General features: G+C 43.5%; 1 protein-coding gene, 1 long non-coding RNA gene and 2 pseudogenes across 2 annotated transcripts; 2 read left to right on the forward strand and 2 right to left on the reverse strand.

Annotated features, from left to right (window-relative positions):
* The first annotated feature begins 13,765 nt into the window (after window positions 1–13,765).
* On the forward strand, window positions 13,766–32,165 carry 4933433N18Rik. Its single transcript, XR_873384.2, has 4 exons — window positions 13,766–13,987; window positions 14,793–14,910; window positions 22,370–22,531; window positions 31,781–32,165. It is a non-coding gene; the product is annotated as an RIKEN cDNA 4933433N18 gene (long non-coding RNA).
* Window positions 32,166–38,594: 6,429 nt separating this feature from the next.
* On the reverse strand, window positions 38,595–40,171 carry Gm19470 (predicted gene, 19470). Its single transcript, XM_017315654.2, has one exon. It carries the CDS (start codon window positions 40,169–40,171, stop codon window positions 39,095–39,097), a length of 1,077 nt encoding a protein of 358 aa, XP_017171143.1. The 3' UTR covers window positions 38,595–39,094.
* A 1,183-nt stretch (window positions 40,172–41,354) lies between these two features.
* Window positions 41,355–42,383, reverse strand: Gm47412 (annotated as a pseudogene).
* Window positions 42,384–71,955: 29,572 nt separating this feature from the next.
* Gm19484 overlaps window positions 71,956–72,089 on the forward strand; it is a 2,949-nt pseudogene continuing 2,815 nt past the window's right edge.

Genomic DNA, 72,089 nt, shown 5'->3' on the forward strand with positions numbered 1-72,089 from the left:
GTACCAAAGTTGAATCAGGATCAAGTTGACCTTCTAAACAGTCCCATATCCCCTAAAGAAATAGAAGCAGTTATTAATAGTCTCCCAGCCAAAAAAAGCCCAGGACCAGACGGGTTTAGTGCAGAGTTCTATCAGACCTTCAAAGAAGATCTAACTCCAGTTCTGCACAAACTTTTTCACAAGATAGAAGTAGAAGGTATTCTACCCAACTCATTTTATGAAGCCACTATTACTCTGATACCTAAACCACAGAAAGATCCAACAAAGATAGAGAACTTCAGACCAATTTCTCTTATGAACATCGATGCAAAAATTCTTAATAAAATTCTCGCTAACCGAATCCAAGAACACATTAAAGCAATCATCCATCCTGACCAAGTAGGTTTTATTCCAGGGATGCAGGGATGGTTTAATATACGAAAATCCATCAATGTAATCCATTATATAAACAAACTCAAAGACAAAAACCACATGATCATCTCGTTAGATGCAGAAAAAGCATTTGACAAGATCCAACACCCATTCATGATAAAAGTTCTGGAAAGATCAGGAATTCAAGGCCAATACCTAAACATGATAAAAGCAATCTACAGCAAACCAGTAGCCAACATCAAAGTAAATGGAGAGAAGCTGGAAGCAATCCCACTAAAATCAGGGACTAGACAAGGCTGCCCACTTTCTCCCTACCTTTTCAACATAGTACTTGAAGTATTAGCCAGAGCAATTCGACAACAAAAGGAGATCAAGGGGATACAAATTGGAAAAGAGGAAGTCAAAATATCACTTTTTGCAGATGATATGATAGTATATATAAGTGACCCTAAAAATTCCAACAGAGAACTCCTAAACCTGATAAACAGCTTCGGTGAAGTAGCTGGATATAAAATTAACTCAAACAAGTCAATGGCCTTTCTCTACACAAAGAATAAACAGGCTGAGAAAGAAATTAGGGAAACAACACCCTTCTCAATAGCCACAAATAATATAAAATATCTCGGCGTGACTCTAACGAAGGAAGTGAAAGATCTGTATGATAAAAACTTCAAGTCCCTGAAGAAAGAAATTAAAGAAGATCTCAGAAGATGGAAAGATCTCCCATGCTCATGGATTGGCAGGACCAACATTGTAAAAATGGCTATCTTGCCAAAAGCAATCTACAGATTCAATGCAATCCCCATTAAAATTCCAACTCAATTCTTCAACGAATTAGAAGGAGCAATTTGCAAATTCATCTGGAATAACAAAAAACCGAGGATAGCAAAAACTCTTCTCAAGGATAAAAGAACCTCTGGTGGAATCACCATGCCTGACCTAAAGCTTTACTACAGAGCAATTGTGATAAAAACTGCATGGTACTGGTATAGAGACAGACAAGTGGACCAATGGAATAGAATTGAAGACCCAGAAATGAACCCACACACCTATGGTCACTTGATCTTCGACAAGGGAGCCAAAACCATCCAGTGGAAGAAAGACAGCATTTTCAACAATTGGTGCTGGCACAACTGGTTGTTATCATGTAGAAGAATGCGAATCGATCCATACTTATCTCCTTGTACTAAGGTCAAATCTAAGTGGATCAAGGAACTTCACATAAAACCAGAGACACTGAAACTTATAGAGGAGAAAGTGGGGAAAAGCCTTGAAGATATGGGCACAGGGGAAAAATTCCTGAACAGAACAGCAATGGCTTGTGCTGTAAGATCGAGAATTGACAAATGGGACCTAATGAAACTCCAAAGTTTCTGCAAGGCAAAAGACACTGTCTATAAGACAAAAAGACCACCAACAGACTGGGAAAGGATCTTTACCTATCCTAAATCAGATAGGGGACTAATATCCAACATATATAAAGAACTCAAGAAGGTGGACCTCAGAAAATCAAATAACCCCCTTAAAAAATGGGGCTCAGAACTGAACAAAGAATTCTCACCTGAGGAATACCGAATGGCAGAGAAGCACCTGAAAAAATGTTCAACATCCTTAATCATCAGGGAAATGCAAATCAAAACAACCCTGAGATTCCACCTCACACCAGTGAGAATGGCTAAGATCAAAAATTCAGGTGACAGCAGATGCTGGCGAGGATGTGGAGAAAGAGGAACACTCCTCCATTGTTGGTGGGATTGCAGGCTTGTACAACCACTCTGGAAATCAGTCTGGCGGTTCCTCATAAAATTGGACATAGTACTACCGGAGGATCCAGCAATACCTCTCCTGGGCATATATCCAGAAGAAGCCCCAACTGGTAAGAAGGACACATGCTCCACTATGTTCATAGCAGCCTTATTTATAATAGCCAGAAACTGGAAAGAACCCAGATGCCCCTCAACAGAGGAATGGATACAGAAAATGTGGTACATCTACACAATGGAGTACTACTCAGCTATTAAAAAGAATGAATTTATGAAATTCCTAGCCAAATGGATGGACCTGGAGAGCATCATCCTGAGTGAGGTAACACAATCACAAAGGAACTCACACAATATGTACTCACTGATAAGTGGATACTAGCCCAAAACCTAGGATACCCACGATATAAGATACAATTTCCTAAACACATGAAACTCAAGAAAAATGAAGACTGAAGTGTGGACACTATGCCCCTCCTTAGAAGTGGGAACAAAACACCCATGGAAGGAGTTACAGAAACAAAGTATGGAGCTGAGATGAAAGGATGGACCATGTAGAGACTGCCATATCCAGGGATCCACCCCATAATCAGCTTCCAAATGCTGACACCATTGCATACACTAGCAAGATTTTACTGAAAGGACCCAGATGTAGCTGTCTCTTGTGAGACTATGCCGGGGCCTAGCAAACACAGAAGTGGATGCTCACAGTCAGCTAATGGATGGATCACAGGGCTCCCAATGGAGGAGCTAGAGAAAGTACCCAAGGAGCTAACGGGAACTTCAACCCTATAGGTGGAACAACATTATGAACTAACCAGTACCCCTGAGCTCTTGACTCTAGCTGCATATGTATCAAAAGATGGCCTAGTCGGCCATCACTGGAAAGAGAGGCCCATTGGACACGCAGACTTTGTGTGCCCCGGTACAGGGGAACGCCAGGGCTAAAGGGGGGGAGTGGGTGGGTAGGGGAGTGGGGGTGGGTGGGTATGGGGGACTTTTGGTATAGCATTGGAAATGTAAATGAGCTAAATACCTAATAAAAAAAATGAAAAAAAAAAAAAAAAAAAAGAAAGCAGAGTTGGACTTCATGTGTGACCCCAGGCATATAAACAGTTATCAGAAAATACTTGGGACAAAGTGACAGCTCCTGCTGCTTTTGATAGTGTATGCACATTAACTCCACTCTTTGTCCAGACCTAAGTATCATGCAGAAAGATATGCCAACCTGAAGGGTGCTCCAGTTCCATCCAAGAACAGGAATGAAATGTATATTGCTCCTTCCTGGTTACTATCATTGCATCTTTTGGATCTTTAAATTTATGGTGTGTTTGTTTGTTTTGTGTGGGAGTGGGGGCTGTGTGTGTGCAGTGACCCTGGTGATAATGATTTCTGGACAGACTTGTCCCTTGAAGTGTGGTTTTGTACTTTGTCCTCCTGTTCTTCATCTCCTTCTCATTATCCTCCTCTTCATACTCCTTTTTCTTCTCCTCCTTTTTTGAGATTTTACTACATCCTTCTGGGCAGGAAGGGGCTCAAACATTTAGAGTGACATTAGCCAAAGATGGCAGTGAGATTTAGACCTGGTGACACAAGAAGAATGCAAGTAAGGCAAAACAGGATAAAAAATTAAAAGAAAATTCAGGGAAAACTTTAGGGATACTGGTGAAAGAGTAGGGTATGTTTGAAGCAACCTATCAGAAATGATTATTTCTGTGACATCATTTCTCCGGGGAGCACCTGGGTGCCCTCACCTTGAGCATCATGCATGACATACAGTCCACTCAAGTGGCAGGAGAGGTGTCGCAGGGAAACCTAGGTCAGCTGGTCACTGAGATAAGTTGAGGACTTTCCAGGTGCACAGGCAAGGAGCACTGGTTGGCATCATGATATTCTGAATCCTGGTCTGGCTCCATTGCCACACCCATTCCAGTGGAGTGTGCATGACAAGTCCAATAGCTTGGCTGTAGTCCTGAGATACAAATTTTCACAGAAACTGGTCTCCTGGAGAGTCTTTGTCATTCCATAACAGGGATGTGGTCCAGATAGGTCCTGGCCATGGTCAGTGATGGGCTTAGAGTGCTTTCTTTCAGGATTGTTTTATTATAGGTGCCCCCAAGGAATGATTTGACTTATTCAGACAAAAATGCCTTCAGTGTTGAAAGAGATAGTGAAACAAATCAGGCATTGCAGTTTACTGGGTAAGAGTAGAAATCTCAGGGCAAGTTCTACAAAGTAAACTTAGAATAACAGCCGAGTCACTCTCATATGCTGGAATTTACAATGGTCTAGGAAGTAGGAGGGTTGTGGTTTAGGAGCAACTAGAGTATTGCATTATTCAGGAAAAGTTTAGCAAGAGAAGAAGCCCCCTGTTGGTGGCTTATACAATAGACTAGAATTGTGACTAGGGTATGAAATCCTCAGCAGCCTCCTAGAATAGCTGACTTTAGATAGGGCCACTTTTATCTCAATTGTAGCCACTGACTGGTTCCTTTCAGTCTTTATGTATGCATTACTCTGTTTTGTGTAAAGAATCATTATGCATCAGATCACCTCAATGTATCTATCACCTAACTTCCTTGTTTTCTTCTGTAATGTAAATCTGATGCTCGCTTTGGAAAATTACATTCAGTTCCAACACTCTCTGGTGTTCATGTCTGTTTGTCACTCACCAACTCCTTTCCCACCTGAGTACTAGGACACTGATTTCTCCAGAGGGCTGAGGAGCCAACTGAGCCAGCCTGTGGCACTCCATGACAGGCTAGGGCCCTTCTTTTCTCCAGGCCTTCTGTACAGTACCAAATGATGTTTCCTCATCGTTATTAAGCAATTTCATTTCAGGGATGTCTTGAGATGAATCTGCAGTTTGATGCTAGGGAGCTTGTAGGGAGCCAATCTACAATGGCTACCCCATGGAAAGAGCAAGGTAGAAAAGATAATAAGCAGAATCCCCAGAGTGAGTGGAAAGAGGAAAGATGGCTAATTTCCCTCCTACTAAGAGGTTGGAGAAAGGAAAGTCTGCACTGACAGCTCAGCCTAAGGTTTACTCTAATCCCAAGTGTAAGTTTCTTCTGGATGAGTTTAAGTGCAAACACTCCCCTGAGGTCATCCTGTGTGGCATTGCCATATTTTGGCATCACCTTGGTAAGGATGACTGGTCCATGTGGAAGCTGAAGACTGCTACCCTAAAGAACTTCCCAGATCTCCATGAGTTGCAACCTCATCACTGCCTGTTTGAGCTCCTGGAGAAACTGAGGAGGTACATATAGCACCAGGTGTAGTACACTGATAGACAGCACTTGCATTGCTACTTGACAGGCCTTGCTTTAAAACTTATGCACTGTGTCAAATACATTCCTAAGTACTGGGCCATGAAACACTCCCCACCAATACTTTGCCAGTATTCTCTGCAATCAACAACAGCAGCTTCATTTCTAGGTTCGGGCCTTCCAAGGGTGAGAGATTGTCTTTCTGCTGAGTCTAGATTGACATGTGGAACATGGATCATTTATATAACAGACAATGGAGTCTGGCATCACAGAACAACAAGACTGCTTTAAGAGTCATTTTTTGTGGGAAAGGGTCTTTCAAAGTGTGTGCAAAGCCTTCAATCAAGGCAACATTATCATGTGAAAATCTCTTGCAATTGCAGTGCCATTTATACTCAGTGTGGTCTTCTAAATAGATTTGTCCCCTTATACTCTTTTTTTTTCATTTTTATTAGGTATATAGCTCATTTACATTTCCAATGCTATACCAAAAGTCCCCCATATCCACCCACCCCCACTCCCCTGCCCACGCACTCCCCCTTTTTGGCCCTGGTGTTCCCCTGTACTGGGGCATATAAAGTTTGCAAGTCCAATGGGCCTCTCTTTCCAGTGATGGCCGACTAGGCCATCTTTTGATATATATGCAGCTAGAGTCAAGAGCTCCGTGGTACTGGTTAGTTCATAATGTTGTTCCACCTATAGGGTTGCAGATCCCTTTAGCTCCTTGGCTACTTTCTCTAGCTCCTCCATTGGGAGCCCTATGATCCATCCATTAGCTGACTGTGAGCATCCACTTCTGTGTTTGCTAGGCCCCGGCATAGTCTCACAAGAGACAGCTACATCTGGGTCCTTTCGATAAAATCTTGCTAGTGTATGCAATGGGGTCAGCGTTTGGATGCTGATTATGGGGTGGATCCCTGGATATGGCAGTCTCTACATGGTCCATCCTTTCATCTCAGCTCCAAACTATGTCTCTGTAACTCCTTCCATGGGTGTTTTGTCCCCAAATCTAAGGAGGGGCATAGTGTCCACACTTCAGTCTTCATTCTTCTTGAGTTTCATGTGTTTAGCAAATTATATCTTATATCTTGGGTATCCTAGGTTTGGGGCTAATATCCACTTATCAGTGAGTACATATTGTGTGAGTTTCTTTGTGAATGTGTTACCTCACTCAGGATGATGCCCTCCAGGTCCATCCATTTGGCTAGGAATTTCATAAATTCATTCTTTTTAATAGCTGAGTAGTACTCCATTGTGTAGATGTACCACATTTTCTGTATCCATTCCTCTGTTGAGGGGCATCTGGGTTCTTTCCAGCTTCTGGCTATTATAAATAAGGCTGCTATGAACATAGTGGAGCATGTGTCCTTCTTACCAGTTGGGGCATCTTCTGGATATATGCCCAGGAGAGGTATTGCTGGATCCTCCGGTAGTACTATGTCCAATTTTCTGAGGAACCGCCAGACTGTTTTCCAGAGTGGTTGTACAAGCCTGCACTCCCACCAACAATGGAGGAGTGTTCCTCTTTCTCCATATCCACGCCAGCATCTGCTGTCACCTGAATTTTTGATCTTAGCCATTCTGACTGGTGTGAGGTGGAATCTCAGGGTTGTTTTGATTTGCATTTCCCTGATGATTAAGGATGTTGAACATTTTTTCAAGTGTTTCTCTGCCATTCGGAATTCCTCAGGTGAGAATTCTTTGTTCAGTTCTGAGCCCGATTTTTTAATGGGGTTATGTGATTTTCTGAAGTCCACCTTCTTGAGTTCTTTATATATGTTAGATATTAGTCCCCTATCTGATTTAGGATAGGTAAAGATCCTTTCCCAATCTGTTGGTGGTCTTTTTGTCTTATTGACGGTGTCTTTTGCCTTGCAGAAACTTTGGAGTTTCATTAGGTCCCATTTGTCAATTCTCGATCTTACAGCACAAGCCATTGCTGTTCTGTTCAGGAATTTTTCCCCTGTGCCCATATCTTCAAGGCTTTTCCCCACTTTCTCCTCTATAAGTTTCAGTGTCTCTGGTTTTATGTGAAGTTCCTTGATCCACTTAGATTTGACCTTAGTACAAGGAGATAAGTATGGGTCCATTAAATTCTTCTACACGATAACAACCAGTTGTGCCAGCACCAATTGTTGAAAATGCTGTCTTTCTTCCACTGGATGGTTTTAGCTCCCTTGTCGAAGATCAAGTGACCATAGGTGTGTGGGTTCATTTCTGGGTCTTCAATTCTATTCCATTGGTCTACTTGTCTGTCTCTATACCAGTACCATGCAGTTTTTATCACAATTGCTCTGTAGTAAAGCTTTAGGTCAGGCATGGTGATTCCACCAGAAGTTCTTTTATCCTTGAGAAGACTTTTTGCTATCCTAGGTTTTTTGTTATTCCAGACAAATTGCTCCTTCCAATTCGTTGAAGAATTGAGTTGGAATTTTGATGGGGATTGCATTGAATCTGTAGATTGCTTTTGGCAAGATAGCCATTTTTACAATGTTGATCCTGCCAATCCATGAGCATGGGAGATCTTTCCATCTTCTGAGATCTTCCTTAATTTCTTTCTTCAGAGATTTGAAGTTTTTATCATACAGATCTTTCACTTCCTTAGTTAGAGTCACGCCAAGATATTTTATATTATTTGTGACTATTGAGAAGGGTGTTGTTTCCCTAATTTCTTTCTCAGCCTGTTTATTCTTTTATAGAGAAAGGCCATTGACTTGTTTGAGTTTATTTTATATCCAGCTACTTCACCGAAGCTGTTTATCAGGTTTAGGAGTTCTCTGGTAGAATTTTTAGGGTCACTTATATATACTATCATATCATCTGCAAAAAGTGATATTTTGACTTCCTCTTTTCCAATTTGTATCCCCTTGATCTCCTTTTGTTGTCGAATTGCTCTGGCTAATACTTCAAGTACTATGTTGAAAAGGTAGGGAGAAAGTGGGCAGCCTTATCTAGTCCCTGATTTTAGTGGGATTGCTTCCAGCTTCTCTCCATTTACCTTGATGTTGGCTACTGGTTTGCTGTAGATTGCTTTTATCATGTTTAGGTATGGGCCTTGAATTCCTGATCTTTCCAAAACTTTTATCATGAATGGGTGTTGGATCTTGTCAAATGCTTTTTCTGCATCTAACGAGATGATCATGTGGTTTTTGTCTTTGAGTTTGTTTATATAATGGATTACATTGATGGATTTTCGTATATTAAACCATCCCTGCATCCCTGGAATAAAACCTACTTGGTCAGGATGGATGATTGCTTTAATGTGTTCTTGGATTCGGTTAGCGAGAATTTTATTGAGGATTTTTGCATCGATATTCATAAGAGAAATTGGTCTGAAGTTCTCTATCTTTGTTGGGTCTTTTTGTGGTTTAGGTATCAGAGTAATAGTGGCTTCATAAAATGAGTTGGGTAGAGTACCTTCTACTTCTATTTTGTGAATTAGTTTGTGCAGAACTGGAATTAGATCTTCTTTGAAGGTCTGATAGAACTCTGCACTAAACCCATCTGGTCCTGGGCTTTTTTTGGTTGGGAGACTATTAATAACTGCTTCTATTTCTTTAGGTGATATGGGACTGTTTAGATGGTCAACTTGATCCTGATTCAACTTTGGTACCTGGTATCTGTCCAGAAATTTGTCCATTTCGTCCAGGTTTTCCAGTTTTGTTGAGTATAGCCTTTTGTAGAAGGATCTGATGGTGTTTTGGATTTCTTCAGGATCTGTTGTTATGTCTCCCTTTTCAGTTCTGATTTTGTTAATTAGGATTTTGTCCCTGTGCCCTTTAGTGAGTCTAGCTAAGGGTTTATCTATCTTGTTGATTTTCTCAAAGAACCAACTCCTCGTTTGGTTAATTCTTTGAATAGTTCTTCTTGTTTCCACTTGGTTGATTTCACCCCTGAGTTTGATTATTTCCTGCCGTCTACTCCTCTTGGGTGAATTTGCTTCCTTTTTTTCTAGAGCTTTTAGATGTGTTGTCAAGCTGCTAGTATGTGCTGTCTCCCATTTCTTCTTGGAGGCACTCAGAGCTATGAGTTTCCCTCTTAGAAATGCTTTCATTGTGTCCCATAGGTTTGGGTACGTTGTGGTTTCATTTTCATTAAACTCTAAAAAGTCTTTAATTTCTTTCTTTATTCCTTCCTTGACCAAGGTATCATTGAGAAGAGTGTTATTCAGTTTCCACCTGAATGTTGACTTTCCATTATTTATGTTGTTATTGAAGATCAGTCTTAGGCCATGGTGGTCTGATAGGATACATGGGACAATTTCAATATTTTTGTATCTATTGAGGCCTGTTTTGTGACCAATTATATGGTCAATTTTGGAGAAGGTCCCATGAGGTGCTGAGAAGAAGGTATATCCTCTTGTTTTAGGATAAAATGTTCTGTAGATATCTGTCAGGTCCATTTGTTTCATAACTTCTGTTAGTTTCACTGTGTCCCTGTTTAGTTTCTGTTTCCACGATCTGTCCTTTGAAGAAAGTGGTGTGTTGAAGTCTCCCACTATTATTGTGTGAGGTGCAATGTATGCTTTGAGCTTTACTAAAGTGTCTCTAATGAATGCGGCTGCCCTTGCATTTGGTGCGTAGATATTCAGAATTGAGAGTTCCTCTTGGAGGATTTTACCTTTGATGAGTATGAAGTGTCCCTCCTTGTCTTTTTTGATAACTTTGGGTTGGAAGTCGATTTTATCCGATATTAAAATGGCTACTCCAGCTTGTTTCTTCAGTCCATTTGCTTGGAAAATTGTTTTCCAGCCTTTCACTCTGAGGTAGTGTCTGTCTTTTTCCCTGAGATGGGTTTCCTGTAAGCAGCAGAATGTTGGGTCCTGTTTGTGTAGCCAGTCTGTTAGTCTATGTCTTTTTATTGGGGAATTGAGTCCATTGATATTAAGAGATATTAAGGAAAAGTAATTGTTGCTCCCTTTTATTTTTGTTGTTAGAGTTGGCATTCTGTTCTTGTGGCTGTCTTCTTTTTGGTTTGTTGAATGATTACTTTCTTGGTTGTTCTAGGGCGTGATTTCCGTCCTTGTATTGCTTCTTTTCTGTTATTATCCTTTGAAGGGCTGGATTCGTGGAAAGATATTGTGTGAATTTGTTTTTGTCGTGGAATACTTTGGTTTCTCCATCTATGGTAATTGAGAGTTTGGCCGGGTATAGTAGCCTGGGCTGGCATTTGTGTTCTCTTAGTGTCTGTATAACATCTGTCCAGGCTCTTCTGGCTTTCATAGTCTCTGGTGAAAAGTCTGGTGTGATTCTGATAGGCCTTCCTTTATATGTTACTTGACCTTTTTCCCTTACTGCTTTTAATATTCTATCTTTATTTAGTGCATTTGTTGTTCTGATTATTATGTGTCGGGAGGAATTTCTTTTCTGGTCCAGTCTATTTGGAGTTCTGTAGGCTTCTTGTATGATCATGGGCATCTCTTTTTTTATGTTTGGGAAGTTTTCTTCTATTATTTTGTTGAAGATATTAGCTGGCCCTTTAAGTTGAAAATCTTCATTCTCATCAATTCCTATTATCTGTAGGTTTGGTCTTCTCATTGTGTCCTGGATTACCTGGATGTTTTGAGTTAGGATCCTTTTGCATTTTGTATTTTCTTTGACTGTTGTGTCGATGTTCTCTATGGAATCTTCTGCACCTGAGATTCTCTCTTCCATTTCTTGTATTCTGTTGCTGATGCTCGCATCTATGGTTCCAGATCTCTTTCCTAGGGTTTCTATCTCCAGCGTTGCCTCGCTTTGGGTTTTCTTTATTGTGTCTACTTCCCCTTTTAGTTCTAGTATGGTTTTGTTCATTTCCATCACCTGTTTGGATGTGTTTTCCTGTTTTTCTTTAATGATTTCTACCTGTTTGGCTGTGTTTTCCTGCTTTTCTTTAAGGGCCTGTAACTCTTTAGCAGTGCTCTCCTGTAATTCTTTAAGTGACTTATGAAAGTCCTTCTTGATGTCCTCTATCATCATCATGAGAAATGTTTTTAAATCTGGGTCTAGGTTTTCGGTTGTGTTGGGGTGCCCAGGACTAGGTGGGGTGGGAGTGCTGCGTTCTGATGATGGTGAGTAGTCTTGATTTCTGTTAGTAGGATTCTTACGTTTGCCTTTGCCATCTGGTAATCTCTGAAGCTAGCTGTTTTAGTTGTCACTGTTAAGAGCTTGTTCTTCAGGTGACTGTGTTAGCCTCTATAAGCAGACCTGGAGGGTAGCACTCTCCTTAGTTTCAGTGGGCAGAGTATTCTCTGCAGGCAAGCTCTCTTCTTGCAGGGCAGGTACCCAGATATCTGGTGTTCAAACTAGACTCCTGGCAGAAGGTGTGTTCCACTCACTAGAGGTCTTAGGATCCCGTGTGGAATCCTGTGTGGGCCCTTGCGGGTGTCAGGCGTCTCTGCTGGCAAGGTAGCCCGGGGCTCAAGTCGAGCAGAAGGGACTTGTGCCCCAGATCAGGCCCGGGTAGCCTGCTTCCCTATGTACCGCAGTCTCAGGTTGCGCGCGATTGGATTGGGGCAGGCGCTGTGTTCCACTCACCAGAGGTCTTAGGATCCCGTGGGGAGTCCTGTGTGGGCCCTTGCGGGTGTTGGGCAAGACTCTGCTGGCAAGGTAGCCCGGGGCTTGAGTCGAGCGGAAGGGACTTGTGCCCCAGGTCAGGCCCGGGTAGCCTGCTTCCCTATGTACCGCAGTCTCAGGTTGCGCGCGATTGGATTGGGGCAGGCGCTGTGTTCCACTCACCAGAGGTCTTAGAATCCCGTGGGGGGTCCCGTGTGGGCCCTTGCGGGTGTTGGGCACGACTCTGCTGGCAAGGTAGCCCGGGGCTCGAGTGTCCCCTTATACTCTTGTGGTTGAATACTTGGCCCACAGGGAGTGACATTATTAAGAAGTTTGTCTTGTTGGAATAAGTGGTCTTGTCAGAGGAATTGTATCACTTTATGGGTGGGCCTTGAGATCCTCCTACCTGCATGAACTAATCTTTTCCTGGCTGGCTTCTGATCAAGGCATAAAACTCTTAGCATTTTTTTCTAGTACCATGCCTGTCTGAAAGATGTCATGTTTCTGGCTGTGGTGATAATGGGCTGAACTTCTGAACCTGTAAGCCAGTCCCCATTTATATTTTATACCTTGCCTTGTTCATGTTGTCTCTTTACAGCAATGGAAGCTCTAAGACACTCCCCTTTCAGAGCGATGGGGGCTATTAAAAGGAATCATTGACAACACACATAGACATTTTTGTGTCCAAGTGTGAACTTAATTTAAATGAACTTGTAACACTTGGATTAATAATGATTCTTCCAAGGGCTACAGTTAAAACAGTCCTGATGCCTGGGAAATCTCCCTTTCCCAGATCTCAAGAGTCTCCACCAACAAGATGAGCTGTCACTATTGCTCTTTGCTCTCTTCCAGAACTTGCATCTCAGACCCTGAACTTATTATACACACATAAATGTGCAACAATGAAGAAACCATGAGTTGGTGGGGGGGATGGGAAGAGCTGAGAGGCTGGGCATGACTGAAGTGGACACAGTTCTCCTGTACAGAGTTCTCAAAAATATATGAAATCATTAAATTAATTCAAAAATGGAAGGTTTGGAGGAAACATAGAAAGTCCTCATGGACCATGAGGGCTAGTTAGCAAGAGATTGAAACTATTTTCCAAAAGTACTGGATAACTCATGAAAAAATTGGGGAAGTTTCTACAGCTGAGAAAAAAAATTCTGGATTAAAATTATCCATCACTATAGCAGTACAATGAATGATCAGAAAAGGCAGTGGAAAATAACATTTAATTTTGAGACACTTTGAGAGCAAAACCAAGTATGACAAGCCATGACTATTTTATGATAAACCTTTGGAGTTCACTATTTAATGTTATTAGCACACATGATAGGGCAGGCATTAAGATCCCCTTCTCTGAGACAAAGGACAGTACACACTGTAGACATAGACTATGTTTAAATGTGTCGCACTATTTCTTTTATATTGTGAGTTTTTCTGAAGACAGGAATTCCTTCAGTCTTGTTGCCCTCTGGACCCAGGAGGTGATCCCTAGTGAAAGGTGAAGGATCACTGACTGAATACCTAACTGAAGGCTTTTGTACTCAGGGACGACCCGCAGCTGAGAGCAAACCGAAAATCTGCTCTTCAGAAATAGGTCTGTATTTCCGGACCTGAGAAAGGAAGTGTAATAGCTAGCGAGCTCTCCTGTGGACAGAGGCAATGGGATGGGAAGGTGCACCCTAGCTGGCACAGTCCTGGAAAGGAAGCACAGAGCATGCAAAGCCTCTCTCCTTAACCCTGCTGTAATAAGACAGTCTGATTTTGGTAGGGACATTTACCTTCTCCTGTGCATACAGGAGTCACATGACCTCAGGGTGACCAAACAGGAGAGTCCTGGATCACTAGCCAGTCTGATTGGCCAAGTTCTGGACATGTGACCAATTAGGTCTTGACCAGGAGTTACAGTTGGTGCGAGGTTGCTGAGACAGTTGGTAACTGACCTGTTATAACTGAGGTTAAGTTTTCACTCCGGGGCTACAGAGGTAGAGACAGTGTGCTCAGGCATGATTTCAGGAGAGCTGCTCCTGTCTACTCCCCCAGCACCCAGGTACAGCCTAGTTTTCCTAGTCTTGCTGATGATGTGACTCCCTAACCCGCCTTCTCATCTTGTCTGAACCACTTTAGTTGTGTTGTAGGCACTGACCCTTTCTTCCCGCTGCCTGGCTAATGGAGGCTTTGGGGCTGCAGAATATAGATGCTGAACGTCCCAGGACTCTGTGCAGCACTCCCTGGACAGTTCGTGGTGGCTGAGACAAGCAGGCTCCTGCCCAGCACAAGCCCTGTGGACCATCACAGGGAAGCAGAGCCTTGCCCTCTTTCATGTCCCCCTTTTATGTCCAGGTTCCTCCAAAACGGCACATTATGCATAGAAATGAGAACATACCACAGTTGCTTTAGAGACTTGGCTTGTCACATGAAGCATTATCCTTAGTTCCACCTATTTTCTGGAAATGAAACTTTTGATTCTTTGTTTTTGTTTGTTTGTTCATTTTCGAGACAGGGTTTACTCTGGGTAGTCCTGGTTGTCCTGGAACTCACTTTGTAGGCTGGCCTCGAACTCAGAAATATGCCTGCCTCTGCCTCCCAGGTGCTAAGATTAAAGACATAAGCCGCCACACCTGGCTGACACTTTTTATTCTTAAAACTAGGTCCATTTTCATCTCATACACTCTTCACATGATTTTATTTGTGGATTTGTGTATGTTAGACTCACCTTATATTCCTGAGTGAACTGATGTTCATGAACATGAGCTTAAAAATGTGTTGTTTATCGTGAAGTATCACGGACTATCCTTCAGGTTTATTACATCTTTTACATGAAAATATTAGTAATAGTGTGTGGTTTACTCTAGTTTTAATTGTTTGTGTGTGTCTGCACACATGGGAAGCACAGAGGACCAGTTGTGAGGCCAGTTTTCTCATTCCACCATGTGGGCTCCAGGAAGAAAGCTTGGATCATCTGGTCTGGTGGTAAGCAACTCTATCCACAGAGGCACTGTGCTTTCTGTTTGTCTGGTTGTGGTTACAGGGTAATGTTGGCTTTCTGGAACACAGTGAAAAATGTCCCTTCCCTTTTATTTCATGAAATTATCTTAGGAACATTGGTGTTCTTTGAAAGTCTGGTAGAATTCATTTATGAATATGTCAAGCCTTGGATTTTTGTTGATTTTTTTCCTGTTAATAGTTTAACTTCATTGCTTGTTATTGATCTATTCAAGCCTTTTATATATATTTTGAAATTTGTCCATTACTCCCTGTTTCACAATTGGTTGCAGTATAGGTTTCCTATATCAGTTTCAAAGATTTTTAGATATGTTCTAATGTTTCTTTTTTCTTTTTTTCTTTTTAAGATCTATACATTTTTTTTGTGGTGAGTTAGTACACTGTTGGTGTCCTCAGACACACCAGAAGAGGTCATCAGATCCCATTACAGGTGGTTGTGAGCCACCATGTGGTGGCTGGGAATTAAACTCAGGACCTCTGTAAGATCAGTCAGTGCTCTTAAAGCCCAAGGGATCTCTCCAGCCCTGTTCTAAAGCTTTTTAGAGCCTTGCTGTATCTGCTACTGTATCTCATTCATTTGTCTCTAGTTTTACTCTGTATCTACTCATATCCTTAGATGTGGGAATGCTTCCTCAGTTTCTCTCCTTTCCAAGGACCAGGATTTTTTTCAATGTTCATTATTTTCTGTTTGGTTAGTCTCAGCTCTCACTTTCAGCCTGTTTTATCAGCTACTGGTTTGGGGTTGTGTTTTTTTTTTTTTTTTAATCTTAATTTTTTTTTACTTAAATGTGTTATATATATCAAACATATTAATATTGAGTATTTTGAGAATCAAATACAAAAATTTTGTTCAACTTTTATATTCATAGCCTTCCATACCCTAAAAATATCATTAATGAACATATAATACTGCCCGTATCTGAGATCCACTATCTAATATTAAATATTAAATTGTTTCAAAACATACAAAATATTCTTTAGGAATTAAGCATATTATAAGAGCATAAAATATGAAAAATGAATCATTAAGAAATATATTCAAAAGCCTTCATGTGATACCACCTGACATAGGTATTGAAAACACACTATATGTCTGTGTGCAGTATCTAACTATAAGTTTGCTTAAATAAGATTATCAGTGTTTCTAGGAGAGAAATTATTTCATCGGTAAATATAGTTAAAAAATTTTAAAGTGGAAAAAACTCTTTGAAGTTAAACATTAAGAAAATGCTAATTTCAAGCACAGTGATCAAAAATTATCAATAATAATTCCATGATGTTTGTAAAACATGATTTTAATATTTCCAACTGTTAATATTCCACAAATAGAACAATTATTTTAAGAAATATTTCATTATGTCTCCCTTTTCATTTCTGATTCTATTAATTTGGATTCTGTCTTTGTGCCCTCGGTTAGTCTGGCTAAGAGTGTATCTATCTTGGTGATTTTTTTCAAAGAACCAGATCCTGGTTTTGTTGATTCTTGTATAGTTCTTTTTGTTTCTTTTTGGTTGATTTCAGCCCTGAGTTTGACTATTTCCTGCCATCTACTCCTCTTGGGTGTATTTGCTTCTGTTTGTTCTAGAGCTTTCTGGTGTGCTGTCAAGCTGCTAGTGTAAGCTCTTTCCAGTTTTTTTGGGAGGCACTCAGTGCTATGAGTTTTCCTCTTAGCAATGCTTTCATTGTGTCCCATAAGTTTGAGTATGGTGTGTCTTCATTTTCTCTACATTCTAAAAAGCCTTTAATTTTTCTTTATTTCTTCCTTGATCAATTTGTCATTGAGTTCAGTGTTGTTCAGTTTCCATGTGTATGTGTGTTTTCCATTGTTTTGTTGGTATTTAAGACCAGCCTTAGTCTGTGGTGATCTGATAGGGTGCATGGGATTATTTCAATCTTCTTGTATATATTGTGGTCTGTTTTGTGATTGATTATATGGTCAATTTAGGCGAAGGTACCATGAGGGCTGAGAAGAAAGTATATTCTTTTGCTTTAGGATGAAATGTTCTATAAATATCTGTTAGATCCATTTGGTTCATAACTTGTTAGCTTCACTGTGTCTCTGTTTAGTTTGTTTCCATGATCTGTCCATTGCTGAGAGTGGGGTGTTGAAGTCTCCCACTATTACTGTAAGGGTTAAAATGTGTGTTTTAAGCTTTAGTAAAGTTTCTTTTATGAATGTGAGTGCCCTGCATTTGGAGCATAGATGTTAAGAATTGAGAGTTCATCTTGGTAGATTTTTCCTTTGACCACTATGAAGTGTTCTTCCTTATCTTTTTTGATAACGTTTGGTTGAAAGTTGATTTTATTCGATATTAGAATGGCTACTCCAGCTTGTTTCTTGGAACCATTTGCTTGGAAAATTGTTTTCCAACGTTTTACTCTGAGGTAGTGTCTGTCTTTGCCACTGAGATGGATTTCCTGTATGCAGCAAAATGCTGGGCTCTGTTTACATATCCAGTCTGTTATGCTATGTATTTTATTGGGGAATTGAGTCCATTGGTGTTAAGAGATAGTAAGGAAACGTGATTGTTACTTCTTGTTATTTTTGTATTTAGAGGTAGAATTATGCTTCCGTGGCTATCTTCTTTTAAGTTTGTTGAAAGATTGCTTTCTTACTTTTTCCTAGGGTGTAGTATCCCTCCCTGTGTTGGTGTTTTTCATCTGTTATCCTTTGTAAGGCCATATCTATGGGAAGATATTGTGTAAAATTTGGTTTTGTCATGGAACATCTTGTTTTTTCCAGCTATGATAATTGACAGTTTTGCTGGATATAGTAGCCTAGGCTGGAATTTGTGATTACTTAGGGTTTGTATGACATCTGCCCAGGATCTTCTAGCTTTCATAGTCTCTGGTGAGAAGTCTGGTGTAATTCTGATAGGTCTGCCTTTCTATGTTACTTGACCTTTTTCCCTTACTGCTTTTAACATTCTTTATTTAGTGCATTTGGTGTTTTGATTATTATGTTACTGGAGAAATTTCTTTCCTGGTCCAGTCTATTTTGAGTTCTGTAGGCTTCTTGTATGTCTATGGGCATCTCTTTCTTCAGGTTAGGGAAGTTTTCTTCTACAATTTTGTTGAAGATTTTTACTGGCCCTTTAAGTTGGGAATCTTCGCTCTGTTCTATACCTATTATCCTTAGGTTTGGTCTTCTTATTGTGTCCTGGATTTCCTGGATGTTTTGGGTTAGGATCTTTGTGAATTTTGCATTTTCTTTGACTGTTGTGTCAATGATTTCTATGGTATCTTCTGCACCTGAGGTTCTCTCTTCTTGTATTCTGACGGTGATGCTTGCATCTATGACTCCTGATATCTCTCCTAGGTTTTCTAACCCCCAGGTTTGTCACCCTTTGTGATTTCTTTATTGTTTCTAATTCCATTTTTAGATCTTCCATGGTTTTGTTAATTTCCTTCACCTGTTTGATTGTGTTTTCTGTACTTTAAGGGATTTTTGTGTTTCCTCTTTAAAGGTTTTTAGCTGTTTACCTGTGTTCTGCTATAATTCAAGGAAGTTATTTATGTCCTTCTTAAAGTTTTCTATCATTATCATGAAAAGTGATTTTAGATTCAAATCTTGCTTTTCTGATGTGATGATGTATCCAGGACTTGCTCTGGTGGGAGAATTGGGTTCTCATGCTACCAAGTAACCTAGGTTTCTGTTGCTTATGTTCTTATGCTTGCCTTCCTTCCATTGGTTATCTCTAGTGCTACCTACCCTGGCTATGTCTGACTGGAGCCTGTCCTTCCTGTGATCCTGGTTGTCAGACAACTCCGAGTTCTGCTGTCTCTGGGATCGTGTGATTGTGAAATTCTGTGATTTTGGGATCCTGTGATTGTGAGATCCTGGGTGTGTCAGAGCTTATGGGAGTCAAGCTGCCTCTGGGATCCTGGCATCCTGTGATTCTGAGATCCTGCAAACCTGCTATCCTGTGATTCTGTGAACCTGCAATCCTGGGGTTGTTAGAAAGCCTTGGAGTGGTGCTTACTCTGGGTGTTGTGGGACTGACTGTGGAGTTAATGCTCAAGGTCTGCTCAGGGCACGGATGCAGACCAGAAGGTACCTATGCCACTGGTCAGGTGGAGTTCCTGGGTGCCTAGATTCTGTTGGTCCCAGTAACTTCCAGTGTTGTGTTGTTAGTTTTCTCTGACCCAGAAGTGCACTATGGGGCCATCTCAACTCTCTCTTACTTTTCTATGTTGGAATTTAGAACAGTAAGGCTTCTTCCAATCCTGTTTCTCTTGTTTGTAATACCATGGTTTTCATCTCATTGTTTGTCAGCTGACATTAGGGTGGAAATTGTCAAGCAGCTTGCAGGGAAGTGAAGAGAGCGGCAGTGATGCAGATGGACCTGGAGGTCAGGCCTTCTGAAAGTGAGACACTGTTGGGTCACCTCAGGAGCCTCATTAAAGGCAGCTTTACATGGCTCTGCCACCTCCTCAAAGAGGTGTGGTCTGCTGTCAGGATCTTCTGAATGGGGTGAGAAAAATGACACAGACAACAGGACTGAAATTGACAAATTAAGCTTCTGGACAATCCAAACATCATGAAGCTGCTCCACATCACAAAATGCATCTTTATGGTGATAGAATGTACAGCAGAGGGAGATGTTTTGAGCCACAGAAGGTTGACAGTTTTCAGGAGGAACAGGCTTAGCACATCCCCACGCAGATAATGTGTTCATTTCACTATGCCATGAGAACACTATTGAACACAGAGACATGAAATTGTATGTATTTGGCCTGGCCATCAAAGGTCCCTCTGGGCAGTAGTTCAAGGGTGGTAGTGGTATAGTGTGTGGTGAGGTTATACCAGATTCCCAACATATTATGTGTGGCAGAGAGGGACTCTCTACTGGATCTGATCATAGCACAGTTTTGTCAGGTAGTGTGGGATGGGGTGAGCAACAAGACTTGATCTCCTACAGCCTTACATTAACACCCTATATACATTGTTACTTCAAGTACCTGAAGGTCAATTAACATATAGATTTCTGGACATCAGTCCTGGCTAAACAGCAGCTGTTTTGTTGTCTCATATACAATGCGAGGTGACAGAACCTGTTAGGCATTCCCCTAACCACATTGCCACCAGAGATACAGGGACAGGTATCAGGACTTGCTTGTCATTCCACCCCCTGCCATTAACCAACATATACTCTTAGATTCACATCTTTCAGGACACCTCCTGTCCTGGCATATACCCCAGGTGTAATACACTGTTAAATAGCACTTGTACTTGGAGGCACCAGGAATTACTCTAAAACCTCCCCATTGCCTTGAATACATTCCCAAGTATTGGGCCATGCACTACTTCCCACCAAACACCACACTGACTGCTGGGTGTTGAAGCATGCTGAACAGGTCACCAACATATGCAGCACATTAGTTCTGTGTATCTGGTCCTGATGCCTGACAAAACCTCATATTGACTGATAGTCATCAGACCTTGATGGACACTCCCTGCCACTGTACCATCAACTCACTGCTATGTCCCGGGCCCTGCTTGACAGTCTCACATTAATGAAGTTCACATGTCCTTCTCGGTGTCAGGACCCTCTTAGACATGAGCACCAATCTGTACCTACTACATTAGTTATCAGGCCTAGATGGAGACTCCTGTACTCCTGTCACAGTCTATAATCTACTATGTCATAGGCTCTGCTGGATAAACTTAGGACATCAGTTGTGATGGACATGCCCTCAAGAGTCTGTGTGTGTACAATGCCAGCACGCTGTCCCCTAGGCCAAGCTATGTGGCAGTGTCAATGGAATTTCTAGTAATGTCAGATAGCTAGCACTGTGGTTGGGGTGGTATCCTCAGGGAAGGGGTATTTAGGAAGGCCTAGACACCTGAATACTATGTGGGAAGGTGGCTTTGGGTGTCCATCCTTGCCTGAATGGACATCCTTGCCTGAAAATAGCACTGTGTGTGTGGGCACCCAGCATGGAGTGATAAAAGCAGTGTATTTAGGGCTGTGGGAAAGGGGAAAGGCGAGTGCAGCAGGATCTAGGGCCTAGAAGTTGTCCCTGCTAGTGGAGTGGAATTCCTAGAGGGCTTTAACCTCAGTGTGTGTCGTGGATTGTGGAGGGTGTCCAGAAGGATCTCAAAATGGCACTATATGTGGGGCTTCATCAGGGTACAAGCTGTAGGGCCTGATAGCTTGCTTGTGTTTTTCAGATAGCAGCAGGGAGTTTGTGTGGTCCAGTAGCATCTGTCATCTGGTATAGTAAGTGGTGTAGCCAGTCTGGTGTGTTGTCCTTTGAGTCCTGACACCTTAAACATTACATGGGTTCTAGATGAGTGTGTCCAACCCTGCCTGAAAATTATCATTGTATTTGGGGCAGCAGCAAGGGAGAGTGAATATTATAAAGTTTTAGGTATCAGGCCTTGCTGACACCTCCTTCACAGATACACCATATACACTGGAAGCTATCAACGCCAGCTGCATATTCCTGGGTGAATACAATCTTCCATAACTCAGGACCTAATGGGCCCTACCCCACATAAACTGGTAGAAGCTGCTGACCTTCACTTAGAGCCCTATATATACTGTCATAAAACTGATGCTGCTGGAACCCTAGCCGCACTATTGGGTATTGGGTTTTTTATCTGACCCTGCTGGACACATTCCCTCCCTGTCCCCATCACTCAAAAGATGCTGCTATGTTTTGGTCTATGCCGGTAAATCCACTGTACCTCACCCCACAATACTAAGTCTTATACCCTGTGAGACCACCCTACCTCACATACATTGCTAGGAATCAGACCCTGCTGTTCCTAACCTCCTGTGTTCACTGCTAAGGTTTAGTCTTATTAGGAATTCAACTACCAAACTCCAGGCACTCTGAAGAATCAGGAGCCCCTCCTCCTGCCACCACTGTGCTGTGTGTCAGGTCCTACTGGACATACCCAATACACAAAATGTGGAGGGACAGGACCTAGGGAGTCATGCTCCCCTTTACCCTGTCATTTCCATCTGCACACATTGCACATTGTCAAGACATGGTGGACACTGCCCTGCTGTTTTCCCATAGGAACTCCTAGGTATCCAGCCTTTCCCCCAGTGCCCAGCTTGTCCCATGTATACTAGTATATCAGAGCCTATTGGATTCCCTTGATCCCTGTAGCTAACGCACATCTTCTGCCAGTTCTCCTAACATACTGGGAATTCTGATGCACACTTCCACCCTCTGTTACTTTACTGTTGTGTTTCAGGATTTGTTATGCATCTTCTGACAAGCCTTCCCTCCTTCTTTCATAGTTCCTTTCCTAGCAGTGTAGGGGGAGGCGCAGGAGCAGCATGGTATCATAGCTAGCAGCATGTGTGTTTGTTTGTGTGTGTGTATGTGTGTGTGTTGGCAGATTTACCCTGCTGGTCCTCCATTTGTACAATTATTAGGCTGAAAGGTCATGTCTTATCTTTTCCAGCTGAAGCTGCAACAAAATTCCTGAACAGGATGCGAAAGTGTTTCAGCTGAGCCTTGAGAGGTGAACGTACCTTGGCACCTGTCCCCTGGATGGGACAACTTGAGGAAGGGCCATCAATATTCCTGTTCCCTACCCAGGACACTGCTAATGTGCATATGAGGAGTAAGTCCACCACTAACTCTCTATCCCTGAAGGGCTTTCACTGTCCTGAAGTAGGCACAACTGTGTAGGCCCAGCAGGTCATGTCACTGATGCAGAAGAAAGGGAGAGAGCAGCATGGCAGATGCCTGCTGTGTGGGCTACACTGATTGTCTAAATGCAAGACAAATACCAAGGGTCCTCCTGGCAGTGAGTGAAAGAGAAACCAAGCAGAGATGAGACAAAAGAGACGAGGAAGGTTTATTACCTGAAGGGGATGAGGAGAGCATTGGCATCCTATTTGGGAAGCCACATCCTGCTCCAGCAAGTAAAGCATGGGCACCTCACCCCATGAGCCTGTGCATATGGGTAGAAGTGTGGGTCTCTCCCTGCACATGCTCCATGCAGGAAGACACTAGTGCACTGATCATGCTCAGTATGTGACTTCACTAAACTCCTAAGCATGCACCCCACTCCTGGGCTTATTCATTTTATGTTCATGGAGCACATACCCTAAAACATAAATGACAGACAAAAGAGAAGACATTACCTTTTAGCAGATTCCAGAAGGTGCCTTCCTTGCAGGGTGGCTAAGAATACCACTGACCATGGCTAAGAACACCACAATGGACACTGAGACTTGTTGCCAGTTCCTGGGCACAGGGCACACATGGACCCGTTTGAAGTTTGAAGCTGTTTCTTATAGGCTTCATGTTCAAGTAATGTTGGGATTCTATGTACAATTCACTCAGTGTAAGCAGGAGTCACTGATCAAAACACTATAGCATTACATAGTTCCTTGTCCTTTTGGCCTTCCTGCCTCATCTCCTTCCTATAAGCCACTGGTTTTCAACCTTCCTGACTCTGCAACATTTTAATACAGTTCCTCATGATGTGGTGACACTTCAACCATAAAATTACTTTATTGCTACCTCCAACCTGTAAATATTTTACTGTTTTGAATCATAATATAAATATCTGATATGCATGATATCTGATCTACAACCTCCAAAGTGGTTATGACCCCCAGGTTGAGAATTACCACTATAAGCGTCTCTGGCAGGGATATCAGCTTGGCCCTGAAACCTGAGAGGGCCTGATGTCCAATGGTTGAGCACATCTCCTGCCACAAGGCTCCATTCTCTGTGATGAGCCACCTACACTGCTGAAGTGTGATGGTGCAGGGATAATCCCAGGTCTACCTCCTCTTTTTCCAAGGGTGGATCCTCCATTCTTGTGGTGGACAGATTGTGTTTAGAGGACTTTACCCAGCCTGTGTACTCAGGCTTTCCTTAGTTAAGACACACTGTTCTTGTGTTAGATAGGAGGCTATTTCCAGGAAGGCACTACAAACAAGGCCCCTGAATAGAACCTAAACGGAAACAGTTGGGCCTACTCAGGGCCCTCAGAACAGGACCTAAATTAGGGGTTTCAGTCGACTGATGGCCAAGATTGAATGGCAGTGCAGTGTTAGACCCCAGGTTCATCAGCTCGTGTCCAAACAGGATGCAAAAAATGGTGATGGACAGCCCCAGTACCCCTCAGGTGCTTTCTGGTTCCCCTTTCCTCCAATTAACTTTTCACCTATGGGTATATTTAGACCCTTGTGCATAATTTTGTTATCTATCTATATCCATCTATATCTGTGTCTGTATCTGTATCTGCATCTGCATCTGCATCTGCATCTGCATCTGCATCTGCATCTGCATCTGCATCTGCATCTGCATCTGCATCTACATCTACATCATCTACATCTACATCTATCTATATCTATCTGGCTCCTTTCGGGCAGGTCCAGGCAAGAGAAGAGAGGTCCTGCCTGGACACTACAGGGCTGAGGAGGGTGGTATGTGTTGATGAACCAAAAAAAAAAAACCACACACAGCCTGGAGTCTTGTTGAAGCAGACACTCAATTATATGATATCAGCCTCTCACTTATAAAGTTCAGAACATAGGGGTATTTTTGGTGGGGTAAGATGATGTAGGAGGTAGGGGAAGGGTGATGGAGGGTATGGAGTGACTGACAGGGCCAATGGCATAGCTTTACATCAACAATGGTAGGCCAGAGGCAACACCAAAGAGGTCTTGCAGAGTCATCCTTATATGGAAGTGAGTGAGACAGGCCTCAAAATTCAAGCCAGGTTCGGGATTGGTCCTCAAGGCCCAAACCAGGGCCAAAATGGGGCCTAACAATATAAATGACACTATATAACAGACTTAATTCATGGTAAAATGTGCTTTCAAGACACGAACACCCCTGTCCTTCATGTGCCCACTCTGAGGGAGGCCCAGGAAAAGGGTACAGTGACAGGAGAGGTGTTAGTTCATTCCGCTAGGCCACTTGTTTTGTTTTTTAATTCTTTATTAGATATTTTCTTTATTTACATTTCAAATCCCCTTTCCTCATTTCCCCTCTGAAAAACCCTCTATCCTCCTCCCCTCCCCCCACCAGAAACCCATGCTCTCCTGCTTCTCTGTCCTGGCATTACAATACACTGGGGAATCAAGCTGTCACAGGATGATCAAGGGCCTCTCCTCTCATTGATGTCCCACAAGGCCATCCTCTACTACATAAGTATCTGGAGCCATGGGTACCCTTTGGTTGGTGGTTTAGTCCCTGGGAGTTCTGGAGATACTGGTTGGTTCATATTGTAGTTTCTCCTATGGGCCTGCAAACCCCTTTAGCTCTTTTGGTCCTTTCTCTAGCTCCTCCACTGGGGACCCTGTGCTCAGTCCAGTGGATGGCTGTGAGCATTCACTTCTTTGTCAGGCACTAGCAGATCCTCTCAGGAGACAACTATATCAGGGTCCTGTCAGCAAGCACTCGTTGGAATCCACAATAGTGTCTGGGTTTGTTGTCTGTATATGGGATGGATCCCCAGTGGGACAGTCTCTGGATGGCCTTTCCTTCAGTTTCTGTTCTATGCTTTGTCTCAGTATCTCCTCCCATGGGTATTTTGATCCCCTTCTCTTTTTTTCCATTTTTTATTAGGTATTTAGCTCATTTACATTTCCAATGCTATACCAAAAGTCCCCCATACCCACCCACCCCCACTCCCCTACCCACCCTACCCACCCACTCCCCCTTTTTGGCCCTGGCATTCCCCTGTACTGGGGCATATAAAGTTTGCAAGTCCAATGGGCCTCTCTTTGCAGTGATGGCCGACTAGGCCATCTTTTGATACATATGGAGCTAGAGACAAGAGCTCTGGGGTACTGCTTAGTTCATATTGTTGTTCCACCTATAGGGTTGCAGTTCCCTTTAGTTCCTTGGGTGCTTTCTTTAGTTCCTCCATTGGGGGCCCTGTGGTCCATTCAATAGCTGACTGTGAGCATCCACTTCTGTGTTTGCTAGGCCCTGGCATAGTCTCACAAGAGACAGCTATATCTGGGTCCTTTCAGCAAAATCTTGCTAGTGTATGCAATGGTGTCAGCGTTTGGAAGCTGATCATGGGATGGATCTCTGGATATGGCAATCACTAGATGGTCCATCCTTTTGTCACACTTCCAAATTTTGTCTCTGTAAATCCTTCCATGGGTGTTTTGTTTCCTATTCTGAGAAGGGGCAAAGTGTCCACACTTTGGTCTTCGTTCTCTTGAGTTTAATGTTTTTAGCAAATTATATCTTTTATCTTGGGTATCCTAAGTCTCTGGGCTAATATCCACTTATCAGTGAGTACATATTGTGTGAGTTCCTTTTGTGATTAGGTAACCTCACTCAGGATGATGTCCTCCAGGTTCATTCATTTGCCTAGGAATTTCATAAATTCATTGTTTTTAATAGCTGAGTAGTACTCCATTGTGTAAATGTACCACATTTTCTGTATCCATTCCTCTGTTGAGGGGCATCTGGGTTCTTTCCAGCTTCTGGCTATTATAAATAAGGCTGCTATGAACATAGTGGAGCATGTGTCCTTCTTTTTTTTTTTTTAAGTGGTGAAAAATAATATCTTCTGGCAATTAAGGAGAACACATAAAGGAGGAAACGGCAGCGACTGCAGCAGCGCCCACGTTCGATTTGCCATTTTCCCATTATTACTGTAGCGATCTTCGCACAGAGCCCAGATTGCTAGGTGCACGTTGTCTGTGCTGATGCTCTTTTTTTTTTTTTTCCTTTTCCATTTTTTATTAGGTATTTAGCTCATTTACATTTCCAATGCTATACCAAAAGTCCCCCATACCCACCCACCCCCACTCGCCTACCCACCCACTCTCCCTTTTTGGCCCTGGCGTTCCACTGTACTGGGGCATATAAAGTTTGCGTGTCCAATAGGCCTCTCTTTCCAGTGATGGCCGACTAGGCCATCTTTTGATACATATGCAGCTAGAGTCAAGAGCTCCGGGGTACTGCTTAGTTCATAATGTTGTTCCATCTATAGGGTTGCAGATCCCTTTAGCTCTTTGGGTACTTTCTCTAGCTCCTCCACTGGGAGCCCTGTGATCCATCCATTAGCTGACTGTGAGCATCCACTTCTGTGTTTGCTAGGCCCCGGCATAGTATCACAAGAGACAGCTACATCTGGGTCCTTTCGATAAAATCTTGCTAGTGTATGTAATGGTGTCAGCATTTGGATGCTGATTATGGGGTGGATCCCCGGATATGGTAGTCTCTACATGGTCCATCCTTTCATCTCAGCTCCAAACTTTGTCTCTGTAACTCCTTCCAAGGGTGTTTTGTTCCCACTTCTAAAGAGGGGCATAGTGTCCACACTTCAGTCTTCATTTTTCTTGAGTTTCATGTGTTTAGGAAATTGTATCTTATATCTTGGGTATCCTAGGTTTGGGCTAATATCCACTTATCAGTGAGTACATATTGTGTGAGTTCCTTTGTGAATGTGTTACCTCACTCAGGATGATGCCCTCCAGGTCCATCCATTTGGCTAGGAATTTCATAAATTCATTCTTTTTAATAGCTGAGTAGTACTCCATTGTGTAGATGTACCACATTTTCTGTATCCATTCCTCTGTTGAGGGGCATCTGGGTTCTTTCCAGCTTCTGGCTATTATAAATAAGGCTGCTATGAACATAGTGGAGCATGTGTCCTTCTTACCAGTTGGGGCATCTTCTGGATATATGCCCAGGAGAGGTATTGCTGGATCCTCCGGTAGTACTATGTCCAATTTTCTTAGGAACCGCCATACTGATTTCCAGAGTGGTTGTACAAGCCTGCACTCCCACCAACAATGGAGGAGTATTCCTCTTTCTCCACATCCTTGCCAGCATCTGCTGTCACCTGAATTTTTTATCTTAGCCATTCTGACTAATATTATCTGGGGATTTGATGTTAGGAGGGTGGGGTATCTAACAAATCCTGATAGATGACAGTGTAGTAGAGATGGTGGTCTACCAGGGTATCTTATAACTTGAGTATTGGTGAGCTCAAGGCTGTGTGTGTCTTCCTGAGACATTTACCTAGTCACATATTCTGACCTTGGGAACCCTGGGACCTCAGTGCCAATGATCTTTTAGTGGTTAGGATCACCCAGACCATCATGAGATTATCAGGGTTTCTCTGTCACCCACACAGCAGGAGGCTGTCAGTCTTTGTGGTGAAGAGCAAGGGTCCTTTAAACTTCATCCATTCATCACCAAAGTTTTCAATTGAGAACATTTTCACAGGACCTAAAATGTGTCTCTATTTGTAATACTGATGTGTCCATCAATATTTACTTCAAATAATCCTTCATTTGTTTGAAAACAGTATTGTGTGAATATTGCTGTAGTATTTGTTAACCATCTTCACACAAGAGAGATGCATACTCTGATTCATTTTTACATAAAAAATGAAATGTTGGATGAATGTTTGACAAGGATCCTTGATACCTACAAGTTTATAGATATTGAAGCTATGCTGGTATCCAGTCAGGGTCTGAGGCTGTGCCAGGCATGGTCTGATACCTTTTAGTATATCCATGGTGGCAGTGAGTGGCAGCTGAGATTTAGGGTTATATAGTAGGATGGCACTTGTGGTAGAAGGGTGTCCAGTAGGGCCTGATTCCTTGAATTATATGTAGGTTGTCAGCTGACAGAGTTGTCTAGGAGGCCTGACACCTGTAAGTTTAGAAATGATGGCAAAAATTCTAAGTCTAGTTAGTATGGCTTAAAAATAAATATTTTGCTGTCAGTGTTGTAGGGACCATGTTCAAGAAAACCTTGCTCCTATCACAGTATGCTGGGTAGAGTTCAATAGTCACACAATACTGTTTTTAATTTCAATTGGGTAGAGTCCAAGGTAACCTTGTATGGAGGGTTGATGAAAGTTGTCCAAGAGAGCCCAGTGCATAACAATGTGTATGTTGTGTCAGAGACAGGGGAAGTATCCAGGAGGACCTGATTCCTAGCAGTCTTTGTGTGTGTGTGTGTGTGTGTGTGTGTGTGTGCGTGTATACTGTTGTCATGTAACCTAATGTGTACCTGAAACATGGTAGAGTACTACCATCATGGGAAAACACATAAGAATAAATGTTGGTTTGGGATGAAGGAGGGAGAGTACCTGATACCAAGAGGTATGTTTGAATTTGCAGAGTCTAGGGATAGTGAGCCCAGGAAAACACAGGTGCCTTTGGCTTCAACAGAGGGGGATATTTTGCAAGGTCTGCTTCTAACAGTGTTTGTGGGTAAGAACGGCCTGATACCTAGATGTGTATATGTGGCCATAACCCCCATTGTTAAGTTGGGCATGATGTTTAGTGATCTATGTGGGGTGCAAGAAGAACATTTGTGTAGAAGGCTCTAATATCCAGCATTGTATTTGAAAGGACAACCTGGAAGTGTTGTCCAACAAAGCCTGATTTCTAAAAAATTTGGTTGGAGGGAAGTACATGGCCAGCCAGTAGTAGTACATGGGAGGCCAGTGTAGTTTGGATGGCAATGGTGAGGAGCTAACACCAATGACCATATGTTTGATTTGTTAGGGGTCATAGATCACTGGAGCCTAGCACATAGTTGTATATGTACCGTTCTAGAGTATTGAGCAACCCATCCTTACAATTAGACCCTGTGGTGATGGACAGCATGGAGGGGATGTCAGGCAGGGGATGATTTCCAGCAGGGGTTGTGATGGTGATGGGGTCTGCTAGAGTGACTGGCACCCTCTTGGGACTTTACTGGAGTAGCATTTCTGTGCACTGAGTGTAGGTTATCTCTGTCCTCCTTACAAGCCTAAGGCATTCTCTGGCTTTAATAAAGAGCTGCAAGCCTATATCTGTGCAGAGTACAGAAGTTGGAACTTATGGGATGAGAGAGGAACTGTGGGAAGAAATCTGAGGTGGGAGGGATTTTCCAGCCAGAAATGCAGGAAGTCAGATGTAATGAAAATGAAGTTTTGAGACATGTGAGAAATGTGAATTAGAATAAATGGGTTAATGAAGTTATACATGCTTGTTGTGGGGTAGCAAGCTAAGGCCCAAGCTACAATAAACAAATATAAGTTTCTGTGTCATTATTCAGTAGCTAGAGGTTTGAGAGTCCAGTGATAGTTCTGTGAAGAAGTTCAGCAATTATCAGTGAGTGCAGGCTCAGGGGTGGCTTGCCAAGCATCAGTGCCTGTCGAGTGTTTTCAAAAGCAATGTGGTTATACCAGGGCTGTTCATCAGCAGTGTCTGCAGAATGTGTAGAAGATTAGAGGGTCTGATAGCTAGATGCTTATGTGAGGTGTGAGGTGTGTAACAATACTCTATACCCAGCCTTTTTTTTTTTTTTTTTTAGATTGCAGGGGGGACAAGCTGAACCTGATATGTTTCATACTCAATGCAGCACATCAGTCATATACTGCTATGTAACAGGCCCTCCTGGATGCCATCAGCCTGGCACTGTTTTACTACACTGTTAAGAGTCTGTGTCTGTGCCATGGAGGCATGTCAGTACGTGGTACTGATATGGAGGTGTTCATGAGAGTCTGATGAAACACCTGGCTGCTGGCTGCCGCCAGTGGTGTGTGTAATAGGTCCTGATTTCTAATAAATTCTGTGGGTGGGGCCTGTGGATGCTTAGGATAGTATATGCTGCTACAAGATGGCAGGGCATATAAGACTGAGATGATTTAGCCTGCACACAAAGCAGGAGTTTTGCAGCTAATGTTCATTAATTGGGAAAGGGGAGGTTGCAGGGGCAGTATGGGGTAGTTAGCAATTTTCTCTAGACAATGTTTTTGAAAGTGTGAGCTCTGTTATGCATTTTTGCAAACACCAGTTTTCAGTGGTGGGGTCAGCTGTATTTCCCCTGCAATCCTTAAACAGCTGGCTTCCTGGACATGTGAGCTCAGTTTATGGAACGTGCTTTCGTGGATATTCTTTTAAGAATCATCTACCTTGCCAGGAAGTGTGGCCCAGGCCTTTAATCCCAGCACTTGGGAGGTAGAGGAAGGCAGATTTCTGAATTCAAGGCCAGCCTGGTCTACAGAGTGAGGTCCAGGACAGCCAGGGCTATACAAAGAAACCCTGCCTTGAAAAACAAAACAACAAAAAAGAATCATATGCCTTCTTTTTTCTCTCAGGAGAGTGGAATGAAGTCAACCTCTGCTTTATTCTCACATTCTATGAGTCTGAACATCATAACAATGAGGTTGGGAGGTGAGAGCTGGCCTGGCTGGAGCATTCTGCCATAGATGGGGTTTGGGAAACAGCATTCCTGTGACTTGTTTGCTGACTAGTAACTAAAAAAGACCAGGAGTCTCTTTGATAAGTGGTGGGTGCTGTCCTTGGGTGCATTCAGGGAGAGGAGCTTGCAGAGAGGTTGTTTATATGGGAAGCATGAAGGACAGACACTACACCCTGCTGTCAGCTGCACTGCTAGATGTGGTGGCCTACACAGCTGTTGCAGCAGGCTATGCACTCATGCAAATGCTGATTATCTTGTCTCTAAGTTGGTGTCAAACACTATTCCTATTCCCTGCAAGCCGGAGTTTATTGTAACTGGCATGGGAAGAGGACAGGCCTTAATTGCCTGTCCCTCATCTTCATGTGCAGAGGCCTAGGAAGTCCAGCTGGGAGGTGCAGTGGAGCCAGGCTGTCAGCCATGCTTAAAGTGTACTAGTGTAGGGATCACCATGCCTCTGGTCACCCTCATCTCATGTCTTCTGGACCCGAAAGCTGGCATATCTCTGTGTAAACTGCAGCTCTCAGCCCTGGGTTGGCAGGGTCCCACTGTCATGTGCTTGGCATGAGCATCAATGCTCTGGAAGAGGCTGTTCTTTGATCCTCTGCCATATTTATCAAAAGCAACCAGGTTCAGGGAAGGGGAAGCACTCAACCCAGGCTCTCTTAAATTCCAGGTCTGTATCTAGCCTCCTGTAGCAGACTCATCTCCCTCCTGACTTCTTCATCTAAAGGTGTGGCTGTGGATTCGAATGCAGTCTTCCGTGCTGGTGATGCCAGGTGTGCCAGAGATTTGCTTGCCAAGGGACCAGGACGCTCTGCTCTTACATGTTGCAAAATACTACTATACAACAGCATCCAGGTGCAATTGCTTCCAGGTTCATGTCTCCTGATGAATCCCAGGCTTTTGCATACAAGTAAAGAATTCATATTTCTCTCAACAATTAACTAAAGAGGAGTAGAGGAAGAACCAGGTTCCTAGTAATCCCCACTTCTCAACATAGACACATTGGACACCTATTCTCTGCTATGAACGAAGGCAGGCTGACACTGTGATGGTCTGGAGATCCTACACTCAGAGCCCCAGGCTATGAGTCAGGCCTGTTAGAGACTCTTTCCTCAGAGTCCACAGACCAGGAAATGCCTGGGAAGGAATTTTATCTATGTATCTTTCTGGGTACCTAAAAACCAGGGCAAGGCTTTTGAAAACAGACTTTGATTACCTTGTGTGATCCCAGGTTTATATGTAGATATAAGAAACTCCTGAGGACATAGTGACAGGTCCTGCTGCACTGGCTAGTGCATACACATTAAGTCTACTGTGTACCCAGGCCTGAGGGTCAGACAGAAAGTTATGCCAGCCTGAAGGGAGTTCCAGATGCCTCCCACATAGGAACAAAATGTTTATTGCTCCTGACTGAGAAGTGCCATTGCATCTTGGAATCTTGAATTATGCAGTGTGCGTGTGTGCATGTGCCTGTGGTTTTTGTGTGTGTGTGTGTGTGTGTGTGTGTGTGTATGTGTGTGTGTGTGTGTGTGTGTGTGTGTGTGTGTCTGTGTAAAACACTTTGTCTGACATTTTTAATTATCCTGGTGGTGAGGATTTTGGAGAACTTTGTTCTGTTCAGTTTTTTGGTTTCTGTCCCTTTTTGGTGGGGGAGGTGCTCTAGGGTTGTTCTCAATGGAGGAACAGGTATTGTTTGCCCTGAGGTTCATGTACACTGTCCTTTATGTTCTGTGAACCCACGTGGTGATGGAACAACCTCCCAAAGAGGTGGGCTTTAAGGAGCTACCACTGAGAGGAAAAAAGATGAGCATCCACACCAGGCTTGCTAGTGAGGTGGGTCCCTCACCATACCTTCTCATCTTGTCTGAATCAATTAGGTTGGGTCCTAGGCACTGAGTCTCTCTCCCCCATGTTTGGCTAATGGCGCTTTGGGGCTGCAAGAGTCTGGATTCTGAAGCTCCCAGGACCCTGTGCAGCACTCCCTGGACAGTCTGTAGTGACTGAGACAACCAGACCCCAGGCCAGCACATGCCCTATGGAACACCCTAGAGAAGCAGAACTCTACCCTCTTTCATGTCCTCTTGTTTCCAGGCTCCACCAAACATGCACATTCCTCATAGGAGAAAAAACAGCACATTTGTCTTTAGGGATTTGACTTATCACACGGAGCAGTATCTGTACTTCGACCTACATTCTGGAAAAGGACAAAACGACATTCTTAAGGCTACACACATTTTTTGGTCTTGATTATACTTCACATGTTTTTAATTTAAGGATCTGTGTATTTAAGACTCATTCCATATTCATGAATGATCTTGATCATGAATATGACTTTTTAAATATGTGTTGAAGTATCGTGAAGTATCAAAGCAGTCTTGTTTGGTTTTCACATTTTTACATGGAAAATTTGACATAATATTTGGTTATTGTAGTTTTAATTGCATATGTGTGTCTGCACACATGTGAAAATCAGAGGACAAATTGTGAGGACAGATCTCTCAATCCATCATGTGGGCATGAGAAATAAAACTTGGGTCATCAGGTCTGGTGGTAACCAACTCTATCCATTAAAGAACCAGCACCTATTTTCACTTTATCTGATTTTGGTTACAGGGTAACATTGGCTTTCTGGGACACATTGGGAAGTGTCTCTTCCCTTCCATTTTATGGAATTATTTTAGGAACTTTGGTGTTCTTTAAACACCTGGGAGTTTTCATTCAAGAATATTTGTGGTCTTGGGCACCTTGTTGATTTGTATTTGTTTATTAATATTTCTTCATTGCCTTTTACTGATCTATTGAGGCATTTTATATGTAATTGGAAATTTATCCATTTCTACCTCATTCACAAGGGATTGTGTCATAAGTTTGCTCTATCTATTCTATAGATTCTTAGATCTGTTCTAATGGTTCTTAAAGCCTTATTGTATCTGCTACAGTATTTCTTCCAAGTATCTAGAGTTTTGTTCTCTATCATCTCATTTTAGTTGTAGTAATTCTTCCTCAGTTTCACATGATTTTCCAAGGACCATGCAATTTTTTCATTGTTCATTTTGGTCTGTTTGGTTAGGTTCTGCTACTGCTTTGGGGTATTGTGTTTTGTTTTGTTTTGTTTTGTTTTTGCTGTTATTTTTCTATGAATCTGAAGTGCACCGTGGAACCATCTCAACTCCCTCTCACTTTTCCAAGTGTGAAATGAGAGCAGTAAATCTTGTTTCCTGACCTGTTTCTCTTGCATAAAATATCATGGTTTTCAGCTCAGGGTTTTGTCAGCTGGTATTAGGATGGAAATTGTCAAGCAACATTCAAGCAAATATACAGAGCAGGCAACAATGAAGCTAACATGTAGACCAGGTGCTCCAAAAGTGTGCCCCTTTCAGATCATCTCATCTTCATGACCCTTGATGAAAGCTACTTTCCTGACCTGTACCATCTCAACAAGGAGGTGTAAGCCACTTTCAGAATCCAGGAAAGAGATAAGAAAAATGACTCAGTCAACCTGACTGAGATAGGCATCCAAATATAATGAAGCTGTTCACATAATCCAAACCAGAAACCATATCTTTATGGTGCTGGAACAGGCTGCCGAGGGAGATCTGGTGAACCACACTGAGAAGGAAGGTTGTGTACAGTTGGAACAGTCATAGCACTTCCTCCCACAGATGATATGTTCTGTTCACTAACCAATGAGAACAGCGTTGCACACAGCAACATCACATTGTGTGAATTTGCCCTGGATATTAAGTGTCCTGCGGAGAGAAGTTCAAGTACTGTGGTGGGAGAGTGTGGTATGGTGAGGCCAGATTACCAGCATATTATGTGTGGCAGGGAAGAGCTTGCCAGCTGGAACTGATCATAGCACTCTGTTGGCAGGTGCAGTTGCACGTGGTATGCAACAGGGCCTAATAACCGAGAGACTTATATATGTATTGAGCATGCACCTCCCTCTTAACACCCTATAGATATTTGCTAGCTTAAGACATGTAGGACACTCAATAGATTTGTAGATAAAAGTCCTGCCTTGACAGCATCTCTTCTACTGTGTCCTGTACAATGCCAGGTACCAGAACCTGCTAGACAACCCTCTGATGACAGTGTCACCTGAAGTACAGGGATAGGTATAGGGTCTTGCTGGATATTCCTCCTCTTGTAATGACCCACATATCATGGTAGAGTAAGGTCCTCCTGGACACCTCCTGCCCTGACATATTAAAAGAAGTAAAAGTTACGAGATTGGGTGTCAATAGCATTTCTTCACCTGGGGAGACTTAATATCAACCCTCTTTCCTCAGATTCCAGTGACACATGCAGACAGCATCCACTCTGGGAACCAATGAGTGTATAGGGTTCACTTAAAGAGCTTAGGTTGGTGGTTACCCACATAGGTGTGGGTGTTTCCTCCTGCAAAACTGCACTAGAAAAGTTAGTACGCATCGAGTTTGATGTCTTCTACATACATCAATATAAGTTGGAGGTCCCCTCCCCTAGTCTTCTCTGGGATATACAATTCAGACCCTCTGCAAGGCCATGTACAAAAAGGGAGGAGTTGCATACAACATGAATGGGTAGCTATAAGGACTTCCTTCATGGTCTGCAGATTCACCTCATGTATTTGTACACCAATCTGTTAGAAGGAAATAAAGGAAAGGTATACATGCACATACACACCACACATACACAAATACACCTATCATACAAATATACACTACACATAGATGACAGAGCACATAGAAGTTCTTCTCTATTTCTATGTACAAGGGTTTCACTGCAATGCTTTTGACCCAGTTTCGTCCCAAAGCCCATATCACACTAGGGAATGGAGTTTCAGTGAGAAGTGGGTTGGAAGTGGATAGCACATGTCCATCCCAACAGCAGATCTTATAGGAAAATTGCAGAGAGGAAAGCTCTGAGAATGAGCAAAGTAGCTGGTTAGCTGTTCAATACGCAGAAGTCAGTTGTTTTTCTATATAGCAGAGAGAACTCTTAGTTAATGTCATTTGACCGGGTGTAATAGTACATCTATTTTTACTTTCCAAAGCATTGTTTGTTTTGTTTTGTTGGTAAGTTTTTCATACTATATTTTATTCATATTCTTTCACTTCCTACTCCTTTTCCCAGAATTCTCCCTCACTACACATTTACTTATATATTTTTACCTTAAGGAACACAAAACAAATCCACATAAATTATAGTGGTCTAGTGGCCATAATTCTAAACCAAAACTTGCATTTAGAAAAATATATAATGCAAGTTGGAAACCATAGAAAGTTTTACAATATTATGAAAAGATACATTTACTAGTTCTAAACTTAGAGCTAGCATGAGCCAGGTGTTGTGGCACACACCTTTAATCCCAGAAATCAGGAAGCAGAGGCTGGTGGAATTTTGAGTTCGAGGCCAGGCTCAACAAAGTGAGTTCCAGGACAACCAAAAAAAAAAAAATTCTAAACTTAAAATAGTAGCATCATGTTCATCTTTGAAAAAAATCAGTTTTGGTGCTGGAGAGATGGCTCAGTGGTTAAGAGCACTGACTTCTCTTCCAAAGGTCCTGAGTTAAAATCTCTGCAACCTCATGGTGGCTCAGAACAACTCCATGACAGATCTGATGCACTCTTCTGGAGTGTCTGGAGACCACTACAGTATACTTACATATATAAAAAAAGAAATCTTTGAAAAAAAATCAGTTTTGTACTGATATTGGTTATTGTAAGTGATACACACTGTAATGTAATGAAAACAAGAATTCAATATACTGTTAAACGATTCAAAATAATCATGATAAAATTTAGTTTTTTTTCTTCTTGGAAATTGACAGATATGCAAAAATAAAGGGGAAAATGAAATTCTTTGAGGAATGAACTAGTTAAAGTCATTTCTTACAATATTAGGACATATGGGACTGGAGAGGTGGCTCAGTAGTTAAAAGCACAGGCTGCCTTAGACAGGACCAAGGATCAATTACCTGCACTCACATGGTTGTACACAGCCACCTGTAACTCAATATCCAGGGGAAAGTTCTTTGAATAGGATAATTTCCTTCAAAGATATACAACCAATGAAGGGCTCATAGCCAAAATATATGCTCCTCTAAACTGCAGAGAAAGATTGCTAGTAAATTGGGAGAGTGCTCAAGGCTCAGCATATGTAATAATCACAAATATAAACAGTCCTCAAACATACTAAAAGTTTCTAACCCCACTGGCTAATACTAGTTACTGAAGTGAGTGGACTTGGGAAAACAGGCTTCAAAGGACCAGAGACTAAGCCAAGCTGTGTGCCAGAGGAAGCCCCTGTACTCCTGAGCTGGAGCCCAAGAGTACCATCACTGTAGGACAGAAACAGCTCTGCTCAAAAGCAGGAATGTGAACCAGGAATCACTTCCTTTCTGGGCAGGAGCCATGAGCACAGAAGAATGAGCACGAGAAAGAAAAAGATTCTTTGTAGGAAAAACCCAAGTTTATTACCAGGAGGCACAGGGGAAATGATGACTGAGCAGATGGGACATCTTTTAGAACCTCCTGGTGTGTGGAGACATGGGTGGCCTGAGCCACCTGCTCCTTGTCCTATTCTGGTCTACTCTGTGTCAGAGGCTCTCTGGCCAGCAACACCTGAGTGCCACTGGTTTCCAGTTCTCCTTGATCTTGACTGGATGGTTCTCTTTGGAACTTATAGCGAAGCCACCACCCATTCCTTTCATTGTACTTTGATGTGGGTCAAAGGCTTTATAGGTAAAACCAGGCTCCTCTTTCTCTCCAATTTTTGTGTATCTGAAGGAATGGTGGTGCCCCTCAGGACTTCTATGTGGACAGTGCCCTAATCCAAACTTGATCCTAATTTTGCCAGGTGTACAGGCTCTCTGGACTGCAAGGCCTGGCTTGTGCTTGTCTCCAGGTACCCTGTACCTACATAGATGTTCATTCCCTTTGGGAATAGGTAACAGCTTAAAGTCCATTTCTTTCTTCACTAGATTTGGATGTTGTTCACAGGCTCCTTGGACATCAACTCTTGAGTGCACTTTGTCTCTACTTCTCATTTATGTAAGTGGACGGTTGTGCTCCTCTGGGCTGGCAAGGCCACAGCTCATCCTGCTTGCTGCTCTCTTATGGTGTGTGTTATACAGACCCTCAGAGGTGTGGGATGAGGCACCCAGCTTGGATCTCAGTGATTCCACTTTATACCATTCCTTTACCTTTGATTGCTTCCCTTCAGTGTTCGCTAAGATCTGGAACAGAATATTCACTCGGCATGTAATTTCACCTAGCATATGGTAGATGGACTCTTTTGTTGTTACAACCTTCTGTGTCTGCTCAGTAGCTGGTGGGGAGCTAGAATTCTTTAGAATATCCTGCTGTCCCTTGCATTTTGTGCTAAGGTTTTGACACTGAAAAGCATTACTTAGGATTTTCTTCTGAGAGGTCTTAGACATAGCCTCTCCTTTTTCTGTTATCCAAGTCTTGGCTGTATCCTTGAGCTCTGTGGTGCTCTGAATGGAATGTCTTACTCTCGCATTCCTTTCTCCCTGACTTATGCCTGTAGATCTTAGAGTACTCTGCCTCTTTTCATGAAAGTGAAACCCATTGCGATCCAGCACTTAGTTCTGATCCTTTGCAACACTGATCTTTAGATTCCACCATTTCCTGTCTCTTCGTTTAGACATTAGATAAGCCCTGGGAACTCTTGGTGTTTTGGCAACTAGCCTGGAAGCTGGGCAGAGAGTCCTGTGAAGGCAGGCTGACCCTGGCATGGTTGACTCTACTGGGGCCAACTGGATGGTGACTCACAGGCCAGGCTCTTGGCTGCTGGTTTGAACTCAAAATATTCTCACTTGAGTCCTGCATGTGTTGTGAGGTAGGTATTTGTAGATGGGCTGGGAGTTTTTTGACCCATAAAGACCCAAAAACCCTGGGACTGATATTGATGTCCTTGCCATTGTGACTCTCACTGGATCCCAGACTCACTCTCCATGCACGAGGTGGCTCTTCTTTCACCTCCACTGTAGTTTGTTTGGTTCTGAAGGTCGGACCCTTTCTCCGAGGCCTTCCATTGTCATAACCCTGGGGTGATGTCTTAAGTCCACCTCCTGTAAGCTCTTCTGTGTTGCATGCTTGGCCATTTTGGGATTGGTACTTGGCTTCAGACTGCCTTTTCCAATGCCTCCGATGGTCCTGATCTGTTGGGGATTTGCTGCCAGGAAGTAGGAAGTAGGTCTCTGAACACTCAGGTATCTCGGAAATGGATCTAGATGAGACTTTGTGGCCCCGAGGCTGGCAGCAAGTGGAGGGGCTCTGTGGGTCTCCTGAGCCTCTGCAGTTGAGTGTATAAACTCATCTCTCTCTGGCCTCGCAACTGATGCACTTTTCATCCTTGTCCCTCCTGGATCCTGGTGATGCAACCTTTGCAGGACCCTGGCAGCCTTGGAATCACAGATGGGTGAGGCAGGATTCACAACCTGGGGGAGGTTTGAGGCTGGAACTCCAGGTGGGGTCAGATCCCTTGCCACAAGCATCTGCAGATTGGTTCTCCCGTGTTTCAGTGGAAGCTCTGTGATGTGTGATGCTGGCTTAATTTTGGTCTTTGCCTCAAGCAGGGAATAGTGCTCGGCCGGTTTCATGTAGGGCAACTTTTCTGTCCTCAATGCAGGTTTCCTGGGTCTCAGCTCCTTCGCAGGGCTGCTGCTTGCAGTGCCAGGCATCATTTGTGCCCCAACACCAATGTCCTTCTTGATAGTGTTATGCACATCAGATTTTGCTATGTCCTTCTTTAAGGGCAGCCCTGTAGGCACAGACCCCTTCCATTTGCTGCATTTGTAAGGTTTGGCATTGAAGATGGAGGGCTGGGCAGGCTGGGAGAGTTGAGTCCTGTTCTTGCAATAATGAACAGTGTATGATGGGAAATGTCCCTGAACCTGGGTTGGTTTCATGAAGTGGAGGAATCTGAATCTGTTTCCTTGTTGTTCTTCCATATTTGTTGTATTTTGGTTATTTTCTGGCTCCTTGTGGTGCTGAATGCTCCAGCCATGCTCAGGATGGATGGTGTCTGGCCTGATACCTTTAGAATACATGATACCCAGGGCATGTTCTCAGTGGGCTTGCTAATAGCTTTTTGATGTTTTTGCTCATCATAACCTTTGGTGTCTTTTGAATACAGTCCATGTTTCCCAGATAGGCTTCCAGCTGGTATGCATGCCTGTATGCCTTTCTCACTGGTAGGACATGACACTACATTGGCCCTACTTTTGAAACAAGGAGGTGTTTGTTTTGTGGTAGATCTTGGGAGGATTTTGTTTTCTTGTACTTGTTTCTCACCTAACAGGTTTGGTGTCACAAGTAGGTGAGGTAATGGCTGATGTCAGGAATGCTTTGGAAGTCCTTTTGCCTGGGATGGAGCTTCATCAAGGCCACAGGTATCAATAAACCCCACAGATTTATGTTTTCCCAAGGAAGGGCTTCAGAGCTCATGGTCAGTAGCCACAACTAATTGAGAGATAATAGACAATGTACCCCAGAAAAGTCAACTAAGTTTGATTTGTACAGGATATGAAAGATAATTGCAGTTGAGAGATTAAAGCTACCTGTTGCCAGGTGAACTTGGGTCCCCCCATCCAGGGTCACAGCATCACCGCAGTGCCTTGAAAAACACTCTCATGGGTAGCACCCATCCCAGGCCAACCACAGCTCCTTTCTATCCCAAAACCTAGAGTCAGAGGCTTGCTGGGCAGCAAGACCTGGCTCCTGCTTGGCTCCAATTCTCCTGTACTCACATGGAAGTTCTTTCCCCTTGGGCATGAGGAGCTGGTCAAAGCACATCCCTCTCTTCTATTGGTTCATATATGGGTCACAGGCTCTCTGGGCTTTAATCCCTTACTGCAGTTTGTCTCCCATTCCTCTATATGTGAAAGAATAGTTATGCATCTCAGGGCTGGAATGGCCACAGCTCCTCCTGCTTGCTGGTCTGCTATAGTTTGTGCCATACAGACTCTCAGAAGAGTGGGATGTCAGCTGTGGTGTCAGTGTTTCCACTTCAAACCTTTGTACCTCTTCACTATCCTCCAAGATCTGGAACAGAACATCCACAAGGGATTTCAGTGCAGCTATCATTCTGTAGATGACCATTTTAATTGTTAAGACTTTTGTCTGCTCAGCAGCTGGTGTGGGTTGATCAATCCTTAAAGAATCCCCTTGACCACTGTCTTTTTTGCTGAGGTTTCTTTCTGATAAATCATTGCTTAAGGTGTTCTTCCAAGAGCTTTTAGAAGTAGCCTCTCCTTTTTCTGCTATCCTAGACTTGGCTGTATCCTTGAGCTTTATGGAGCTACCACTGGAAGCTCTGTGAAATTTGATGCTCTCTTTGCCTCAGGCAGGGAATAGTGCTCAGTAGGTTTCATGGAAGACACCTTGTCTGTCCTCAGCACAGGTTTCCTGGGTCTCACCTCCTTCTCAGGGCTGCTGCTTGCAGTGCCAGGCACCTTTTGTGCCCCTACACCAAGGTCCTTCTTGATGGTGTTATGCACATCAGATTTTGCTATGTCCTTCTTTAAGGGCAGCCCTGTAGGCACAGACCCCTTCCATTTACTACATTTGTAGGGTTTGCCATTGAAGATGGAGGGCTGGGTTGGTTTCCTGTAGGGGAGGAATCTGAATGGGGTTCCTTGTTGTTCTCTGACTCTAGTTATCTTTTCATTATTCTCTGGGTCCTTATGGAGCTGGAGCCTCCTGCAATGCTCAGGATGGATGGTGGCTGGACTGATAGCTTTACAATGCAGGGTGCCCCTGGGCAAGTTGTCAGTGGGCTTGCTAATAGCTTTTAGATGTTTTTGCTCCTCATAACCTTTGGCTTCTTTTGAATATGGTCCATGTTTCCCAGGCAGGCTTCTAGCTGGTAGGGATGCCTGTATCCTTCTCTCGGTGGTGGGATATGGCACCACATAGGTCCTACTTTTGAAACAAAGAGGTGTTTATTTTGGGGTAGATCTTGTGAGGATTTTCTTTTCTTGGATTTGTTTCTCATCTACCAAGTTTGGTGTCACATGGTGGTGAGGTAATGGCTGATACTGGGAATGCTGTGGAAGTCCTTTAGCCTGGGATGGAGCTTCATCAGGCCACTGGCATCAATAAACCTCACAGATTTATGTTTTCCAAGGAAGAGCTTCTGAGCTCATGGACAGTAGCCACAACTGATTCAGAGTTAATAGAGTATGTACCCCAGAAAAATCGACTATGATTGTTGTAATGTTGCTTATTGGGGCTGCAAAAGACAGGAGGCAAAAGCATCATCCCCAATCAGAGGATCAAGAGGACCATCTGTCTGTGTAAATTTGGCACCCCCATCGGCTACATATCCTATGCCCCTTAGTCTCACATCCTACAAAGATGCCTTCAAATCCCTCCCAGCATAGCATATCCAGAATGAAGATGCCCAGACCCTGAGCCCATATCCTAGCATGAAAATTCGATTAGACAAAGATTTCTTACATTTCCATAGGTTGTGATGGTGTCTTCGTCTCTTCTGCATTTTTTTCCTGAATCTGTACAACCTGGAGATAGTTAAGTAGGATCAGGATGAGGAATGAGAACACACAGGGGTGAGGCATCCACTTGGAACTCTGCATGCTAGGACTGTAATGCTCAAGCACCATAGTGCAAAGACCAAACACTGAAAGTTAGCAAGTGGAATGGAGGGGACTCATCTCTCCATGTACACTTTTCTTTCCCCTACCTCAACCTTTATAATACCAATTACAACATGGTAATGGCCCAGGATCTGGAAGAGAAATGCCATTGAGGGATTGAAGCTACCTGCTGTCAGGTGAACCTGGGTCCTTCCCCTGATCCAGGGTCACAGCTTCACTCCAGTGCCTTGAACAACACTCCCATGTTTAGCACCCTTCCCAGGCCAACCACAGCTCCTTTCCATCGCAATACTTGGGGATTCCATAATTCTAATTTCATTTCAACATGCCCCCACTTTTTTCTTATATACCATGTCCTCTTCATTAAACGCTAGGCCAGAGGGAATATCTCTCCACAGGAAAGCAGAAGCCTACCTTTTCCAGTAGCTGTTTTCTTACTGGTCTTCCTCTGCCACCTCTTCACATCCTGCCAGTTAGAAACAACACAAATGAGCTAGAGACCTTTCTTCTTTTTTCTGGTAGACAAGCTTCCTGCTCTCTATGGTCCTCAAATACATGAATTCTGCATTTTCTAGGAGGTGTTCTCTCATCCATCCTCCACTCACTCATACTGTGTATAAGCATATTTCCCTTGTCACCTTGTTGGAAAAAACAGGAGAATGCACTGTCTTTCCACAGTTACCACAGATGTCCTTAGTCAATGTTTCTCAGATGGGATCCTACCCAAGGCTGAGCTCTGCAGCTGCCTCTGGGCTGTCAGGTAATACCTGTTTCCTCAGAGCAGAGGAGACTCAAGCCCTGATCTGAGGCTCATGTTCTCATCACCTTTTTCATATCAGCTCAGCACAGACAAAAGCAAGCACCTGAACAGAGGACAGATGATATCCTCTGAGCTTCTCCTGTGTCCCCACCAACTCAGAAATGTATGTCCATGGAGCCTCACTGATCCTTACTGGCCTCTCTGCCATCATGGACTGATGGTCTGTGAGCTTCATGCAGACACGTGAGGACCACTCTCCCCTCTGCCCTGCCTGTCAACCCCTCCAGACTCTTTCTAGAGATTTCCACTTACTGTCTGTAGCTAGACCTAAGCTACTTTATATGTTCGTCTTTCTTCCAACCTTCTCTAACCTTTTCTTCCACTCATTCTATCCCCTAACTGTTGTTATGAGTGGGGAGAAAAGCATACAGGGTAAATGGAGAGTCGTTATTATAAGTGTACTGTCTGCTGATTGGGGGTGTTGAGTGCCTTGGGGATATTTCATTTTATCTGTCAATATATCTTATTTTGTTTTCTTCTGTCTTCTATGCAAATAACTACTAATCAAAGCTCAAACACAAGTAAGCGATAAAAACCAAGATCAAAGGACAACCCACCATGTCTCTCAGGGAACTAGCATTTATGTATTCTCTGAAATATCCCAAGAATTCCCAAAGTTACCAGAACAAACTATCATCTGCTAGCAAAATCATTCCCTGTCTTGAACATGAGGCAATTCATACTCAGCTGCTGTGAACATTTTGAAGCAGCCACATATCTCATACCTGAGACTAAAACAAAACATTATATTCTTACGTTACTGTTTTTTTTTAAATACAAAAATTGTCACTAAACTAGTGTTCCTAGAAAATGTGAAAGCAAAAGCCATGATCAACAGACTGCTGCCCCATTGTGTGTAAACCAAGGCTCTCCTCACCTGTGGTTTGTCCCATTCATTCTCAGATGCTGGTGACACTGGGTACTCCTTCAGGAAGGGGATAAGTAGGAAAAAGAGCCCAACTCCACACATAAAGCCAATGTTCATGTCCATTGCTATGTCCATGGAGCTGTTGCTCATCCATGAATCAATAATGCTATTCATCAGAGAGAGAAAATTCTCCATCTTCTGAATTGCAATGCAGCTCTCAGGCTACTGAGTCCTTGAGTGCAGTGTGAGATGTGTCAAGAGGGCTCAGGGCACATCACACAGGTGTGCTGCCCTCATCCCAAAGGGCTGCTGGCAGTAGAGAGGCTGCCACTGCCCCTCCCCAGCCTCCAGGACAAGGTCACCTCCTGTGTCCTTTTCCTGCTTCCTTTTTCCCAAATCATGCTGCTGAGTCAGGCAAAAATAGACCTCTGGCCATGTTTTGTTCCTTATCCCTGAGTATCAGTGCTCCTCTGTGTAGGCATTTGTTTTGTTCAGCCTACTTTAACAAGGGTTAAATTCCCTCTAGCCCACAAGCCACCAGATGAAGTGGGAAAGAAAGGTTGTTAGGATATGGGGGAAGCAGACCTATATAGAAATAGCTCTACTGGGCAATTACAAACTTAGTTAATCTCAGTCCAGTTCCCTAGCAAACACCAAACAGGAATCAGTTCCTGCAGACCAGTCCACTGGGCAGACACCACACAATAGTCAGTGAGGGCAGTTGAATGCAGATGAATCTGTGAGGCTGCCAACAAGGTCTGAGTTCAAGGAAGCAGCAAAATCCTCAGGAATCTCACTAGAAGTTCTTTGGTGAGTTTCTCTGTAAGAGGACTCTATGGGTGAAGCTCAGCAATTGTAATGTGAATCAATAGAAGCTTTACACCTGCAGTGAGTAGCAAAATGGAGCTAGGCAAACCAAACCTCAAGCTCCCACTGTCTGTGGGATCATATTAATGTTCCATCTAAACATTATTTGTCATTTCATATGTTTCCTATAGGAAGCATTCTTTTTTTTGCATACTTCTTTCAGCTTTTTAAAAAATTAGTTATTTTCCTCATTTACATTTCCAATACTATCCAAAAGTCCCCAAAACACTCCCCCCACTCCCCTAACCACCCACTCCCTCTTTTTGGACCTGGTGTTCCCCTGTACTCGAGCATATAAAGTTTGCAAGTCCAATGGGCCTCTCTTTCCAGTAATGGCCGAGTAGGCCATCTTTGGATACATATGCAGCTAGAGTCAAGAGCTCTGGGGTACTGGTTAGTTCATAATGTTGTTCCACCTAAAGGGTTGCAGATCCCTTTAGCTCCTTGGGTACTTTCTGTAGCTCCTCTATTGGGGGCCCTGTGATCCATCCAATAGCTGACTGTGAGCATCCACTTCTGTGTTTGCTAGGCCCAGGCATTGTCTCATAAAAGACAGCTATATCTGGGTCCTTTCAGCAAAATCATGCTAGTGTATGCAATGGTGTCAGCGTTTGGAAGCTGATTATTGTTAGGAGCGGGTGTGGCGGCAGTCCCAAAGGTGCCAGGGACTGTAGCTAAGTCGTATGACTTGCACCTGACTTCCTCATATAAGCCACAAACATCTTGAGAGCTGCGCAGGTGCACCAGTATACCGGTGAATCCAGTTTGATGGAGATATGCCCCTGCTGCCCTGATTAGCTGAAGCTGTGTGCCTGGTGAGGCGGCGTGGCCTGCTGTGCGTGGATGAGAGTATAAAAGGAGTGAGAGGCCCAGGGTTCGGGGGAGATATAAACAAGAAGAATCAGGACTGAATAAACTGCTGTTAGAAGGACTGGTGGTCGTGTCGTTCTTGCTGGTCGAGAGAGGACGCGACAATTGGTGGCCCGTATGGGGAACCGACTCCCCCACCGAGTTCAGAACTTTCAGCAGTCAGTGGTTGCAGGCAGGGTAAGTTCACGGTGAGTGAAACTTGCGACCCCAGGAGTTTGGGAAGGACCTCGGATAAAATAGAGGCAAGCATAAAGTTGCCAGGAAGCAGGCACAAGGTAACGAAAGGTTCCCGGCTTTGGGACAAGTTAAGGTTCCCGGCTTTGGGACAAGTTAAGGTTCCCGGTTTGGGGACAAGTTAAGGTTCCCGGTTTGGGACAAGTTAAGGTTCCCGGTTTGGGGACAAGTTAAGGTTCCCGGTTTGGGACAAGTTAAGGAACTATGATAACCTCAGTGTAGTGATCGATAGATCCTCACTGTGTAGTTATGCTTTTTTCTCCCATTGACCCTTTGTGGGTAGGTCTGATAGTTTTGGTCTTGTTTGTTCTGATATATGGACTCTGTTACTGTTTGAATCGAGAGGCAGTCAAGACAGGTCAGCAAATCCTTACAGAGCAACAAGAAAGTATGTCGGAAGAGGAGAAGGGCTTAAAAAGAAAAAGGAAAAAGAAAGGAGACACAGTGTTATCAGGTGAACAGAAAGGACAGGACAACAGAGTCGAGGCAGAGGAGGAAGGTGAATTAGCTTCTGCTCCCCCTCCCTATGCCTCCTCGTCAGCCGGTTATGGGCAGACCTTCTGTCCGGAGGTCTGGAAAGAAGTTAGGCTCTCCTTGCTAGGATGTCCTGTTTTCACTGACCAAACGGCAGAGATATCATGAGCCTCTGGATTTCAAGGTAATTAAGAATTTGTCTGAGTCTGTGCGGACATACGGCCTGAGTGCTTCCTATACTGTGGCTCAGGTGGAGGCCTTGAATAGACACTGCATGACGCCGTCCGATTGGGCAGGCTTGGTGAAGGCATGCCTTTCACCTGGGCAGTATTTAGATTGGAAAGCCTTCCTTATCGAATTTGCAAGCGAACAGGCAGCTACTAACGCTGCTGCAGGAAATCCAGCGTGGGATAGGGATATGCTGCTTGGTCAAGGTCGGTTTGCACAACAACAAACAGGATATCCACTGCAGGTGTTTGAGCAGGTGAATCAGATTGCCATAAGGGCATGGAAATCATTGCCCAACAGAGGGGAAGTTAGTGGAAACTTAACCAAGATCATACAAGGTCCCACTGAGCCGTTCTCAGACTTTGTAGCAAGGATGGTTGAGGCAGCAGGAAGAATCTTTGGTGACCCTGATACTGCTATGCCCCTGATAAGGCAGTTGGTTTATGAACAATGTACCCAAGAATGTAAGACTGCCATTACGCCCTTTAAAAGCAAGGGTATCGAGGCATGGATGAAGGTTTGCCAAGAGCTTGGTGGGCCATTGACCAATGCTGGTCTTGCTGCAGCTGTCATGCAGTTGCAAAAGAGAAGGAGGGAATGCCCATCAACCTTTTGATACTGCAAACAGAAATGCAGCCCACTGGTTTAGTTTGGCAGGAAGGACCTTTGCTCTGGATTCATCCAAGAATATCCATGGGTAAGACCGTGGAACATTATCCAACTGCAGTAGCAAATTTGGCGTTGGTAGGAGTTCAACAATGTTTGCAGCATTTTGGATGTCAACTGAGTATACTGGTTACTCCCTATGATAGTCATCAGCAAAAGGTTTTGGTAGCCACAGTGGATGAATGGGCCATTCTGTTTTGCAGCTTTAATGGCATAATAGATAATCATTATCCAAAACATCCATTGGTTACCTTTTATAAAGCTCATGCTGTTGTGTTTCCTAAGATAGTGCAGGAAAGGCCCATTTCAGGAGCGGTGAATGTGTTTACAGATGGGTCCAAAACTGGATGTGGAGCCTATCTTATTGAATCTCAACAACCAGTTCTTAGGCAATATCAACCCGGAGCACCCCAATTGGTGGAGTTACAAATTGTATTAGAAGTATTTAAAAATTGTCCTTTTTCCTTCAATTTAATTTCTGATTCTCAGTATGTGGTTAATATGGTTAAAGGATTAGAAGTTGCAGGACAAATTCGATCGCATAGTCCTATATTTGAATTGGCCGCTACATTGCAGCAGCTCATTTGGCAGCGCTCCACTCCAGTGTATATTAATCATATTCGCGCCCATACAGGGCTCCCAGGACCTTTGAGCAGAGGGAATGATGTTGTGGATGCCTGCACTCGAATGCAATTTGTGTTTCTATCCACCACCTTAGAATTGGCCAAAGCCGTTCATGATAAGTTTCATGTTAATTCTAGTACCTTGCAGAAAAGGTTTCATATCTCTAGGGCTGAAGCACGAGACATAGTTGTCTCCTGTGGGCATTGTGCTGTGTTCCAACATCCTCCTTCTTTTGGAGTGAATCCTCGGGGCCTATTGCCCCTTCAGGTGTGGCAAATGGACGTTACTCATGTTCCTGAGTTTGGAAAGCTTAAATATGTTCATGTCTCAGTGGATACCTGCTCAGGTATCGTACATGCCACACCTATGTCAGGGGAAAAAGCAATTTATGCTATCCAGCATTGTCTCGATGCCTGGGCTGCCTGGGGTAAACCCCAACAGCTTAAAACCTGCTTATACTGCAAAGACCTTTATGTCCTTTTGTCAACAAATGGAAGTGGAAGTGAAGCATGGCTTGCCCTATAATCCTCAAGGGCAGGGAATTATTGAAAGAACCCATAGAACCATCAAAGAGAAGTTATACAAACAATAGGGGGGAATAGGCTATAGCCGCACCCCTAAGATAAGACTTTCTTTAGTTCTTTATACTTTAAATTTTGTAAATTTGAATAAAGATGGCCATGCAGCAGCAGATAGACATGTTCAAAGAGTACCTGGCCTACAAGGATATGCCAGGTGGAAAGATGTGCTTACAGGCACATGGAAAGGACCAGATCCGGTGTTGACGTGGGCGAGAGGGTCTGTGTGTTTCCACAGGACCAGACGGAACCTCTTTGGGTGCCATAGAGATTGGTGAGACACTGCAAGAATGAGGCTCCTGATCCAGTTGCCCCTGTGGATGTGGTGGATGATCCCACAAGCACAACGGATGGAGCTGAGATGAGAGATCCTTTCGGTATTCCAGAAGCCAATACCAGCTCGACATGACATTCAAATTTTTCCACGTTTTTTGATCCCTGAATTCCCCTTAAAGAGATAGCCCCTCTGGCTATCTATCCCTTGCTTCAGGGAAGATGAGCGGGGATGAGAGCCCTGGGATGTATGCTTGTTATAGTGTGTGTGTGTTGTGTGTTTGGCACATGTGTTAGGTGCAGCGTGTGCAGGCCCGCACTTTCGCCATGGTAGCATAGACTTTTGCTGCAGTGGTGGCGGGACAATCTCCTCAGATTCGGTTTGCCGCTCTAAAAGAAATTATGCTGCGTTATGCTGTGGGGTGCGAGGCTAAGCACTGCACAGAGGATAGCTTGCTGTTGGCATCCTGTGGAAGGCCTGTCTGATTGCATGAAGGTTCAGTGTCCTAGTTCCCTTCCCCCAGGAAAAACGACATGGGAGCTGGCCAAGACCTCTCTGAGTGATGAGCCTAAGGGATGGTTTTGTGTAGGGCCCTTATGCTTGCACACTGGGGATCAGACCTCTACCTTCACCCATGAGGCTTGCTTGCAGCAATTAAGATCTGGCCATAGATTAATCAACACCCTGGCCTTTTGATGCACCTGCCGCAAGCAAAACACATTCTCCCCAGGGGTGGCTTGGCATAATAGAGAGGTAGTCAGTGATAAGACTCCCTGGGCATGTCACCAACCTAAGACAGGGATCAAACCAATGCTGTTTGTCTCCCACGGACGGGTAAGGGGCATGGCTGTGGGGGGCTATCTACAGACATTCTCTCTGCCAGAAAAGAAAAAAGGGGGAGATTTTAGGAGCGGGTGTGGTGGCAGTCCCAAAGGCGCCAGGGACTGTAGCTAAGTCGTATGACTTGCACCTGACTTCCTCATATAAGCCACAAACATCTTGAGAGCTGCGTAGGTCCACCAGGATACCGGTGAATCCAGTTTGAAGGAGATATGCCCCTGCTGCCCTGATTAGCTGAAGCTGTGTGCCTGGTGAGGCGGCGTGGCCTGCTGTGCGTGGATGAGAGTATAAAAGGAGTGAGAGGCCCAAGGTTCAGGGGAGATATAAACAAGAGGAATCAGGACTGAATAAACTGCTGTTAGAAGGACTGGTGGTTGTGTCATTCTTGCTGGTTGAGAGTGGACGCTTCAGATTATGGGATGGATCCCTGGATATGGCAGTCTTTGGATGGTCCATCCTTTCATCACAGCTCCAAACTTTATCTCTGTAACTCTTTCCATGGGTGTTTGGTTCCCAATTCTAAGAAGGGGCACAGTGTCCACACTTTGGTCTTCGTTCTTCTTGAGTTTCATGCATTTAACAAATTGTATCTTATATCTTGGGTATCCTAAGTTTTTGGGCTAATATCCACTTATCAGTAAGTACATATTGTGTGAGTTCCTTTGTGATTGTGTTACCTCACTCAGGATGATGCCCTCCATGTCCATCCATTTGCCTAGGAATTTTATAAATTCATTCCTTTTAATAGCTGAGTAGTACTCCATTGTGTAAATATAGCACATTTTCTGTATCCATTCCTCTGTTGAGGGGCATCTGGGTTCTTTCCAGCTTCTGGCTATTATAAATAAGGCTGCTATGAACATAGTGGAGCATGTGTCCTTCTTACCGGTTGGAACATCTTCTGGATATATGCCCAGGAGAGGTATTGCTGGATCCTCTGGTAGTAGTATGTCCAATTTTCTGAGGAACCGCCAGACTGATTTCCAGAGTGGTTGTACAAGCTTGCAATCCCACCAACAATGGAGGAGTGTTCCTCTTTCTCCACATCCTCACCAGCATCTGCTGTCACCTGAATTTTTGTTCTTAGTCATTCTGACTGGTGTGAGGTGGAATCTCAGGGTTGTTTTGTGTTGCATTTCCCTGATGATTAAGGATGTTGAACGTTTTTTTCAGGTGCTTCTCTGCCATTCGGTATTCCTCAGGTGAGAATTCTTTGTTCAGTTCTGAGCCCCATTTTTAATGGGTTTATTTGATTTTATGGGGTACACCTTCTTGAGTTCTTTATATATATTGGATATTAGTCCCCCATCTGATTTAGGATAGGTAAAGATACTTTCCCAATCTGTTGGTGGTCTTTTTGTCTTATTGACGGTGTCTTTTGCCTTGCAGAAGCTTTGCAACTTTATGAGGTCCCATTTATCGATTCTCTAAGATTCAGCACAAGCCATTGCTATTCTATTCAGGAATTTTTCCCCTGTACCCATATCTTCGAGGCTTTTCCCTACTTTCTCCTGTATAAGTTTCAGTGTCTCTGGTTTTATGTGGAGTACCTTAATCCACTTAGATTTGACCTTAGTACAAGGAGATAGGAATGGATCAATTCACATTCTTCTACATGATAACCGCCAGTTGTGCCAGCATCATTTGTTGAAAATGCTGTCTTTTTTCCACTGAATGGTTTTGCTCCCTTGTCAAAGATCAAGTGACCATAGGTGTGTGGGTTCATCTCAGGGTCTTCAATTCTGTTCCATTGGTCTACTTGTCTATAGTTATACCAGTACCATGCAGTTTTTATCATGATTGCTCTGTAGTACAGCTTTAGGTCAGGCATGGTGATTCCACCAGAGGTTCTTTTATCCTTGAGAAGAGTTTTTGCTATCCTAGGTTTTTTGTTATACCAGATGAATTTGCAGATTGCCCTTTCTAATTCCGTGAAGAATTGAGTTGGAATTTTGATGGAGATTGCATTGAATCTGTAGATTGCTTTTGGCAAGATAGCCATTTTTACAATGTTGATCCTGCCAATCCATGAGCATGGGAGATCTTTCCATCTTCTGAGATCTTCTTTAATTTCTTTCTTCAGAGACTTGAAGTTCGTGTCATACAGATCTTTCACTTCCTTAGAGTCACGCCAAGGTATTTTATATTGTTTGTGACTATTGAGAAGGGTATTGTTTCCCTAATTTCTTTCTCAGCCTGTTTATCATTTGTGTACAGAAAGGCCCTTGACTTGAGTTAATTTTATATCCAGCTACTTCATTGAAGCTGTTTATCAGACTTAAGAGTTCTCTGGTGGAATTTTTAGGGTCACTTATATGTACCATCATATCATCTGCAAAGAGTGATATTTTGACTTCTTCCTTTCCAATTTGTATCCCCTTGATCTCCTTTTGTTGTCGAATTGCTCTGGCTAGGACTTCAAGTACAATGTTGAATAGGTAGGGAGAGAGTGAACAGCCTTGTCTAGTCCCTGATTTTAGTGGAATTTCTTCCAGCTTCTCACCATTTACTTTGATGTTGGCTACTGGTTTGCTGTAGATTGCTTTTATCATGTTTAGGTATGGGCCTTGAATTCCTGATCTTTCCAAGACTTTTATCATGAATGGGTGTTGGATTTTGTCAAATGCTTTCTCAGCATCTAAAGAGATGATCATGTGGTTTTTGTCTTTGAGTTTGTTTATATACTGGAGTATGTTGATGGATTTCTGTATATTGAACCATCTTTGCATCCCTGGATGAAACCTACTTGGTCAGGGTGGATGATTGTTTTGATGTGTTCCTGAATTCTGTTAGGGAGAACTTTATTGAGGATTTTTGCATCGATATTCATAAGGTAAATTGGTCTGAAATTCTCTATCTTTGTTGGGTCTTTTTTGTGGTTTAGGTATCAGAGTAATTGTGGCTTCATAGAATGAGTTGGGTAGAGTACCTTCTGTTTCTATTTTGTGGAATAGTTTGTGAAGAACTGGGATTAGATCTTCTTTGAAGGTCTGATAGAACTCTGCACTAAACCCATCTGGTCCTGGGCTTTTTTTGGTTGGGAGACTATTAATGACTGCTTCTATTTCTTTAGGGGATATGGTACTGTTTAGATTATTAACCTGATCTTGATTTAACTTTGGTGCCTGGTATCTGTCTAGACATTGTCCATTTTATCCAGGTTCTCCAGTTTTGTTGAGTATAGCCTTTTGTAGAAGGATCTGATGGTGTTTTGGATTTCTTCAGGATCTGTTATGTCTCCCTTTTCATTTCTGATTTTGTTAATTAGAATACTTTCCCTGTGCCCTCTAGTGAGTCTGGCTAAGGGTTTATCTATCTTGTTGATTTTCTCAAAGAACCAGCTCCTCCATTGGTTGATTGTTTGAATAGTTCTTGTTTCCACTTGGTGTTTCCACTTGGTTGATTTCAACCCTGAGTTTGATTATTTCCTGCTGTCTACTCCTCTTGAGTGAATTTGCTTCCTTTTGTTCTAGAGCTTTTAGGTGTGTTGTCAAGCTGCTAATGTGTATTCTCTCTAGTTTCTTTTTGGAGGCACTAAGGGCTATAAGTTTTCCTCTTAGAAATGCTTTCATTGTGTCCCATAAGTTTGGGTATGTTGTGGCTTCATTTTCATTAAACTCCAAAAAGTCCTTAATTTCTTTCTTTATTCCTTCCTTGACCAAGGTATCATTGAGAAGAGTGTTGTTTAGTTTCCACGTGTGTGGTGGCTTTCTAATATTTATTTTGTTATTGAAGATCAGCCTTAGTCCATGGTGATCTGATAGGATGCATGGGACAATTTCAATATTTTTGTATCTGTTGAAGCCTGTTTTATGACCAAGTATGTGGTCAATTTTGGAAAAGGTACCGTGAGGTGCTGAGAAGAAGGTATATCCTTTTGTTTTAGGATGAAATGTTCTGTAGATATCTGTCAGATCCATTTGTTTCATGACCTGTGTTAGTTTCACTGTGTCCCTGTTTAGTTTCTGTTTCCATGATCTGTCCATTGGTGAAAGTGGTGTGTTGAAGTCTCCCACTATTATTGTGTGAGGTGTAATGTATGCTTTGAGCTTTACTAAAATATCTTTAATGAATGTGACTGCCCTTCTATTTGGAGCATAGATATTCAGAATTGATAGTTCCTCTTGGAGGATTTTACCTTTGAGTATGAAGTGCCCTTCCTTGTCTTTTTTTTGATGACTTTGGGTTGGAAGTCGATTTTATTAGATATTAGGATGGCTACTCCAGCTTGTTTCTTCTTACCATTTGCTTGGAAAATTGTTTTCCAGCCTTTCATTCTGAGGTAGTGTCTATCTTTTTCCCTGATATGAGTTTCCTGTAAGCAGCAAAATGTTGGGTCCTGTTTGTGTAGCCAGCCTGTTAGTCTATGTCTTTTTATTGGGGAGTTGAGTCCTTTGATATTAAGAGATATTAAGGAAAAGTATTTGTTGCTTCCTTTTGTTTTTAGAGTTGGCATTCTGGGCTGGTGGCTGTCTTTTTTTAGGTTTGTTGAGGGATTACCTTCTTGCTTTTTCTAGGAAACATTCTTTCACCTGTGTCTGCTTCAGCCAAACATTATTTCTGGAGTCTTTCAGGTGTGAACCAGAAAGTTATATTGTATGTTTGCCTCCTAAAAGATACCCACTTGAGTAGATCAGCTTTTTAGTTTTTGACGAAGTGAGCTTCTTGATGGAACTTGAGTTGTTTCTTTGGTATTGTCACTGTCAGGTTGTCTAATGTCTGCAGAACCCAGTCTGTTCATTCTGTGATCACAGATTGTCTCAAGTCAGACACAAAACTTCCTTTTGTCACTTATTTATTTAGATTTGTTATTATTTAATATAATCAAAACTAATGTCCTTTGTTGTCTTTGGGTACAGAATTGTAAGAAAAATGGAATTCATTTCCTAACCATAAGAATGCATGTGGCTAATTAAGAACTAAACTACCTATGATAGTTTGAATGCTCAGTAGTGGTGTTTGGATACTTTCCTTTACATATTCACTTTTTCAAATTAGCAAACTCTGATAGAATTCATTTAGGTCTTTTTAAAATGCCTGATTGTCTTGCCATTGGGAGTAGTACCACAGTCACCATGGATGTGCACGGATGTCCTTGGCAGGATGCAGATTGCATCCTTTGAGTCCATGCTCAGAAATAGTACACCTGGGCCTACGGTAGTTCTATTTTCAGGACACTCTGTACCAATTCCCACCATGCTGTTTAAACACCAGTTTACACACTCAATAGCAGCTTCTGACATGTCCCTTCCCTCATCAGTGCTAAAATTTCTCATTTTTTGATGTCAGCCATTGTCATTAAGTAAAATGTTATCTCAGTGTTGCCATACTCTTCACTACCTGAAGGCAAAAAATACTGAAGTATTCCCTGTTGAGAATTCTCCATTATGCTCTGTACCTTATTATATGATTGGGTTATTTTGTCTGTTGCTATCTCATTTCTTGTATTCTTTATATATTCTGAACCTTAATTAACCTGAAAAGCTAAGAATATTGAAATATTGGTAGAATAATTACCATCTTTTGTGTATTACGTTTTAAAAACTATTCTTTAGTCCTTTAGTGATTGGTTTACTTTTGATATTTAGAAAACCCTATTGTTTGTAGATTCTAAATGTTCAGGCCACACACAGAATTTCATTGGTGGGATGATCTCTGATCATCTAGACCTGAGATGTCAGTTTCTTTTTCTGTACAGGACCTTTTAATATCATGTAATTCCGTTTTCAGTTTTTAGGCTCATTTCTGTGCTATTCAAGTTCCTTTTTTCCCATTACATTTTATTCACTTTACATCCTGATTGTAGTCCCTTCTTCCAGTCCCACCCTCACAAATCGCTCCAATCATTACTCCCTTTCCTTCTCATCAGAGAGGGGAGACAACCCCTCCCCCCTTGGGTACCAACTAGCCTCAACAATCAACTGGAAGCAGTGCATCCTGTCCCACTGAATCAGTCCAGGCAGTCCAGCTGAGGGAAGGGAATCCAAAAGCTGGCAACAGAATCAGAGACAACTCCTGCTCATATTTTCAGGTACCTGCATGTACTCTAAGCTGCACACCTGCTACATGTGTACGGGACCAATTTCCAACCTCTGCAAGCTCTTTGGTTGGTTATTCAATCTCTGTGAGCCCCCATGTGCCCCAGATAGTTGACTATGTCAACTAGGTCATCTGGTGGTGACCTTGACCCTTATCCTCAATCCTTACCCCAACTCTTTCACAATACTCCCCAAGCCCTGCCTAATATTGGGCTATGTGTGTCTGCACCTAGTTGCATCTGCTGCTCCTCCAACCCCTCTCCCAACCATTTGTTTCCTTCCATCTACCTCTGATGTCTATTGGATTGCTTCTTCTGAATGTGATTAAATCATCCTCTCTTGGGCCCTCCATGTTCTGCAGTGTCCCTCTGACTGTTAATTGAGGAATAGTTATTTTATATTTTGTAGTTAATGTCCACTTGTTAGTGACTACTTACTATGCATGTCTTTCTGAATCTGTTACATCACTCAGGTTGATATTTTCTAGTTTCATCTATTTGCCTGCAAATGTAATGGTGTCTTTGTTTTTTATTTATTGTAAGTATTAGTATTAGTACTTAATCATTTTTACAATCCAGTAGTTATCCCCTTCTCAGTCTGCCCTCTAACAATTCCTCACCCCATTCCTCCTTCCAAATCACCATGAAGATATTACAACATCCCAGCCTACCCCACTCCATGGGGACTCAAGTGTCTAGGGGTTAGATACATCTTTTTCGCTGAGGCCAGACCAGGCAGTTCTCTGCTGTATATGTGTTGGTAAGCTCATATAAGTTAGTGTATACTGCCTAATTTGTGCCTTGTTTTTGTGAGAGATCTTGGGGGGCCCAGTTTGTTTGAGACTGCTAGTCTTCCTATGGGGTCCTATGTGCTTACCCTCTTTCTCAGCTTCTTCCAGCCTTTCCCTAATTCAACCACAGGGGCCCCAGCTTCTGTCCATTGGTTCACTGTAAGTGCATCTGACACTTTCAGTTGCTTGTTGGGCCTCTCAGAGGGCAGCCATGCTCTCTTCTGTGTGTAAGCATACCATAACATCAGTAATAGTGTCAGGCTTTGGAATGTCCCCTTCAGCGGTATACCAATTTGGGCTGGTCACTGGCAGCCCTTTCCCTCAGTCTTTTCTCCATTTTTATTCCTTTATTTCTTTTAGACAGAGAGAATTCTGAGACACAGTTTTTGACTGTGGGATGGCAACCCCATTCTTCCACTTGATGCCGTGTATGCTACTAGAGGTTACTCTACAAATTCCCTCTCCCTACTTTTGAGAATTTCATCTAAGGTCCCTCCATCTGAGTCCTGAGTGTCTTTCATCTACCACGTCTCTGGTACATTCTGGAGGGTTCCCCCACCTCCTATCTCCTGAGTTTGCCTGTTTCCATTCTTTCTGCTGGCCCTCTAGGCTTCACTACTCTTTCCTGACACCCACCTCAATTATGGTCATGTTTCCATTTTCCCTTCCCTGTCTCCTCTCCCACACAAGTCCCTCTCACTCTCTGCTCTTCATCCCTGAGATTGCTTTCTTCTCCCTTCCAAACAGGATTAATGCATCTTCTGATTGTTAACCTTTTTGAGTTCTGTGGATTGTAACTTATGTATTTTGTGCTTTTATGGTTAATATCAAGTTATTAGTGAGTATATACCATGCATGTCCTTTTGGGTCTGAGTTCCTTTATTCAGGATGACATTTCCTAGTTCCATCCATTTGCATGCAAAACTCATGATGTCCTCATTCTTAATAGCTGAATAATAGTCCATTTTGTAAATGAACCATATTTTCTATATGTATTTTTCCATTGTGGGACATCTGGGTTGTTTCCAGCTTCTGAGTATAACAAACAAGGCTGCAATGAACATAGTGGAAGAGGTGTCCCAGTGGCATGGTGGGGAATCTTTAGGTATATTCCCAAGAGTGGTATAGCTGGGTCTTCAGGAAGATCTATTTCCAATTCTCTGAGGAACATCCAGAATGATTTCCAGAGTGGTTCTACCAGTTTGAAATCTCATAAGCAATGGTGGAGATTTTCACTTTCTCCACATTCTCCCAAGAATGTCCTGTCAACCGAGTTTATGATCTTAGCCATTCTGATTGGTGTAAGGCAGAATATCAGAATCATTTTGATATGCATTTCCCTGATTACTAAGGACTTTGAACATTTCCTTATGTGCTTCTCGGCTATTCCAGGTCCCTTTGTTGTGAACTCTGTTTAGCTGCATACCCCATTTTTTGATTAGGTTGTTTGGGTTTTTAGAGCTTAGCTTCAAATGCCTATGGTTTCTACTCCTGTTACAATGCCATCTGCTGCCAAACATGTGCCTATAGCTTCCTGTGGTGTTTCCTATGATGGACTCATTGCCCCCTCCCCCTTCTCTTCCCTCTCTCCCTCCCCCCCCCCCCTCTCTGCATTTTCCAGAGCATCTAGAAGCAACATGGAGACTTTGGTGACTCTCTGCTCTCTGAATGAACTTGAGGTACAGCAGAGAGCAGAAGGAGCATGTTGCCAAAGAGAAGGTTTCAGAAGGAGCCCAAGCAGGATATTTCTACAACCAGGAGAGAGGTGGCCACCAGAGGCCCAGAGCAGAACAGCAAGGAAACAGCATGGGCTCAGCCCAGGAAACTAGGTGGGTACTGTTGGGAGCACGCCCTCCCTATGCCCATCAGAGAAGTGACAGTCTCCCCCAGAAAGGCATTTTAAAGGAAGGATTGGAAATGTTCTGAAGTATGTGAATGACATTGTCTAGGAAATGGAATACTTTTAGGTTAGTGTTATGTCCCTGCATCTACTGTCCAGAGCTGGATCTAAGTCTAAAGGAATCTCTTCCTATACATGGGACAGAAGGATGCTCATGACATCATTAGAGACAGCCTAGTGCAAAAGATAGGCTCTGACACAAAGAGGGCCATCATAATGAAGATGCCATGCTGAGGAATGCCCAGCCCTCTGAGGGCAGCTACTCCTATCAACAGTGGGGGTCATTATGGCAAAGAACAAAGCAGAGTGATGAGAGACATAAGCCATGGCCATCAATCATATCAGCCCCAGAGGCCACAGACATCCAGTGAAAAACAAGGTGATCACAAACAGGGACAACAATAAGACCTTGCTGCGAAAAAAGTCTGTGTCCAGGAGACTCTTCACACAGAGTCCATAGGAGACATGACTCTGGGTCACCTTTACCATGTCCATCAGGCATCAATCAGTAAGGTGCCCCATCTGATCAACCCAATGCTTCTCATGCATGTTAGCAGAAAAAATGTTTTTCAATAAAAATATATCCCACAGAGGAAAGCTTTACTTGTTATGTGAGCATACCCTCTGTGTACTAATGGCTGCTGCTTCTCAGGGCAGGGACTGCTTCCTGGTTATGTTTCTCTCTCAGTATAGTGACTTCTCTCTGCACTGAGCTGGGCACAAGGCAGGGTATGGATTTGGTCATCCTTGAAAAAGCTTCAAGAAGGAAAGGGCACACAGAGAAGTGACAATGACACTGACACTCACCCATATTCCGTAGCTATACTGTGCGACTCGGCATCGAAGTACCAGAGAAAACATCTTCACATATGAGGAGAAACACCATCCCTCCAGGGACCCCACCTCAGGGACTTGCCCAGCTTGACCCTCTGGCTAGGTTCTACATTTGTGCAGGTGTAGGTATGGGTACACAGAGGCATAAGAAGGCCCAGCATCTCACCCATCACAAGGAGGGCTCAGGAATGCTGGGGCTGTGCTAGTGTCCTGTGCCCTAGGCTTCCTGGAAAAAAATGAAATCCCCAGGACAGAAGCCAGTTCTCCATGATGAAGCCTGTGGGAGCTGAGCCTGCAGCCCCTCAGCTCGCCTGGGTGACAAAGTAGTGTTTTCCTCCTCAGTTGTGGTTTGAATAAAAATGGCTCCCATAGGCCAATAGGGAGAGGAGGGATGTCCTTGTTGGAGCAGGTGTGGCCTTGGTAGAGGAAATGTGTCACTGTGGAGGTAGGCTTTGATGTCTCATAGGCTGAAGCCAGGCCTAGTGACTCAGTCTTCCTTCATGCTGCCTGCTGACCCAGAAATAGAACTCTCAGGTACCATTCCAGCACCATGTCTGCCTAAATGCTGCTATGCTTCTTGCCAGGATAATGGACGAACCCTCTCAACTATAAGCTGGCTCCAATTAAATGTTTTCTTTTATAAGCTTTGCCATGGTGTCTCTAACTAAAATAGCAGTCATTGTTTGCCTCCCTGCCCCAAGACCCCTTGGAGATGCCACACTGAACCTGTATCCCTGCACTGTGTGGTGACTATGAATGGCATTTGAGGGATGCATCACTCTGACAAGGGCTCTCCTGCTTTCCATCTTCTCAAGCCTATGTGTGCAGTTGTAGTGTCCATGGGCATTAAGCCTCTGCCCTCACAGGACATAGCACTAACTCTAGTGATGGGACCACTGGCTCTGAGATTTCTCTCTCTAACACCATCCCAGTGACCCTTGCTCTTGGCCTAAACCATAAGTCTGGAGAAACCTCAGCTCCATTACACACTTCTGAAAGCAAGCAGAGCCTTCAATCAGGAAATAATATTTCCTAAGAGCCCTTTTAACCCCAGAAAGCATGAATTCTTGATTGACGTGAAAGCCAGACCTAAGAACTCTGTACCCTGGTGACGTTTATACATACACAAAGCACTAACACTACACTCAGGGCAGAGGAGGGTACCTAATGCTATCGAGAGCATGACCTGGGATCATACAGCAAGTCCTTCTGGATTTCTAGCACTTGCTGTCCCATGAGACCAGCCGGAGGCCAGGCAATGGCTATCCTACAGGACTGGCTCACACAAAGGAAGGGGCTTGTTCAAAGTGCAGGAATTACCTGGGCACTGAGCAGGTCAGGAAGGGCCCTGGCTAAGCAGCACTCAACTCGAGGCAAGCTTCAAGTCCTAGGGTCTGTCCACTTGGGCATACAGATGCATCAAAACAGAAGAGCAGCCTGTTTGGCTGCTCTAAAGCCTTCCAGAGATTCCCACTATGAAAACACCAGTCACCTTTCCCCTAATGTAGGTGCAAATGCATGCATATCTGTCTGTCTGATTACATGTACGTCACACACCTGCAACACCTGTGGAGGCTTCTGATATGAAATCCTTCATTTCCTGTGTTGGTGTAGTTCCTTCCTCTTCCAGACAGGTCCCTGGGATGAAGAGGAAGAGAAGTTGGAGGCCTGCACCTGTTCTAGCCCACAGGGAGCAGTATAGGACCTGAGTTCCCAGGGGCTCCTCCCACTTCCCTCCCCCTTCCAAACATTCCTCCAGCACTCCCCTAGAAATTGCCTCCCCTTTCTGGTCTCCACAGCCCTGCTCTAAGACTTCCTTGTCTCCTCCTAAGCCAGACTCTGCAGGACTCTCAGGCTAGGCTCTCAGGTTGGCAAAGTCATCTCGAGCAGAATAGTTGCCCCGGATGCTATGGTTTCAATATTGCCAGGCATGTCAGCTCCACAGTCAAGTCCCAGCACCCCCAGCACCTATGAATTCCCCCCAAAAGCCATGGGGGACACAGGTTCTCTGTTGGTTCCTGGGTAGGGATCCTTACAGGAAAGCTTCCAGCAGATACATTAACAAGGTCCAGATCTATTCTACTCCAGATTCACTGCACACCCGGCAGTTAAACAGCGGAAGAACTGCAAACCTTTCAGATATATCCTGATTGGCTGTAGGCATCAGGGCCACCGGGCTCCATGTGATCCCCTGGCAGCCTGTGATTGGCTCCATTTCTGTGATCAGCTGGAATTTCCTTGCTGTGATTGGCTGACACTCGATTGCTTAGTTTCAGGATTAACCTACCCTTGGTTCATATAGGAAATGAGGTCACATGTCTCTGTATGGTGGCCACATTGGACAAACCTCATTGGTTTTTGTCCAAACTAGAGTTCAACAGTCCCATTTCTTTCGTCCTTCCAGGTCACTCAAGTATGGGCGTTGATGGGCCCTGCCACTGTCTGCCAGGATTGAAAGGAATATTAAGGATTCCTTACAAAGTTCACAGTTCACAGTGCCAGGTTAGCCCCGCACTCTTAGGGATACCTTCTTCGGCATTCTGACTATAAAGGCACGATTTGGTGGGAAAGAAGAGCAACTCTTTGTTCAATAATTAAGGAGAGTCCTAAGAGATACAGGCAGACAATATTGCTGACATTCATTCTTCCTCAGAACCCTGTCTGAGGCACAGGGAGCAAAGCTGCACAGCTTGACAGTCAGGCCTCAGAGGCAGCTCAGCAGCTTGTGAGCCCCACTGCTCACAGGCTGCAGATGGACTCCGGAGTGCAGGGTGACTGACTGAGAGGTGCCCATTCCTGCAGGCCACCTGGCAACAGGCATCTTAGTGATCCGCAGGCCAATCCATTGCCTGCTTTGATTAATTTAACCATGATGATTTGGGTCAATGGTCTTTCTCCTCCCATCTGTGGGATTAACACTACCCTGATACTCTCTAAATTCAAACTCTGAAAGAGGAGAATCAAAAAGAATTGTTTGATGTTGTTTTGAGACAAGGACTTGCTATTAGTGCAGGCTAGACTAAAACTTTCTGCAATCCTGACTTATTCTCCCTAAAGCTTGGAAACACAGACATGAACCTCTACACGCAAAAGAACATCAAGAGAAGGCAAATCTCAACTCAAAATCCTCCTGCCATCAGGAATTTGGGAGGCCAGAAGGCAGCGGGCTGATATAGTCAAAGTGGTAAAATTTGAGAACATTCCTGTCAGTTATGTTCACTGTATGTATGTGTGTGTCCCCAAAAGACAACTATGCTGTTGGTATTCTATTTATGCTGTTTCTGATAAATGTACACTTTGTATGGCTGTTTTAGATAGAGAAAAAATAATCAGCCAATCAGTTTACTCCAAGGAGGGTTTAAGCATGCTCTGTGGAGATGTCATTTCTTTGGTGTTCCTCCCAAATGGGAATTTATTATGCCACACTTCAGACAAAAAACAAAACGAGAAACCCTTCCTGCTTGGGAACATGATTCCAGAGTTAAGAATTTGGTTAGTGTTGTCTAGGTTGAATTTTGTATAAATCTATACATAAACATATACATATGCATACATATACACGTCTCTCTCTCTCTCTCTCTCTCTCTCTCTCTCTCTCTCTCTCTCTCTGTGTGTGTGTGTGTAAATAGCTATGTATACCACTGTTCCATATTTCATGTGGTCCATAGAAGAAGTATATTTTCATTTTTAATGTATATATGAGACTAAGCTGCGATCTGAATAATTTTCTGTAGTGGTTTAAGCAGTTGACCTGTTGCAGTTGGAGATTAATAAACAGACAGTGCTGCAGAGGCTGCCTAGAGATTCTCAGGTTAAACCCAGCTTTTAAAGGTCAATGTTAATGTGTTTTAGTCGTGGGGCAAGCAGCTAGGCGAATGACTCCTGGGACCACCAGGCCTGAAGTTACCTGTCAGCTGAGATCTGGGAATCTGGAGAACTGATCCTGCAGGAGTGCAGCTTCAGTTGTACATTGCTAGTCTGCCTCCAGTAGGAGGCATAGTCCCTGGGAGGCAGACCCTTCACAGAGCCACTGCCCTGGCTAGTGATCACCACCTATTCACAGGATCCCAGAGCTTAAGAACTTGGCAAGTGGGCAGAGCTTTCTTATTTGGGGCGGGGCTCAGAGCAGGGGGCAGGTCTGTGAAGGTGGTTCTGTAGGGGCATGGTCAGACTGTGAAGTTGGATCCTCAGGTGACAGGGTTCTATGTCTTCAAGCAGTTGATTTCCTGTGCAGCACTTCGTTGTTGAGTCCAGTGGTCACAGATGTTCGAGCAGCAGTTTCTTCTTGCTCCCCACTTAGTTGCTGCCACTGACAGAGCAGCTTAGCAAAGCTCAGGCTTTGCTGCTCCAGGGCCATTGTCCAGGCCGCCCGAACCTGCGGCGGGTACTGAAGGGCCAAGGCCGGTCAGGGAAGCTGCACCAGGCCAGGCTGATGGAAGAGGAAGAAGACTGAGGTGGGGTGATTTGACTTTTTAAACTGCAGCTTACTTGCCATTGTGTTTATAAAACAGCTGTTGCCTCCCTCCTGGCCCCAAACAGGGTTTCTCTGTATAATTCTGTCTTGGAATAGCCTATAGATCAGCCTATAGATCTACCCAGGTACACTAAAGACTTTTTTATTTTCAGTTATTTATCCCAAATGCTGCCCCCATCATCGCTCACAGAGTCCCTTCCCCATCCCCTCCCTTTAGCCTTTGAGGCAGCAGCACTCTCCCCCCATGTCCCAGTATCCCCTCACCCCTGTAGTCTCTGCAGGATTAGGCCCACCCTCTCCCACTGAGACCAGATAATGCAGCCCTCTGCTACATGTAAGCTGGGGGCCTTGGACCAGCCCCTGTATACCCTGGCTGGTGGCTCAGTCTTCTGGGAGTTTCAGGGGTCCAAGTTGGTTGACACTGTTCGTCTTCCTGTGGGGTTGCCATTTCATTAAGATCCTGCAGTCGTTCCCCTAACACTTCTAAAGGGTCCCCAACCTCCATCCAAGGTTTTCCAATGTTTTGTGAGTATCTGCATCTGTCTCAGGTGCTGGGGAGAGCCTCTCAGAGGAGCTGCTAGGATAGACTCCTGTCTGCAAGCACATTGTAGCATCACTAATAGTGTGCCTGACTATAGAATGGGTCCAAAAATAGGCAGGTCACTGGTCAGCCATTCCTTTCATCTCTTCTCCATCTCTGTGCCTGCATTTCTTTTAGATAGGACCAATCTGGGGATCAAACGTTTTACAAGTGGGTTGATGTCCCCAACCTTCCACTGAGGGTCCTGTCTGGCTACTGGAAGTGGTTGCTTCAGGTTCCATATTCCTACTGTGGGGGATTTCTGCTAAGGTCACCTACACTGACTCCTGGGAGCTTCCTTATCCCAGGTTTCTGGATCTTCCTAGAGAACTGTCTCCCAAACCCCATCCCGGCTCAGCAGCTGTGTATTTCCATTCATTCTCCTGGCCCTCTGGGCCTTGCTCCTGCTCTCTCCAAGACTTTTATCAGGAAGGGGTGTTGGTTTGTCATGTGCTTTTTAGACATCTAGGCAGATAATCATGTGGGTTTCTTTCCTTTCAAATTGTTTTATTGGATTACAATTTATTGAAGGATTTTCATGTATTTAATCACACCTATATACTTGGGACACAGCCTACTTGATCATGGTGGTTGCTTTCTTTGATGTTTTCTTAGATACACTTTGCAAGTATTTTCTTGAATAATTTTGCATTAATGGCCATTAGGTAAATGTGTCTGAAATTTGCTTTGTTGATTCTTTATGTGTTTTAGGTATTGGGGTGACTGTGGCCTCATAGAGTTTGGCACTATTCCTTCTGTTTATATTTTGTGGGATAGTTTGAGAAGTATTGGCATTATCTCTTCTTTGAAAATCTGGTAGAATTCTGGGCTCTCTCAGCATTGTACTGGTACAGAGACAGGCAGATGGATCAATGTAATAGAATTGAAGACACAGAAATAATTTCACACACTTATGGATCATTGATCTTTGACAAAGAAGCCAAAAATATACAATGGAAAAAAAAGCATCTGCAGTAAATGGTGCTAGTTTAAGTGGTAGTCGGTATGTAGAAAAATGAAAACAGATCCATATTTGTAATGTTGTACACAGCACATATCCAGCTGGATCAAGGACCTCAACATAAAACAAGATACACTGAATCTATTAGAAGACAAATTGGAAAAGAACCCTGGACTCATTGGCATGGGGCAAAATTTCCTAAACACAATTCTGAGGTCAAAAATTGACAAACGGAACCTCATGAAACTGAAAAGCTTATGTAAAGCAAAGGACATAGCCAACACAACAAATTTACAACCTACAGATTGGGAAAAAAAATCCTGACTAACCCCAAATCTGATAGACAGCTAATATCTAAAATATATAAAGAACGCAAGAAGCTAACCTGTAAAAACTCAAACAACCTAATCAAAAAAAATGCGGTATGGAGCTAAACAGAGTTCACAACAGTGGAACCTGGAATAGTCTAGAAGCACATAAAGAAATATTCAAAGTCCTTAGTCATCAGGGAAATGCAAATCAAAATGATCCTGAGATTCTGCCTTACGCCAATCAGAATGGCTAAGATCATAAACACGGGTGACAGCATGTGTTGGGGAGAATGTGGAGAAAGTGAAACTCTCCTCCATTGCTGTTGGGATTGCAAACTGGTAGACCAGTCTGGAAATCAATCTGGATGTAGACCCATCTATACCACTCTTGGGAATATACCTAAAGATTCCCCATCATGCCACAGGGACACCTGTTCCACTATATTCATAGCAGCCTTGTTTGTGATAATCAGAAGCTGGAAACAACCTAAATGTCTCACAATGGAAAAATACACACAGAAAATATGGTTCATTCACGTCAATCATGGGATGAGCCCCCAAATGAAAGACTCCGAGAGGAGCCTCTTGCTCAGGCTTCAGGTCAATAGTGGACACCCAAGAACTCACGATAGACCAAGCTTGATGTAAACCACATGAGGCTTTATTCGGGGAAAGCCATAGCTCTGGTTATGACTCTTATCCCAAGCAGGGGTAGAGGAGTCGACCTCGAGGGGAAAGAGGTCCCAGTTTTTATAGGCCCTCTGGGGGGAAAGGAGAAGGGGGAGAGTAGGGGATTTCCAGATCTAAACAATGTCTATTCTCAAGAAATGGGTATGGGAGGGGTACAAGGAAAGAGTCTGGTGCAGGTGTAGCAACTCAGGATTGGCCGGGCTGTGGTTGTTGGGGAGATTTTCTGACTCTTTCTCAGCAACCAATATTACAAACACCTGGCAATGGGCTTCATCAGTGGGCACACACATGGGTTCAAGGAATGGTCAAAACATTGGCAGACACACAGGTTCAAGGAGTGGCCAGAGCATTGTGCACCTCTATTTTTCTAAATCAGTGAAGCTAGTTCTGCTAACAGTGACATCTATCTTGCCAATTTCAGGGCTTCTGTGCCCTTTTACATTCTGTGAGGATCTTTCAAAAGTAACTCATACCCAAAAGGACATGCATAGTACATACTCACTAATAAGTAGATATTATCCATAAAAGCACATAATACATAGGTTATGATCCAAAGAACTCAAGAAGGTTAAGAATAAGAAAATGCATCAACCCAGATTGGAAGGGAGAAGAAATCAATCTCAGGGGTGGGGGGCAGAGAGAGAGAGAGAGAGAGAGAGAGAGAGAGAGAGAGAGAGAGAGAGAGAGAGAGAGAGAGAGAGAGAGAGAAACTTGTGTGGGAGAGGAGACAGGGAAGGGAATGTGGAAACATGATCATAATTGAGGTGGGGCTTAGGAAACAGTATTGAAGCCTCGAGGGCCATCAGAAAGAATGGAAACAGGCAAATTCAGGAGGTAGGGAGCGGGAGAACCCTCCAGAATGTACCAGAGGCCTGGAAGGTGAAAGACACTCAGGACTCAGATGGAGGGACCTTAGATGAAATTCTCAACAGTGGAGAGAAGGAACTTGTAGATTCCACCTCCAGTAGAATGACAGGGCATCAAGTGGAGGAATGGGGTTGCCATCCCACCGTCAAAAACTGTGTTTCAGAATTCTCCCTGTCTAAAGGAAATGAAGGAACAAAAATGGAGAACAGACTGAGGAAAAGGAGGTCCAGTGACCAGCCCAAATTGGTATCCAGCTGAAGGGGACATACCAAAGCCTGACACTATTACTGATGTTATGGTGTTCTTACACACAGAAGCCAGCATGGCTGCCCTCTGAGAGGCCCAATAAGCAATTGAAAGAGTCAGATGCAGTTACAGTGAACTAAAGGACAGAAGCTGGGGCCCCTATGGTTGAATTAGGGAAAGGCTGGAAGAAGCTGAGGAAGAGGGTGACCCCATAGGAACACCGGCAGTCTCAAACAAACTGGGCCCCCAAGATCTCTCAGGCAATGAGCCACAAATTATGCAGCATACATTAACTGATATGAGCTTCCCATATACAGCAGAGGACTGCCTGGTCTGGCCTCAGTGAAGACGATGTATCTAAACCCCGAGACACTTGAGTCCCCATGGAGTGGGGTGGGGAGGGATGTTGCAATATCTTCATGGAGATGTGTAAGGAGGAATGGGATGAGGAACTGACAGAGGGCAGACTGAGAAGGGGATGACAACTAGATTGTAAAAATGAGTAAGTACTAATACTAATACTTATAATAAATAAAAGACAATGACACCAATATATTTGCAGGCAAATAGATGAAACTAGAAAATATCATCCTGAGTGATGTAACACAGATTCAGAAAATCATGCATAGTAAGTAGTCACTAACAAGTGGACATTAAGTACAAAATATAAAATAACCTATTATTCAATCAACAGAGAGACACTGCAGAACATGGAGAGCCCAAGAGAGGATGATTGAATCTCATTCAGAAGAAGCAATCCAATAGACATCAGAGGTAGATGGAAGGAAACAAATGGTTGGGAGAGGGGTTGGAGGAGCAGCAGATGCAGCTAGGTGCAGACACACAAAGCCCAACATTAGGCACGGCTTGGGGAGTCTTGTGGAAGGGTTGGGGTAAGGATTGAGGGAACCAGAAGGGTCAAGGCCACCAACAGACGATCTGCATTGTCAAATAACTGGGGCATATGGAGGCTAACAAACACTGAATCACCAACCAAAGAGCTTGCAAAGGTTGGCAATTGGCCCCCTACACATTTGTAGAGGGTGTGCAGCTTAGAATTCATGTGGGTCCCTGAAAGTTTGAGCAGGAGTTGTCTCTGACACTGTTGCCAGCTTTTGGATTCCCTTCCCTCACCTGGACTGCCTGGGTGAGCTTCAGTGGCACAGGATGCACTGCTTCCAGTTGATTGTCGAGGCTGGTTGGTACCCAAGGGGGGGGTGTCTCCCCTCTCTGATGAGAAGAAAAGGGAGTAATGGTTTTTTTTTTTTTTTTTTGTGAGGTTGGGACTGGAAAAAGGGACTACACTCAGGATGTAAAGGGAATAAAAATTTAATGGGAAAAAAGGAATTCGAATAGCATTGAAAAGAGCCCATGAATTAAAAATGAATTTACATGAAGTTAAAAGGCCCTGTGCAGAAATAGATGCTTGCTTCTCAGGCCTGGAGGATCAGAGATCATGCCACTAGTGAAATTCTCTGTGGGGTCTTAACATCTAGAATATATAAACAATGGTGATTACTAAATTTCAAAATTCAATAAATAAATTGACTGAAGAATAGTTTTTAAAAGGTCATCACAGAGGATGATAATTATTCTACTGATACTTCAACATTGTCAGCTTTTCAGGTTAATTAAGGTTCAGAATATATAAAGAATACAAGAAATTAGATGGAAACACCCAAAATAACTCAACCAAATTATAAGGTTCAGAGCATAATGGAGAATTCTCAACAGGAACTACTTCAATATTCTTTGCCTTCAGGTAGTTAAGATGATAGCAACACTGATATACCATTTTACTTAATGACAATGGCTCAGATCAAAACAAATGAGAAATTCTAGCAACAACGAGGGAAGGGACATATCACAAGCTGCTATTGGGTGTATAAACTAAAGCAACATGGTGGAAATTGATACAGAGTTTGCTGAGCATAGAACTACCTCCATTTTGCTACTCATTGCAGGTATGAAGCTTGTATGGGTTCACATTACAATTGCTGAGCTTCACCCATGGAGTCCTCTTACAGAGAACCTCACCAAAGAACTTCTAGTGAGATTCCTGAGGATTTTGCTGCTTCCTTGAACTCAGACCTTGTTGGCAGCCTCACAGATTCATCTGCATTCAACTGCCCTCACTGACTATTGTGTGGTGTCTGCCCAGTGGACTGGTCTGCAGGAACTGATTCCTGTTTGGTGTTTGCTAGGGAACTGGACTGAGACTAACTAAGTTTGTAATTGCCCAGTAGAACTATTTCTATATAGGTCTGCTTCCCCCATATCCTAACAACCTTTCTTTCCCACTTCATCTGGTGGCTTGTGGGCTAGAGGGAATTTAACCCTTGTTAAAGTAGGCTGAACAAAACAAATGCCTACACAGAGGAGCACTGATACTCAGGGATAAGGAACAAAACGTGGCCAGAGGTCTATTTTTGCCTGTCTCAGCAGCAGGATTTGGGAAAAAGGAAGCAGGAAAAGGACACAGGAGGTGACCTTGTCCTGGAGGCTGGGGAGGGGCAGTGGCAGCCTCTCTACTGCCAGCAGCCCTTTGTGATGAGGAGGCCACACCTGTGTGATGTTCCCTGAGCCCTCTTGACACATCTCACACTGCACTCAAGGACTCAGTAGCCTGAGAGCTGCATTGCGATTCAGAAGATGGAGAATTTTCTCTCTCTGATGAATAGCATTATTGATCCATGGATGAGCAACAGCTCCATGGACATAGCAATGGACATGACCATTGGCTTTATGTGTGGAGTTGGGCTCTTTTTCCTACTTATCCCCTTCCTGAAGGAGTACCCAGTGTCACCAGCATCTGAGAATGAATGGGACAAACCACAGGTAAGGAGAGCCTTGGTTTACACACAATGGGGCAGCAGTCTGTTGTTCATGGCTGTTGCTTTCACATTTTCTAGGAACACTGGTTTAGTGACAATTTTTGTATTTAAAAAAAAACAGTAACATAAGAATATAATGTTTTGTTTTAGTCTCAGGTATGAGATATGTGGCTGCTTCAAAATGTTCACAGCAGCTGAGTATGAATTGCCTCATGTTCAAGACAGGGAATGATTTTGTTAGCAGATGATAGTTTGTTCTGGTAACTTTGGGAATTCTTGGGATATTTCAGAGAATACATAAATGCTAGTTCCCTGGACGACATGGTGGGTTGTCCTTTGATCTTGGTTTTTATCGCTTGCTTGTGTTTGAGCTTTGATCAGAAGTTATGTGCATAGAAGACAGAAGAAAACGAAATAAGATATATTAACAGTGAAGATGAAATATCCCCAAGGCACTCAACACCCCCAATCAGCAGACAGTACACTTATAATAACGACTCTCCATTTCCCCTGTATGCTTTTCTCCCCACTCATAACAACAGTTAGGGGATAGAATGGGTGGAAGAAAAGGGTAGAGAAGGTTGGAAGAAAGACGAACATACCAAGTAGCCTATGTCTAGCTACAGACAGTAAGTGGTAATCTCTAGAAAGAGTCTGGAGGGGTTGACAGGCAGGGCAGAGGGGAGAGTGGTCCTGAGGTGTCTGCACGAAGCTCACAGACCATCAGTCCATGATGGCAGAGAGGCCAGTAAGGATCAGTGAGGCTCCATGGACGTACATTTCTGAGTTGGTGGGGACACAGGAGAAGCTCAGAGGAGATCATCTGTCCTCTGTTCAGGTGCTTGCTTTTGTCTGTGCTGAGCTGATATGAAAAAGGTGATGAGAACATGAGCCTCAGATCAGGGTTTGAGTCTCCTCTGCTCTGAGGAAACAGGTATCACCTGACAGCCCAGAGGCAGCTGCAGAGCTCAGCCTTGGGTAGGATCCCATCTGAGAAACATTGACTAAGGACATCTGTGGTAACTGTGGAAAGACAATGCATTCTCCTGTTTTTTCCAACAAGGTGACAAGGGAAATATGTTTATACACAGTATGAGTGAGTGGAGGATGGATGAGAGAACACCTCCTAGAAAATGCAGATTTCATATATTTGAGGACCATAGAGAGCAGGAAGCTTGTCTACCAGAAAAAGGAAGAAAGGTCACCAACTCATTTGTGTTGTTTCTAACTGGCAGGATGTGAAGAGGTGGCAGAGGAAGACCAGTAAGAAAACAGCTACTGGAAAAGGTAGGCTTCTGCTTTCCTGTGGAGAGAAATTTCCTCTGGCCTAGCCTTTAATGAAGAGAACATGGTATATAAGAAAAAAGTGGTGGCATGTGGAAATGAAATTAGAATTATGGAATCTCCAGGTATTGCGATGGAAAGTAGCTGTGGTTGGCCTGGGAAGGGTGCTAAACATGGGAGTGTTGTTCAAGGCACTGG

Source organism: Mus musculus, chromosome 13 (assembly GCF_000001635.26).
Source record: "Mus musculus strain C57BL/6J chromosome 13, GRCm38.p6 C57BL/6J".
NCBI lineage: Eukaryota > Metazoa > Chordata > Mammalia > Rodentia > Muridae > Mus > Mus musculus.

Bases quoted from the DNA above. Each gene is read 5' to 3' on its own strand.
- Gm19470 (XM_017315654.2), bottom strand. From the start codon at position 40,171: ATGTATTCTAAAGGTATCAGGCCAGACACCATCCATCCTGAGCATGGC.